The sequence below is a fragment of the Poecile atricapillus genome, chromosome 20 (genome assembly GCF_030490865.1).
Source record: "Poecile atricapillus isolate bPoeAtr1 chromosome 20, bPoeAtr1.hap1, whole genome shotgun sequence".
NCBI lineage: Eukaryota > Metazoa > Chordata > Aves > Passeriformes > Paridae > Poecile > Poecile atricapillus.
In genome coordinates this window covers 188,301-259,514 of record NC_081268.1, presented here as the reverse complement: position 1 = coordinate 259,514, position 71,214 = coordinate 188,301, and positions in this window count along the sequence as shown.

Genomic DNA, 71,214 nt, shown 5'->3' with positions numbered 1-71,214 from the left:
GCAAGCTCCTGACAAAGGTGTTCTCCAGGTTCAGTTTCTATATGCCAGACGCATTGGAAATGTTTTCCTCTGGCATTCGCACCAAGAGTCGCAGATTACTTAACTCAGGAGCTCTGAGAATGGAACGGCAAGAGGTGTTCCGCTTACGTCATAAACAGTGCTCCAGAGCGCTTAGCAACGGGCACAACGAAACGTGTCTGTGGGATAGTGACCATTCCCGCCTAGTGCTGGCAATGCACGAGCACTGCCAAAAGGCAAAGGAAGGCGCTTAGCATCCGGCTTGTGCGCAAAGCTTTCAGACTGCCAGAGGACTGCAGCTGTGGTAAGCCCATTGCTCATTTGACGTTAGATGTCGCCTGCAAGAACTTCACCCGCATCTGGTTTATGCTGCTACCTGTTGTTAGGCGACAACAAGGACACACGTAGCGTTTTTCCTGCCTCATTTTCCTAGGCCACGCTCTTCTGTGGCTCTTTAGTGCTTTCCAAACTCCTATGTGCGTGCTGCTGCTTCCATCTGACAAGGAGCACAGCCTTCTGACAGCAGCTTTCAACTTGTCTAAGAAAGAGCTTGGCCATTTAGATGTGATGCAAATCTGTGTGTGTGTAAGGTGCATGTGCAAGCTCGTGACAAAGGTGTTCTCCAGGTTCAGTTTCTCCCTGCCAGACACATTGGAAATATTTTCCTCTATCATTCGCACCAAGAGTCGCAGATTACTTAACTCAGGAGCTCTGAGAATGGAACGGCAAGAGGTGTTCCGCTTACGTCATAAACAGTGCTCCAGAGCGCTTAGCAACGGGCACAACGAAACGTGTGTGCGGGATAATGACCATTCCCGCCTAGTGCAGGCAATGCACAATCACTGCCAAAAAGCAGAGAAAGGCGCTTAGCATCCGGCTTGTGTGCAAAGCTTTCAGACTGCCAGAGGACCGCAGCTGTGGTAAGCCCATTGCTCATTTGACGTTAGATGTCGCCTGCAAGAACTTCACCCGCATCTAGTTTATGCTGTTACCTGTTGTTAGGCGACAACAAGGACACATGTAGAGATATGCTTTTTCCTGCCTCATTTTCCTAGGCCACGCTCTTCTGTGGCTCTTTAGTGCTTTCCAAACTCCTATGTGCGTGCTGCTGCTTCCATCTGACAAGGAGCACAGCCTTCTGACAGCAGCTTTCAACTTGTCTAAGAAAGAGCTTGGCCATTTAGATGTGATGCAAATCTGTGTGTGTGTAAGGTGCAGGTGCAAGCTCCTGACAAAGGTGTTCTCCAGGTTCAGTTTCTATATGCCAGACGCATTGGAAATGTTTTCCTCTGGCATTCGCACCAAGAGTCGCAGATTACTTAACTCAGGAGCTCTGAGAATGGAACGGCAAGAGATGTTCCGCTTACGTCATAAACTGTGCTCCAGAGCGCTTAGCAACGGGCACAACGAAACGTGTGTGCGGGATAATGACCATTCAGGCCTAGTGCAGGCAATGCACAATCACTGCCAAAAAGCAGAGAAAGGTGCTTAGCATCCGGCTTGTGCGCAAAGCTTTCAGACTGCCAGAGGACCGCAGCTGTGGTAAGCCCATTGCTCATTTGACGTTAGATGTCGCCTGCAAGAACTTCACCCGCATCTGGTTTATGCTGCTACCTGTTGTTAGGCGACAACAAGGACACACGTAGCGTTTTTCCTTCCTCATTTTCCTAGGCCACGCTCTTCTGTGGCTCTTTAGTGCTTTCCAAACTCCTATGTGCGTGCTGCTGCTTTCATCTGACAAGGAGCACAGCCTTCTGACAGCAGCTTTCAACTTGTATAAGAAAGAGCTTGGCCATTTAGATGTGATGCAAATCTGTGTGTGTGTAAGGTGCAGGTGCAAGCTCGTGACAAAGGTGTTCTCCAGGTTCAGTTTCTCCCTGCCAGACACATTGGAAATGTTTTCCTCTGGCATTCGCACCAAGAGTCGCAGATTACTTAACTCAGGAGCTCTGAGAATGGAACGGCAAGAGGTGTTCCGCTTACGTCATAAACAGTGCTCCAGAGCGCTTAGCAACGGGCACAACGAAACGTGTCTGTGGGATAGTGACCATTCCCGCCTAGTGCTGGCAATGCACGAGCACTGCCAAAAGGCAAAGGAAGGCGCTTAGCATCCGGCTTGTGCACAAAGCTTTCAGACTGCCAGAGGACCGCAGCTGTGGTAAGCCCATTGCTCATTTGACGTTAGATGTCGCCTGCAAGAACTTCACCCGCATCTAGTTTATGCTGTTACCTGTTGTTAGGCGACAACAAGGACACATGTAGAGATATGCTTTTTCCTGCCTCATTTTCCTAGGCCACGCTCTTCTGTGGCTCTTTAGTGCTTTCCAAACTCCTATGTGCGTGCTGCTGCTTCCATCTGACAAGGAGCACAGCTTTCTGACAGCAGCTTTCAACTTGTCTAAGAAAGAGCTTGGCCATTTAGATGTGATGCAAATCTGTGTGTGTGTAAGGTGCAGGTGCAAGCTCCTGACAAAGGTGTTCTCCAGGTTCAGTTTCTATATGCCAGACGCATTGGAAATGTTTTCCTCTGGCATTCGCACCAAGAGTCGCAGACTACTTAACTCAGGAGCTCTGAGAATGGAACGGCAAGAGGTGTTCCGCTTACGTCATAAACAGTGCTCCAGAGCGCTTAGCAACGGGCACAACGAAACGTGTCTGTGGGATAGTGACCATTCCCGCCTAGTGCTGGCAATGCACGAGCACTGCCAAAAGGCAAAGGAAGGCGCTTAGCATCCGGCTTGTGCGCAAAGCTTTCAGACTGCCAGAGGACCGCAGCTGTGGTAAGCCCATTGCTCATTTGACGTTAGATGTCGCCTGCAAGATCTTCACCCGCATCTGGTTTATGCCGCTACCTGTTGTTAGGCGACAACAATGACACACGTAGCGTTTTTCCTGCCTCATTTTCCTAGGCCACGCTCTTCTGTGGCTCTTTAGTGCTTGCCAAACTCCTATGTGCGTGCTGCTGCTTCCATCTGACAAGGAGCACAGCTTTCTGACAGCAGCTTTCAACTTGTCTAAGAAAGAGCTTGGCCACTCAGATGTGATGCAAATATGTGGGTGTCTAAGGTGCAGGTGCAAGCTCCTGACAAAGGTGTTCTCCAGGTTCAGTTTCTCCCTGCCAGACACATTGGAAATGTTTTCCTCTATCATTCGTACCAAGAGTCGCAGATTACTTAACTCAGGAGCTCTGAGAATGGAACGGCAAGAGATGTTCCGCTTACGTCATAAACTGTGCTCCAGAGTGCTTAGCAACGGGCACAACGAAACGTGTGTGCGGGATAATGACCATTCCCGCCTAGTGCAGGCAATGCACAATCACTGCCAAAAAGCAGAGAAAGGTGCTTAGCATCCGGCTTGTGCGCAAAGCTTTCAGACTGCCAGAGGACTGCAGCTGTGGTAAGCCCATTGCTCATTTGACGTTAGATGTCGCCTGCAAGAACTTCACCCGCATCTGGTTTATGCTGCTACCTGTTGTTAGGCGACAACAAGGACACACGTAGCGTTTTTCCTTCCTCATTTTCCTAGGCCACGCTCTTCTGTGGCTCTTTAGTGCTTTCCAAACTCCTATGTGCGTGCTGCTGCTTTCATCTGACAAGGAGCACAGCCTTCTGACAGCAGCTTTCAACTTGTCTAAGAAAGAGCTTGGCCATTTAGATGTGATGCAAATCTGTGTGTGTGTAAGGTGCAGGTGCAAGCTCGTGACAAAGGTGTTCTCCAGGTTCAGTTTCTCCCTGCCAGACACATTGGAAATGTTTTCCTCTGGCATTCGCACCAAGAGTCGCAGATTACTTAACTCAGGAGCTCTGAGAATGGAACGGCAAGAGGTGTTCCGCTTACGTCATAAACAGTGCTCCAGAGCGCTTAGCAACGGGCACAACGAAACGTGTCTGTGGGATAGTGACCATTCCCGCCTAGTGCTGGCAATGCACGAGCACTGCCAAAAGGCAAAGGAAGGCGCTTAGCATCCGGCTTGTGCGCAAAGCTTTCAGACTGCCAGAGGACCGCAGCTGTGGTAAGCCCATTGCTCATTTGACGTTAGATGTCGCCTGCAAGATCTTCACCCGCATCTGGTTTATGCTGCTACCTGTTGTTAGGCGACAACAAGGACACACGTAGCGTTTTTCCTGCCTCATTTTCCTAGGCCACGCTCTTCTGTGGCTCTTTAGTGCTTGCCAAACTCCTATGTGCGTGCTGCTGCTTCCATCTGACAAGGAGCACAGCCTTCTGACAGCAGCTTTCAACTTGTCTAAGAAAGAGCTTGGCCACTCAGATGTGATGCAAATATGTGGGTGTCTAAGGTGCAGGTGCAAGCTCCTGACAAAGGTGTTCTCCAGGTTCAGTTTCTCCCTGCCAGACACATTGGAAATGTTTTCCTCTATCATTCGCACCAAGAGTCGCAGATTACTTAACTCAGGAGCTCTGAGAATGGAACGGCAAGAGGTGTTCCGCTTACGTCATAAACAGTGCTCCAGAGCGCTTAGCAACGGGCACAACGAAACGTGTCTGTGGGATAATGACCATTCCCACCTAGTGCTGGCAATGCACGAGCACTGCCAAAAGGCAAAGGAAGGCGCTTAGCATCCGGCTTGTGTGCAAAGCTTTCAGACTGCCAGAGGACCGCAGCTGTGGTAAGCCCATTGCTCATTTGACGTTAGATGTCGCCTGCAAGAACTTCACCCGCATCTGGTTTATGCTGCTACCTGTTGTTAGGCGACAACAAGGACACATGTAGAGATATGCTTTTTCCTGCCTCATTTTCCTAGGCCACGCTCTTCTGTGGCTCTTTAGTGCTTTCCAAACTCCTATGTGCATGCTGCTGCTTCCATCTGACAAGGAGCACAGCCTTCTGACAGCAGCTTTCAACTTGTCTAAGAAAGAGCTTGGCCATTTAGATGTGATGCAAATCTGTGTGTGTGTAAGGTGCATGTGCAAGCTCGTGACAAAGGTGTTCTCCAGGTTCAGTTTCTCCCTGCCAGACACATTGGAAATATTTTCCTCTATCATTCGCACCAAGAGTCGCAGATTACTTAACTCAGGAGCTCTGAGAATGGAACGGCAAGAGGTGTTCCGCTTACGTCATAAACAGTGCTCCAGAGCGCTTAGCAACGGGCACAACGAAACGTGTGTGCGGGATAATGACCATTCCCGCCTAGTGCAGGCAATGCACAATCACTGCCAAAAAGCAGAGAAAGGCGCTTAGCATCCGGCTTGTGTGCAAAGCTTTCAGACTGCCAGAGGACCGCAGCTGTGGTAAGCCCATTGCTCATTTGACGTTAGATGTCGCCTGCAAGAACTTCACCCGCATCTAGTTTATGCTGTTACCTGTTGTTAGGCGACAACAAGGACACATGTAGAGATATGCTTTTTCCTGCCTCATTTTCCTAGGCCACGCTCTTCTGTGGCTCTTTAGTGCTTTCCAAACTCCTATGTGCGTGCTGCTGCTTCCATCTGACAAGGAGCACAGCCTTCTGACAGCAGCTTTCAACTTGTCTAAGAAAGAGCTTGGCCATTTAGATGTGATGCAAATCTGTGTGTGTGTAAGGTGCAGGTGCAAGCTCCTGACAAAGGTGTTCTCCAGGTTCAGTTTCTATATGCCAGACGCATTGGAAATGTTTTCCTCTGGCATTCGCACCAAGAGTCGCAGATTACTTAACTCAGGAGCTCTGAGAATGGAACGGCAAGAGATGTTCCGCTTACGTCATAAACTGTGCTCCAGAGCGCTTAGCAACGGGCACAACGAAACGTGTGTGCGGGATAATGACCATTCAGGCCTAGTGCAGGCAATGCACAATCACTGCCAAAAAGCAGAGAAAGGTGCTTAGCATCCGGCTTGTGCGCAAAGCTTTCAGACTGCCAGAGGACCGCAGCTGTGGTAAGCCCATTGCTCATTTGACGTTAGATGTCGCCTGCAAGAACTTCACCCGCATCTGGTTTATGCTGCTACCTGTTGTTAGGCGACAACAAGGACACACGTAGCGTTTTTCCTTCCTCATTTTCCTAGGCCACGCTCTTCTGTGGCTCTTTAGTGCTTTCCAAACTCCTATGTGCGTGCTGCTGCTTTCATCTGACAAGGAGCACAGCCTTCTGACAGCAGCTTTCAACTTGTCTAAGAAAGAGCTTGGCCATTTAGATGTGATGCAAATCTGTGTGTGTGTAAGGTGCAGGTGCAAGCTCGTGACAAAGGTGTTCTCCAGGTTCAGTTTCTCCCTGCCAGACACATTGGAAATGTTTTCCTCTGGCATTCGCACCAAGAGTCGCAGATTACTTAACTCAGGAGCTCTGAGAATGGAACGGCAAGAGGTGTTCCGCTTACGTCATAAACAGTGCTCCAGAGCGCTTAGCAACGGGCACAACGAAACGTGTCTGTGGGATAGTGACCATTCCCGCCTAGTGCTGGCAATGCACGAGCACTGCCAAAAGGCAAAGGAAGGCGCTTAGCATCCGGCTTGTGCACAAAGCTTTCAGACTGCCAGAGGACCGCAGCTGTGGTAAGCCCATTGCTCATTTGACGTTAGATGTCGCCTGCAAGATCTTCACCCGCATCTGGTTTATGCTGCTACCTGTTGTTAGGCGACAACAAGGACACATGTAGAGATATGCTTTTTCCTGCCTCATTTTCCTAGGCCACGCTCTTCTGTGGCTCTTTAGTGCTTTCCAAACTCCTATGTGCATGCTGCTGCTTCCATCTGACAAGGAGCACAGCCTTCTGACAGCAGCTTTCAACTTGTCTAAGAAAGAGCTTGGCCATTTAGATGTGATGCAAATCTGTGTGTGTGTAAGGTGCAGGTGCAAGCTCCTGACAAAGGTGTTCTCCAGGTTCAGTTTCTCCCTGCCAGACACATTGGAAATATTTTCCTCTATCATTCGCACCAAGAGTCGCAGATTACTTAACTCAGGAGCTCTGAGAATGGAACGGCAAGAGGTGTTCCGCTTACGTCATAAACAGTGCTCCAGAGCGCTTAGCAACGGGCACAACGAAACGTGTCTGTGGGATAGTGACCATTCCCGCCTAGTGCAGGCAATGCACAATCACTGCCAAAAAGCAGAGAAAGGCGCTTAGCATCCGGCTTGTGTGCAAAGCTTTCAGACTGCCAGAGGACTGCAGCTGTGGTAAGCCCATTGCTCATTTGACGTTAGATGTCGCCTGCAAGAACTTCACCCGCATCTAGTTTATGCTGCTACCTGTTGTTAGGCGACAACAAGGACACACGTAGCGTTTTTCCTGCCTCATTTTCCTAGGCCACGCTCTTCTGTGGCTCTTTAGTGCTTTCCAAACTCCTATGTGCATGCTGCTGCTTCCATCTGACAAGGAGCACAGCCTTCTGACAGCAGCTTTCAACTTGTCTAAGAAAGAGCTTGGCCATTTAGATGTGATGCAAGTCTGTGTGTGTCTAAGGTGCAGGTGCAAGCTCGTGACAAAGGTGTTCTCCAGGTTCAGTTTCTCCCTGCCAGACACATTGGAAATGTTTTCCTCTGGCATTCGCACCAAGAGTCGCAGATTACTTAACTCAGGAGCTCTGAGAATGGAACGGCAAGAGGTGTTCCGCTTACGTCATAAACAGTGCTCCAGAGCGCTTAGCAACGGGCACAACGAAACGTGTCTGTGGGATAGTGACCATTCCCGCCTAGTGCTGGCAATGCACGAGCACTGCCAAAAGGCAAAGGAAGGCGCTTAGCATCCGGCTTGTGCGCAAAGCTTTCAGACTGCCAGAGGACTGCAGCTGTGGTAAGCCCATTGCTCATTTGACGTTAGATGTCGCCTGCAAGAACTTCACCCGCATCTGGTTTATGCTGCTACCTGTTGTTAGGCGACAACAAGGACACACGTAGCGTTTTTCCTTCCTCATTTTCCTAGGCCACGCTCTTCTGTGGCTCTTTAGTGCTTTCCAAACTCCTATGTGCGTGCTGCTGCTTCCATCTGACAAGGAGCACAGCCTTCTGACAGCAGCTTTCAACTTGTCTAAGAAAGAGCTTGGCCATTTAGATGTGATGCAAATCTGTGTGTGTGTAAGGTGCATGTGCAAGCTCGTGACAAAGGTGTTCTCCAGGTTCAGTTTCTCCCTGCCAGACACATTGGAAATATTTTCCTCTATCATTCGCACCAAGAGTCGCAGATTACTTAACTCAGGAGCTCTGAGAATGGAACGGCAAGAGGTGTTCCGCTTACGTCATAAACAGTGCTCCAGAGCGCTTAGCAACGGGCACAACGAAACGTGTGTGCGGGATAATGACCATTCCCGCCTAGTGCAGGCAATGCACAATCACTGCCAAAAAGCAGAGAAAGGCGCTTAGCATCCGGCTTGTGTGCAAAGCTTTCAGACTGCCAGAGGACCGCAGCTGTGGTAAGCCCATTGCTCATTTGACGTTAGATGTCGCCTGCAAGAACTTCACCCGCATCTAGTTTATGCTGTTACCTGTTGTTAGGCGACAACAAGGACACATGTAGAGATATGCTTTTTCCTGCCTCATTTTCCTAGGCCACGCTCTTCTGTGGCTCTTTAGTGCTTTCCAAACTCCTATGTGCGTGCTGCTGCTTCCATCTGACAAGGAGCACAGCCTTCTGACAGCAGCTTTCAACTTGTCTAAGAAAGAGCTTGGCCATTTAGATGTGATGCAAATCTGTGTGTGTGTAAGGTGCAGGTGCAAGCTCCTGACAAAGGTGTTCTCCAGGTTCAGTTTCTATATGCCAGACGCATTGGAAATGTTTTCCTCTGGCATTCGCACCAAGAGTCGCAGATTACTTAACTCAGGAGCTCTGAGAATGGAACGGCAAGAGGTGTTCCGCTTACGTCATAAACAGTGCTCCAGAGCGCTTAGCAACGGGCACAACGAAACGTGTCTGTGGGATAGTGACCATTCCCGCCTAGTGCTGGCAATGCACGAGCACTGCCAAAAGGCAAAGGAAGGCGCTTAGCATCCGGCTTGTGCGCAAAGCTTTCAGACTGCCAGAGGACTGCAGCTGTGGTAAGCCCATTGCTCATTTGACGTTAGATGTCGCCTGCAAGAACTTCACCCGCATCTGGTTTATGCTGCTACCTGTTGTTAGGCGACAACAAGGACACACGTAGCGTTTTTCCTTCCTCATTTTCCTAGGCCACGCTCTTCTGTGGCTCTTTAGTGCTTTCCAAACTCCTATGTGCGTGCTGCTGCTTCCATCTGACAAGGAGCACAGCCTTCTGACAGCAGCTTTCAACTTGTCTAAGAAAGAGCTTGGCCATTTAGATGTGATGCAAATCTGTGTGTGTGTAAGGTGCATGTGCAAGCTCGTGACAAAGGTGTTCTCCAGGTTCAGTTTCTCCCTGCCAGACACATTGGAAATATTTTCCTCTATCATTCGCACCAAGAGTCGCAGATTACTTAACTCAGGAGCTCTGAGAATGGAACGGCAAGAGGTGTTCCGCTTACGTCATAAACAGTGCTCCAGAGCGCTTAGCAACGGGCACAACGAAACGTGTGTGCGGGATAATGACCATTCCCGCCTAGTGCAGGCAATGCACAATCACTGCCAAAAAGCAGAGAAAGGCGCTTAGCATCCGGCTTGTGTGCAAAGCTTTCAGACTGCCAGAGGACCGCAGCTGTGGTAAGCCCATTGCTCATTTGACGTTAGATGTCGCCTGCAAGAACTTCACCCGCATCTAGTTTATGCTGTTACCTGTTGTTAGGCGACAACAAGGACACATGTAGAGATATGCTTTTTCCTGCCTCATTTTCCTAGGCCACGCTCTTCTGTGGCTCTTTAGTGCTTTCCAAACTCCTATGTGCGTGCTGCTGCTTCCATCTGACAAGGAGCACAGCCTTCTGACAGCAGCTTTCAACTTGTCTAAGAAAGAGCTTGGCCATTTAGATGTGATGCAAATCTGTGTGTGTGTAAGGTGCAGGTGCAAGCTCCTGACAAAGGTGTTCTCCAGGTTCAGTTTCTATATGCCAGACGCATTGGAAATGTTTTCCTCTGGCATTCGCACCAAGAGTCGCAGATTACTTAACTCAGGAGCTCTGAGAATGGAACGGCAAGAGATGTTCCGCTTACGTCATAAACTGTGCTCCAGAGCGCTTAGCAACGGGCACAACGAAACGTGTGTGCGGGATAATGACCATTCAGGCCTAGTGCAGGCAATGCACAATCACTGCCAAAAAGCAGAGAAAGGTGCTTAGCATCCGGCTTGTGCGCAAAGCTTTCAGACTGCCAGAGGACCGCAGCTGTGGTAAGCCCATTGCTCATTTGACGTTAGATGTCGCCTGCAAGAACTTCACCCGCATCTGGTTTATGCTGCTACCTGTTGTTAGGCGACAACAAGGACACACGTAGCGTTTTTCCTTCCTCATTTTCCTAGGCCACGCTCTTCTGTGGCTCTTTAGTGCTTTCCAAACTTCTATGTGCGTGCTGCTGCTTTCATCTGACAAGGAGCACAGCCTTCTGACAGCAGCTTTCAACTTGTCTAAGAAAGAGCTTGGCCATTTAGATGTGATGCAAATCTGTGTGTGTGTAAGGTGCAGGTGCAAGCTCGTGACAAAGGTGTTCTCCAGGTTCAGTTTCTCCCTGCCAGACACATTGGAAATGTTTTCCTCTGGCATTCGCACCAAGAGTCGCAGATTACTTAACTCAGGAGCTCTGAGAATGGAACGGCAAGAGGTGTTCCGCTTACGTCATAAACAGTGCTCCAGAGCGCTTAGCAACGGGCACAACGAAACGTGTCTGTGGGATAGTGACCATTCCCGCCTAGTGCTGGCAATGCACGAGCACTGCCAAAAGGCAAAGGAAGGCGCTTAGCATCCGGCTTGTGCACAAAGCTTTCAGACTGCCAGAGGACCGCAGCTGTGGTAAGCCCATTGCTCATTTGACGTTAGATGTCGCCTGCAAGATCTTCACCCGCATCTGGTTTATGCTGCTACCTGTTGTTAGGCGACAACAAGGACACATGTAGAGATATGCTTTTTCCTGCCTCATTTTCCTAGGCCACGCTCTTCTGTGGCTCTTTAGTGCTTTCCAAACTCCTATGTGCATGCTGCTGCTTCCATCTGACAAGGAGCACAGCCTTCTGACAGCAGCTTTCAACTTGTCTAAGAAAGAGCTTGGCCATTTAGATGTGATGCAAATCTGTGTGTGTGTAAGGTGCAGGTGCAAGCTCCTGACAAAGGTGTTCTCCAGGTTCAGTTTCTCCCTGCCAGACACATTGGAAATATTTTCCTCTATCATTCGCACCAAGAGTCGCAGATTACTTAACTCAGGAGCTCTGAGAATGGAACGGCAAGAGGTGTTCCGCTTACGTCATAAACAGTGCTCCAGAGCGCTTAGCAACGGGCACAACGAAACGTGTCTGTGGGATAGTGACCATTCCCGCCTAGTGCAGGCAATGCACAATCACTGCCAAAAAGCAGAGAAAGGCGCTTAGCATCCGGCTTGTGTGCAAAGCTTTCAGACTGCCAGAGGACCGCAGCTGTGGTAAGCCCATTGCTCATTTGACGTTAGATGTCGCCTGCAAGAACTTCACCCGCATCTAGTTTATGCTGCTACCTGTTGTTAGGCGACAACAAGGACACACGTAGCGTTTTTCCTGCCTCATTTTCCTAGGCCACGCTCTTCTGTGGCTCTTTAGTGCTTGCCAAACTCCTATGTGCGTGCTGCTGCTTCCATCTGACAAGGAGCACAGCCTTCTGACAGCAGCTTTCAACTTGTCTAAGAAAGAGCTTGGCCACTCAGATGTGATGCAAATATGTGGGTGTCTAAGGTGCAGGTGCAAGCTCCTGACAAAGGTGTTCTCCAGGTTCAGTTTCTCCCTGCCAGACACATTGGAAATGTTTTCCTCTATCATTCGTACCAAGAGTCGCAGATTACTTAACTCAGGAGCTCTGAGAATGGAATGGCAAGAGGTGTTCCGCTTACGTCATAAACAGTGCTCCAGAGCGCTTAGCAACGGGCACAACGAAACGTGTCTCTGGGATAGTGACCATCCCCGCCTAGTGCTGGCAATGCACGAGCACTGCCAAAAGGCAAAGGAAGGCGCTTAGCATCCGGCTTGTGCACAAAGCTTTCAGACTGCCAGAGGACCACAGCTGTGGCAAGTCCGATTGCTCATTTGACGTTAGATGTCGCCTGCAAGAACTTCAGCCGCATCTGGTTTATGCCGCTACCTGTTCTTATGCGACAACAAGGACACATGTAGCAAATGGTTTTTCCTGTTTCATTTTGCTAGACCCCGCTCTTCTGTGGCTCTTTAGTGCTTGCCAAACTCCAATGTGTGTGCTGCTGCTTCCATCTGACAAGGAGCACAGCCTTCTGACAGCAGCTTTCAACTTGTCTAAGAAAGAGCTTGGCCACTCAGATGTGATGCAAATATGTGGGTGTCTAAGGTGCAGGTGCAAGCTCCTGACAAAGGTGTTCTCCAGGTTCAGTTTCTCCCTGCCAGACACATTGGAAATGTTTTCCTCTATCATTCGCACCAAGAGTCGCAGATTACTTAACTCAGGAGCTCTGAGAATGGAACGGCAAGAGGTGTTCCGCTTACGTCATAAACAGTGCTCCAGAGCGCTTAGCAACGGGCACAACGAAACGTGTCTGTGGGATAGTGACCATTCCCACCTAGTGCTGGCAATGCACGAGCACTGCCAAAAGGCAAAGGAAGGCGCTTAGCATCCGGCTTGTGTGCAAAGCTTTCAGACTGCCAGAGGACCGCAGCTGTGGTAAGCCCGCTTGCTCATTTGACGTTAGATGTCGCCTGCAAGATCTTCACCCACATCTGGTTTATGCTGCTACCTGTTGTTAGGCGACAACAAGGACACATGTAGCGTTTTTCCTGCCTCATTTTCCTAGGCCACGCTCTTCTGTGGCTCTTTAGTGCTTTCCAAACTCCTATGTGCATGCTGCTGCTTCCATCTGACAAGGAGCACAGCCTTCTGACAGCAGCTTTCAACTTGTCTAAGAAAGAGCTTGGCCATTTAGATGTGATGCAAATCTGTGTGTGTGTAAGGTGCAGGTGCAAGCTCCTGACAAAGGTGTTCTCCAGGTTCAGTTTCTATATGCCAGACACATTGGAAATGTTTTCCTCTGGCATTCGCACCAAGAGTCGCAGATTACTTAACTCAGGAGCTCTGAGAATGGAACGGCAAGAGGTGTTCCGCTTACGTCATAAACAGTGCTCCAGAGCGCTTAGCAACGGGCACAACGAAACGTGTCTGTGGGATAATGACCATTCCCACCTAGTGCTGGCAATGCACGAGCACTGCCAAAAGGCAAAGGAAGGCGCTTAGCATCCGGCTTGTGTGCAAAGCTTTCAGACTGCCAGAGGACCGCAGCTGTGGTAAGCCCATTGCTCATTTGACGTTAGATGTCGCCTGCAAGAACTTCACCCGCATCTGGTTTATGCTGCTACCTGTTGTTAGGCGACAACAAGGACACATGTAGCGTTTTTCCTGCCTCATTTTCCTAGGCCACGCTCTTCTGTGGCTCTTTAGTGCTTTCCAAACTCCTATGTGCGTGCTGCTGCTTCCATCTGACAAGGAGCACAGCCTTCTGACAGCAGCTTTCAACTTGTCTAAGAAAGAGCTTGGCTATTTAGATGTGATGCAAATCTGTGTGTGTGTAAGGTGCAGGTGCAAGCTCGTGACAAAGGTGTTCTCCAGGTTCAGTTTCTCCCTGCCAGACACATTGGAAATGTTTTCCTCTATCATTTGCACCAAGAGTCGCAGATTACTTAACTCAGGAGCTCTGAGAATGGAACGGCAAGAGGTGTTCCGCTTACGTCATAAACAGTGCTCCAGAGCGCTTAGCAACGGGCACAACGAAACGTGTCTGTGGGATAGTGACCATTCCCACCTAGTGCTGGCAATGCACGAGCACTGCCAAAAGGCAAAGGAAGGCGCTTAGCATCCGGCTTGTGCGCAAAGCTTTCAGACTGCCAGAGGACCGCAGCTGTGGTAAGCCCGCTTGCTCATTTGACGTTAGATGTCGCCTGCAAGAACTTCACCCGCATCTGGTTTATGCTGCTACCTGTTGTTAGGCGACAACAAGGACACACGTAGCGTTTTTCCTTCCTCATTTTCCTAGGCCACGCTCTTCTGTGGCTCTTTAGTGCTTGCCAAACTCCTATGTGCGTGCTGCTGCTTTCATCTGACAAGGAGCACAGCCTTCTGACAGCAGCTTTCAACTTGTCTAAGAAAGAGCTTGGCCACTCAGATGTGATGCAAATATGTGGGTGTCTAAGGTGCAGGTGCAAGCTCCTGACAAAGGTGTTCTCCAGGTTCAGTTTCTCCCTTCCAGACACATTGGAAATGTTTTCCTCTATCATTCGTACCAAGAGTCGCAGATTACTTAACTCAGGAGCTCTGAGAATGGAATGGCAAGAGGTGTTCCGCTTACGTCATAAACAGTGCTCAAGAGCGCTTAGCAACGGGCACAACGAAACGTGTCTCTGGGATAGTGACCATCCCCGCCTAGTGCTGGCAATGCACGAGCACTGCCAAAAGGCAAAGGAAGGCGCTTAGCATCCGGCTTGTGCACAAAGCTTTCAGACTGCCAGAGGACCGCAGCTGTGGCAAGTCCGATTGCTCATTTGACCGTAGATGTCGCCTGCAAGAACTTCAGCCGCATCTGGTTTATGCCGCTACCTGTTCTTATGCGACAACAAGGACACATGTAGCAAATGGTTTTTCCTGTTTCATTTTGCTAGACCCCGCTCTTCTGTGGCTCTTTAGTGCTTGCCAAACTCCTATGTGTGTGCTGCTGCTTCCATCTGACAAGGAGCACAGCCTTCTGACAGCAGCTTTCAACTTGTCTAAGAAAGAGCTTGGCCACTCAGATGTGATGCAAATATGTGGGTGTCTAAGGTGCAGGTGCAAGCTCCTGACAAAGGTGTTCTCCAGGTTCAGTTTCTCCCTGCCAGACACATTGGAAATGTTTTCCTCTATCATTCGCACCAAGAGTCGCAGATTACTTAACTCAGGAGCTCTGAGAATGGAACGGCAAGAGGTGTTCCGCTTACGTCATAAACAGTGCTCCAGAGCGCTTAGCAACGGGCACAACGAAACGTGTCTGTGGGATAGTGACCATTCCCACCTAGTGCTGGCAATGCACGAGCACTGCCAAAAGGCAAAGGAAGGCGCTTAGCATCCGGCTTGTGTGCAAAGCTTTCAGACTGCCAGAGGACCGCAGCTGTGGTAAGCCCGCTTGCTCATTTGACGTTAGATGTCGCCTGCAAGATCTTCACCCGCATCTGGTTTATGCTGCTACCTGTTGTTAGGCGACAACAAGGACACATGTAGCGTTTTTCCTGCCTCATTTTCCTAGGCCACGCTCTTCTGTGGCTCTTTAGTGCTTTCCAAACTCCTATGTGCATGCTGCTGCTTCCATCTGACAAGGAGCACAGCCTTCTGACAGCAGCTTTCAACTTGTCTAAGAAAGAGCTTGGCCATTTAGATGTGATGCAAATCTGTGTGTGTGTAAGGTGCAGGTGCAAGCTCCTGACAAAGGTGTTCTCCAGGTTCAGTTTCTATATGCCAGACACATTGGAAATGTTTTCCTCTGGCATTCGCACCAAGAGTCGCAGATTACTTAACTCAGGAGCTCTGAGAATGGAACGGCAAGAGGTGTTCCGCTTACGTCATAAACAGTGCTCCAGAGCGCTTAGCAACGGGCACAACGAAACGTGTCTGTGGGATAATGACCATTCCCACCTAGTGCTGGCAATGCACGAGCACTGCCAAAAGGCAAAGGAAGGCGCTTAGCATCCGGCTTGTGTGCAAAGCTTTCAGACTGCCAGAGGACCGCAGCTGTGGTAAGCCCATTGCTCATTTGACGTTAGATGTCGCCTGCAAGAACTTCACCCGCATCTGGTTTATGCTGCTACCTGTTGTTAGGCGACAACAAGGACACATGTAGAGATATGCTTTTTCCTGCCTCATTTTCCTAGGCCACGCTCTTCTGTGGCTCTTTAGTGCTTTCCAAACTCCTATGTGCGTGCTGCTGCTTTCATCTGACAAGGAGCACAGCCTTCTGAGAGCAGCTTTTAACTTGTCTAAGAAAGAGCTTGGCCATTTAGATGTGATGCAAATCTGTGTGTGTGTAAGGTGCAGGTGCAAGCTCCTGACAAAGGTGTTCTCCAGGTTCAGTTTCTATATGCTGGACACATTGGAAATGTTTTCCTCTATCATTCGCACCAAGAGTCGCAGATTACTTAACTCAGGAGCTCTGAGAATAGAACGGCAAGAGGTGTTCCGCTTACATCATAAACAGTGCTCCAGAGCGCTTAGCAACGGGCACAACGAAACGTGTCTCTGGGATAGTGACCATTCCCGCCTAGTGCAGGCAATGCACGAGCACTGCCAAAAGGCAAAGGAAGGCGCTTAGCATCCGGCTTGTGTGCAAAGCTTTCAGACTGCCAGAGGACCGCAGCTGTGGTAAGCCCGCTTGCTCATTTGACGTTAGATGTCGCCTGCAAGATCTTCACCCGCATCTGGTTTATGCTGCTACCTGTTGTTAGGCGACAACAAGGACACATGTAGCGTTTTTCCTGCCTCATTTTCCTAGGCCACGCTCTTCTGTGGCTCTTTAGTGCTTTCCAAACTCCTATGTGCGTGCTGCTGCTTCCATCTGACAAGGAGCACAGCTTTCTGACAGCAGCTTTCAACTTGTCTAAGAAAGAGCTTGGCCACTCAGATGTGATGCAAATATGTGGGTGTCTAAGGTGCAGGTGCAAGCTCCTGACAAAGGTGTTCTCCAGGTTCAGTTTCTCCCTGCCAGACACATTGGAAATGTTTTCCTCTATCATTCGTACCAAGAGTCGCAGATTACTTAACTCAGGAGCTCTGAGAATGGAACGGCAAGAGATGTTCCGCTTACGTCATAAACTGTGCTCCAGAGCGCTTAGCAACGGGCACAACGAAACGTGTGTGCGGGATAATGACCATTCAGGCCTAGTGCAGGCAATGCACAATCACTGCCAAAAATCAGAGAAAGGTGCTTAGCATCCGGCTTGTGCGCAAAGCTTTCAGACTGCCAGAGGACCGCAGCTGTGGTAAGCCCATTGCTCATTTGACGTTAGATGTCGCCTGCAAGAACTTCACCCGCATCTGGTTTATGCTGCTACCTGTTGTTAGGCGACAACAAGGACACACGTAGCGTTTTTCCTGCCTCATTTTCCTAGGCCACGCTCTTCTGTGGCTCTTTAGTGCTTTCCAAACTCCTATGTGCGTGCTGCTGCTTTCATCTGACAAGGAGCACAGCCTTCTGACAGCAGCTTTCAACTTGTCTAAGAAAGAGCTTGGCCATTTAGATGTGATGCAAATCTGTGTGTGTGTAAGGTGCAGGTGCAAGCTCGTGACAAAGGTGTTCTCCAGGTTCAGTTTCTCCCTGCCAGACACATTGGAAATGTTTTCCTCTGGCATTCGCACCAAGAGTCGCAGATTACTTAACTCAGGAGCTCTGAGAATGGAACGGCAAGAGGTGTTCCGCTTACGTCATAAACAGTGCTCCAGAGCGCTTAGCAACGGGCACAACGAAACGTGTCTGTGGGATAGTGACCATTCCCGCCTAGTGCTGGCAATGCACGAGCACTGCCAAAAGGCAAAGGAAGGCGCTTAGCATCCGGCTTGTGCACAAAGCTTTCAGACTGCCAGAGGACCGCAGCTGTGGTAAGCCCATTGCTCATTTGACGTTAGATGTCGCCTGCAAGATCTTCACCCGCATCTGGTTTATGCTGCTACCTGTTGTTAGGCGACAACAAGGACACATGTAGAGATATGCTTTTTCCTGCCTCATTTTCCTAGGCCACGCTCTTCTGTGGCTCTTTAGTGCTTTCCAAACTCCTATGTGCATGCTGCTGCTTCCATCTGACAAGGAGCACAGCCTTCTGACAGCAGCTTTCAACTTGTCTAAGAAAGAGCTTGGCCATTTAGATGTGATGCAAATCTGTGTGTGTGTAAGGTGCAGGTGCAAGCTCCTGACAAAGGTGTTCTCCAGGTTCAGTTTCTCCCTGCCAGACACATTGGAAATATTTTCCTCTATCATTCGCACCAAGAGTCGCAGATTACTTAACTCAGGAGCTCTGAGAATGGAACGGCAAGAGGTGTTCCGCTTACGTCATAAACAGTGCTCCAGAGCGCTTAGCAACGGGCACAACGAAACGTGTCTGTGGGATAGTGACCATTCCCGCCTAGTGCAGGCAATGCACAATCACTGCCAAAAAGCAGAGAAAGGCGCTTAGCATCCGGCTTGTGTGCAAAGCTTTCAGACTGCCAGAGGACCGCAGCTGTGGTAAGCCCATTGCTCATTTGACGTTAGATGTCGCCTGCAAGAACTTCACCCGCATCTAGTTTATGCTGCTACCTGTTGTTAGGCGACAACAAGGACACACGTAGCGTTTTTCCTGCCTCATTTTCCTAGGCCACGCTCTTCTGTGGCTCTTTAGTGCTTGCCAAACTCCTATGTGCGTGCTGCTGCTTCCATCTGACAAGGAGCACAGCCTTCTGACAGCAGCTTTCAACTTGTCTAAGAAAGAGCTTGGCCACTCAGATGTGATGCAAATATGTGGGTGTCTAAGGTGCAGGTGCAAGCTCCTGACAAAGGTGTTCTCCAGGTTCAGTTTCTCCCTGCCAGACACATTGGAAATGTTTTCCTCTATCATTCGTACCAAGAGTCGCAGATTACTTAACTCAGGAGCTCTGAGAATGGAATGGCAAGAGGTGTTCCGCTTACGTCATAAACAGTGCTCCAGAGCGCTTAGCAACGGGCACAACGAAACGTGTCTCTGGGATAGTGACCATCCCCGCCTAGTGCTGGCAATGCACGAGCACTGCCAAAAGGCAAAGGAAGGCGCTTAGCATCCGGCTTGTGCACAAAGCTTTCAGACTGCCAGAGGACCGCAGCTGTGGCAAGTCCGATTGCTCATTTGACCGTAGATGTCGCCTGCAAGAACTTCAGCCGCATCTGGTTTATGCCGCTACCTGTTCTTATGCGACAACAAGGACACATGTAGCAAATGGTTTTTCCTGTTTCATTTTGCTAGACCCCGCTCTTCTGTGGCTCTTTAGTGCTTGCCAAACTCCTATGTGTGTGCTGCTGCTTCCATCTGACAAGGAGCACAGCCTTCTGACAGCAGCTTTCAACTTGTCTAAGAAAGAGCTTGGCCACTCAGATGTGATGCAAATATGTGGGTGTCTAAGGTGCAGGTGCAAGCTCCTGACAAAGGTGTTCTCCAGGTTCAGTTTCTCCCTGCCAGACACATTGGAAATGTTTTCCTCTATCATTCGCACCAAGAGTCGCAGATTACTTAACTCAGGAGCTCTGAGAATGGAACGGCAAGAGGTGTTCCGCTTACGTCATAAACAGTGCTCCAGAGCGCTTAGCAACGGGCACAACGAAACGTGTCTGTGGGATAGTGACCATTCCCACCTAGTGCTGGCAATGCACGAGCACTGCCAAAAGGCAAAGGAAGGCGCTTAGCATCCGGCTTGTGTGCAAAGCTTTCAGACTGCCAGAGGACCGCAGCTGTGGTAAGCCCGCTTGCTCATTTGACGTTAGATGTCGCCTGCAAGATCTTCACCCGCATCTGGTTTATGCTGCTACCTGTTGTTAGGCGACAACAAGGACACATGTAGCGTTTTTCCTGCCTCATTTTCCTAGGCCACGCTCTTCTGTGGCTCTTTAGTGCTTTCCAAACTCCTATGTGCATGCTGCTGCTTCCATCTGACAAGGAGCACAGCCTTCTGACAGCAGCTTTCAACTTGTCTAAGAAAGAGCTTGGCCATTTAGATGTGATGCAAATCTGTGTGTGTGTAAGGTGCAGGTGCAAGCTCCTGACAAAGGTGTTCTCCAGGTTCAGTTTCTATATGCCAGACACATTGGAAATGTTTTCCTCTGGCATTCGCACCAAGAGTCGCAGATTACTTAACTCAGGAGCTCTGAGAATGGAACGGCAAGAGGTGTTCCGCTTACGTCATAAACAGTGCTCCAGAGCGCTTAGCAACGGGCACAACGAAACGTGTCTGTGGGATAGTGACCATTCCCGCCTAGTGCAGGCAATGCACAATCACTGCCAAAAGGCAAAGGAAGGCGCTTAGCATCCGGCTTGTGCACAAAGCTTTCAGACTGCAAGAGGACCGCAGCTGTGGTAAGCCCATTGCTCATTTGACGTTAGATGTCGCCTGCAAGATCTTCACCCGCATCTGGTTTATGCTGCTACCTGTTGTTAGGCGACAACAAGGACACATGTAGAGATATGCTTTTTCCTGCCTCATTTTCCTAGGCCACGCTCTTCTGTGGCTCTTTAGTGCTTTCCAAACTCCTATGTGCATGCTGCTGCTTCCATCTGACAAGGAGCACAGCCTTCTGACAGCAGCTTTCAACTTGTCTAAGAAAGAGCTTGGCCATTTAGATGTGATGCAAATCTGTGTGTGTGTAAGGTGCAGGTGCAAGCTCCTGACAAAGGTGTTCTCCAGGTTCAGTTTCTCCCTGCCAGACACATTGGAAATATTTTCCTCTATCATTCGCACCAAGAGTCGCAGATTACTTAACTCAGGAGCTCTGAGAATGGAACGGCAAGAGGTGTTCCGCTTACGTCATAAACAGTGCTCCAGAGCGCTTAGCAACGGGCACAACGAAACGTGTCTGTGGGATAGTGACCATTCCCGCCTAGTGCAGGCAATGCACAATCACTGCCAAAAAGCAGAGAAAGGCGCTTAGCATCCGGCTTGTGTGCAAAGCTTTCAGACTGCCAGAGGACCGCAGCTGTGGTAAGCCCATTGCTCATTTGACGTTAGATGTCGCCTGCAAGAACTTCACCCGCATCTAGTTTATGCTGCTACCTGTTGTTAGGCGACAACAAGGACACACGTAGCGTTTTTCCTGCCTCATTTTCCTAGGCCACGCTCTTCTGTGGCTCTTTAGTGCTTGCCAAACTCCTATGTGCGTGCTGCTGCTTCCATCTGACAAGGAGCACAGCCTTCTGACAGCAGCTTTCAACTTGTCTAAGAAAGAGCTTGGCCACTCAGATGTGATGCAAATATGTGGGTGTCTAAGGTGCAGGTGCAAGCTCCTGACAAAGGTGTTCTCCAGGTTCAGTTTCTCCCTGCCAGACACATTGGAAATGTTTTCCTCTATCATTCGTACCAAGAGTCGCAGATTACTTAACTCAGGAGCTCTGAGAATGGAATGGCAAGAGGTGTTCCGCTTACGTCATAAACAGTGCTCCAGAGCGCTTAGCAACGGGCACAACGAAACGTGTCTCTGGGATAGTGACCATCCCCGCCTAGTGCTGGCAATGCACGAGCACTGCCAAAAGGCAAAGGAAGGCGCTTAGCATCCGGCTTGTGCACAAAGCTTTCAGACTGCCAGAGGACCGCAGCTGTGGCAAGTCCGATTGCTTATTTGACCGTAGATGTCGCCTGCAAGAACTTCAGCCGCATCTGGTTTATGCCGCTACCTGTTCTTATGCGACAACAAGGACACATGTAGCAAATGGTTTTTCCTGTTTCATTTTGCTAGACCCCGCTCTTCTGTGGCTCTTTAGTGCTTGCCAAACTCCTATGTGTGTGCTGCTGCTTCCATCTGACAAGGAGCACAGCCTTCTGACAGCAGCTTTCAACTTGTCTAAGAAAGAGCTTGGCCACTCAGATGTGATGCAAATATGTGGGTGTCTAAGGTGCAGGTGCAAGCTCCTGACAAAGGTGTTCTCCAGGTTCAGTTTCTCCCTGCCAGACACATTGGAAATGTTTTCCTCTATCATTCGCACCAAGAGTCGCAGATTACTTAACTCAGGAGCTCTGAGAATGGAACGGCAAGAGGTGTTCCGCTTACGTCATAAACAGTGCTCCAGAGCGCTTAGCAACGGGCACAACGAAACGTGTCTGTGGGATAGTGACCATTCCCACCTAGTGCTGGCAATGCACGAGCACTGCCAAAAGGCAAAGGAAGGCGCTTAGCATCCGGCTTGTGTGCAAAGCTTTCAGACTGCCAGAGGACCGCAGCTGTGGTAAGCCCGCTTGCTCATTTGACGTTAGATGTCGCCTGCAAGATCTTCACCCGCATCTGGTTTATGCTGCTACCTGTTGTTAGGCGACAACAAGGACACATGTAGCGTTTTTCCTGCCTCATTTTCCTAGGCCACGCTCTTCTGTGGCTCTTTAGTGCTTTCCAAACTCCTATGTGCATGCTGCTGCTTCCATCTGACAAGGAGCACAGCCTTCTGACAGCAGCTTTCAACTTGTCTAAGAAAGAGCTTGGCCATTTAGATGTGATGCAAATCTGTGTGTGTGTAAGGTGCAGGTGCAAGCTCCTGACAAAGGTGTTCTCCAGGTTCAGTTTCTATATGCCAGACACATTGGAAATGTTTTCCTCTGGCATTCGCACCAAGAGTCGCAGATTACTTAACTCAGGAGCTCTGAGAATGGAACGGCAAGAGGTGTTCCGCTTACGTCATAAACAGTGCTCCAGAGCGCTTAGCAACGGGCACAACGAAACGTGTCTGTGGGATAATGACCATTCCCACCTAGTGCTGGCAATGCACGAGCACTGCCAAAAGGCAAAGGAAGGCGCTTAGCATCCGGCTTGTGTGCAAAGCTTTCAGACTGCCAGAGGACCGCAGCTGTGGTAAGCCCATTGCTCATTTGACGTTAGATGTCGCCTGCAAGAACTTCACCCGCATCTGGTTTATGCTGCTACCTGTTGTTAGGCGACAACAAGGACACATGTAGAGATATGCTTTTTCCTGCCTCATTTTCCTAGGCCACGCTCTTCTGTGGCTCTTTAGTGCTTTCCAAACTCCTATGTGCGTGCTGCTGCTTTCATCTGACAAGGAGCACAGCCTTCTGACAGCAGCTTTTAACTTGTCTAAGAAAGAGCTTGGCCATTTAGATGTGATGCAAATCTGTGTGTGTGTAAGGTGCAGGTGCAAGCTCGTGACAAAGGTGTTCTCCAGGTTCAGTTTCTATATGCTGGACACATTGGAAATGTTTTCCTCTATCATTCGCACCAAGAGTCGCAGATTACTTAACTCAGGAGCTCTGAGAATGGAACGGCAAGAGGTGTTCCGCTTACATCATAAACAGTGCTCCAGAGCGCTTAGCAACGGGCACAACGAAACGTGTCTGTGGGATAGTGACCATTCCCGCCTAGTGCAGGCAATGCACGAGCACTGCCAAAAGGCAAAGGAAGGCGCTTAGCATCCGGCTTGTGTGCAAAGCTTTCAGACTGCCAGAGGACCGCAGCTGTGGTAAGCCCATTGCTCATTTGACGTTAGATGTCGCCTGCAAGATCTTCACCCGCATCTGGTTTATGCTGCTACCTGTTGTTAGGCGACAACAAGGACACATGTAGCGTTTTTCCTGCCTCATTTTCCTAGGCCACGCTCTTCTGTGGCTCTTTAGTGCTTTCCAAACTCCTATGTGCGTGCTGCTGCTTCCATCTGACAAGGAGCACAGCCTTCTGACAGCAGCTTTCAACTTGTCTAAGAAAGAGCTTGGCCATTTAGATGTGATGCAAATCTGTGTGTGTGTAAGGTGCAGGTGCAAGCTCGTGACAAAGGTGTTCTCCAGGTTCAGTTTCTCCCTGCCAGACACATTGGAAATATTTTCCTCTATCATTCGCACCAAGAGTCGCAGATTACTTAACTCAGGAGCTCTGAGAATGGAACGGCAAGAGGTGTTCCGCTTACGTCATAAACAGTGCTCCAGAGCGCTTAGCAACGGGCACAACGAAACGTGTGTGCGGGATAATGACCATTCCCGCCTAGTGCAGGCAATGCACAATCACTGCCAAAAAGCAGAGAAAGGCGCTTAGCATCCGGCTTGTGCACAAAGCTTTCAGACTGCCAGAGGACTGCAGCTGTGGTAAGCCCGCTTGCTCATTTGACGTTAGATGTCGCCTGCAAGAACTTCACCAGCATCTAGTTTATGCTGCTACCTGTTGTTAGGCGACAACAAGGACACATGTAGAGATATGCTTCTTCCTTCCTCATTTTCCTAGGCCACGCTCTTCTGTGGCTCTTTAGTGCTTGCCAAACTCCTATGTGCGTGCTGCTGCTTCCATCTGACAAGGAGCACAGCCTTCTGACAGCAGCTTTCAACTTGTCTAAGAAAGAGCTTGGCCATTTAGATGTGATGCAAATCTGTGTGTGTGTAAGGTGCAGGTGCAAGCTCCTGACAAAGGTGTTCTCCAGGTTCAGTTTCTCCCTGCCAGACACATTGGAAATATTTTCCTCTATCATTCGCACCAAGAGTCGCAGATTACTTAACTCAGGAGCTCTGAGAATGGAACGGCAAGAGGTGTTCCGCTTACGTCATAAACAGTGCTCCAGAGCGCTTAGCAACGGGCACAACGAAACGTGTGTGCGGGATAATGACCATTCCCGCCTAGTGCAGGCAATGCACAATCACTGCCAAAAAGCAGAGAAAGGCGCTTAGCATTCGGCTTGTGTGCAAAGCTTTCAGACTGCCAGAGGACCGCAGCTGTGGTAAGCCCATTGCTCATTTGACGTTAGATGTCGCCTGCAAGAACTTCACCCGCATCTGGTTTATGCTGCTACCTGTTGTTAGGCGACAACAAGGACACATGTAGCGTTTTTCCTGCCTCATTTTCCTAGGCCACGCTCTTCTGTGGCTCTTTAGTGCTTTCCAAACTCCTATGTGCATGCTGCTGCTTCCATCTGACAAGGAGCACAGCCTTCTGACAGCAGCTTTCAACTTGTCTAAGAAAGAGCTTGGCCATTTAGATGTGATGCAAATATGTGGGTGTCTAAGGTGCAGGTGCAAGCTCCTGACAAAGGTGTTCTCCAGGTTCAGTTTCTCCCTGCCAGACACATTGGAAATGTTTTCCTCTATCATTCGCACCAAGAGTCGCAGATTACTTAACTCAGGAGCTCTGAGAATGGAACGGCAAGAGGTGTTCCGCTTACGTCATAAACAGTGCTCCAGAGCGCTTAGCAACGGGCACAACGAAACGTGTCTGTGGGATAGTGACCATTCCCACCTAGTGCTGGCAATGCACGAGCACTGCCAAAAGGCAAAGGAAGGCGCTTAGCATCTGGCTTGTGCGCAAAGCTTTCAGACTGCCAGAGGACTGCAGCTGTGGTAAGCCCATTGCTCATTTGACGTTAGATGTCGCCTGCAAGATCTTCACCCGCATCTGGTTTATGCTGCTACCTGTTGTTAGGAGACAACAAGGGCACATGTAGCAAATGCTTTTTCCTGCCTCATTTTGCTAGACCCCGCTCTTCTGTGTCTCTTTAGTTCTTGCCAAACTCCTATGTGCGTGCTGCTGCTTCCATCTGACAAGGAGCACAGCCTTCTGACAGCAGCTTTCAACTTGTCTAAGAAAGAGCTTGGCCATTTAGATGTGATGCAAATCTGTGTGTGTGTAAGGTGCAGGTGCAAGCTCGTGACAAAGGTGTTCTCCAGGTTCAGTTTCTCCCTGCCAGACACATTGGAAATGTTTTCCTCTATCATTCGCACCAAGAGTCGCAGATTACTTAACTCAGGAGCTCTGAGAATGGAACGGCAAGAGGTGTTCCGCTTACATCATAAACAGTGCTCCAGAGCGCTTAGCAACGGGCACAACGAAACGTGTCTGTGGGATAGTGACCATTCCCGCCTAGTGCAGGCAATGCACGAGCACTGCCAAAAGGCAAAGGAAGGCGCTTAGCATGCGGCTTGTGTGCAAAGCTTTCAGACTGCCAGAGGACCGCAGTTGTGGTAAGCCCGCTTGCTCATTTGACGTTAGATGTCGCCTGCAAGATCTTCACCCGCATCTGGTTTATGCTGCTACCTGTTGTTAGGCGACAACAAGGACACACGTAGCGTTTTTCCTTCCTCATTTTCCTAGGCCACGCTCTTCTGTGGCTCTTTAGTGCTTTCCAAACTCCTATGTGCGTGCTGCTGCTTTCATCTGACAAGGAGCACAGCCTTCTGACAGCAGCTTTCAACTTGTCTAAGAAAGAGCTTGGCCATTTAGATGTGATGCAAATCTGTGTGTGTGTAAGGTGCAGGTGCAAGCTCGTGACAAAGGTGTTCTCCAGGTTCAGTTTCTCCCTGCCAGACACATTGGAAATGTTTTCCTCTGGCATTCGCACCAAGAGTCGCAGATTACTTAACTCAGGAGCTCTGAGAATGGAACGGCAAGAGGTGTTCCGCTTACGTCATAAACAGTGCTCCAGAGCGCTTAGCAACGGGCACAACGAAACGTGTCTGTGGGATAGTGACCATTCCCGCCTAGTGCTGGCAATGCACGAGCACTGCCAAAAGGCAAAGGAAGGCGCTTAGCATCCGGCTTGTGCACAAAGCTTTCAGACTGCCAGAGGACCGCAGCTGTGGTAAGCCCATTGCTCATTTGACGTTAGATGTCGCCTGCAAGAACTTCACCCGCATCTGGTTTATGCTGCTACCTGTTGTTAGGCGACAACAAGGACACATGTAGAGATATGCTTTTTCCTGCCTCATTTTCTTAGGCCACGCTCTTCTGTGGCTCTTTAGTGCTTTCCAAACTCCTATGTGTGTGCTGCTGCTTCCATCTGACAAGGAGCACAGCCTTCTGACAGCAGCTTTCAACTTGTCTAAGAAAGAGCTTGGCCATTTAGATGTGATGCAAATCTGTGTGTGTGTAAGGTGCAGGTGCAAGCTCCTGACAAAGGTGTTCTCCAGGTTCAGTTTCTCCCTGCCAGACACATTGGAAATGTTTTCCTCTATCATTCGCACCAAGAGTCGCAGATTACTTAACTCAGGAGCTCTGAGAATGGAACGGCAAGAGGTGTTCCGCTTACGTCATAAACAGTGCTCCAGAGCGCTTAGCAACGGGCACAACGAAACGTGTCTGTGGGATAGTGACCATTCCCGCCTAGTGCTGGCAATGCACGAGCACTGCCAAAAGGCAAAGGAAGGCGCTTAGCATGCGGCTTGTGTGCAAAGCTTTCAGACTGCCAGAGGACTGCAGCTGTGGTAAGCCCATTGCTCATTTGACGTTAGATGTCGCCTGCAAAATCTTCACCCGCATCTGGTTTATGCTGCTACCTGTTGTTAGGAGACAACAAGGGCACATGTAGCAAATGCTTTTTCCTGCCTCATTTTGCTAGACCCCGCTCTTCTGTGTCTCCTTAGTTCTTGCCAAACTCCTATGTGCGTGCTGCTGCTTCCATCTGACAAGGAGCACAGCCTTCTGACAGCAGCTTTCAACTTGTCTAAGAAAGAGCTTGGCCATTTAGATGTGATGCAAATCTGTGTGTGTGTAAGGTGCAGGTGCAAGCTCGTGACAAAGGTGTTCTCCAGGTTCAGTTTCTCCCTGCCAGACACATTGGAAATGTTTTCCTCTATCATTCGCACCAAGAGTCGCAGATTACTTAACTCAGGAGCTCTGAGAATGGAACGGCAAGAGGTGTTCCGCTTACGTCATAAACAGTGCTCCAGAGCGCTTAGCAACGGGCACAACGAAACGTGTCTGTGGGATAGTGACCATTCCCACCTAGTGCTGGCAATGCACGAGCACTGCCAAAAGGCAAAGGAAGGCGCTTAGCATCCGGCTTGTGCACAAAGCTTTCAGACTGCCAGAGGACCGCAGCTGTGGTAAGCCCATTGCTCATTTGACGTTAGATGTCGCCTGCAAGAACTTCACCCGCATCTGGTTTATGCTGCTACCTGTTGTTAGGCGACAACAAGGACACATGTAGAGATATGCTTTTTCCTGCCTCATTTTGCTAGGCCACGCTCTTCTGTGGCTCTTTAGTGCTTTCCAAACTCCTATGTGCGTGCTGCTGCTTCCATCTGACAAGGAGCACAGCCTTCTGACAGCAGCTTTCAACTTGTCTAAGAAAGAGCTTGGCCATTTAGATGTGATGCAAATCTGTGTGTGTGTAAGGTGCAGGTGCAAGCTCCTGACAAAGGTGTTCTCCAGGTTCAGTTTCTATATGCTGGACACATTGGAAATGTTTTCCTCTGGCATTCGCACCAAGAGTCGCAGATTACTTAACTCAGGAGCTCTGAGAATGGAACGGCAAGAGGTGTTCCGCTTACATCATAAACAGTGCTCCAGAGCGCTTAGCAACGGGCACAACGAAACGTGTGTGCGGGATAATGACCATTCCCGCCTAGTGCAGGCAATGCACAATCACTGCCAAAAAGCAGAGAAAGGCGCTTAGCATCCGGCTTGTGCACAAAGCTTTCAGACTGCAAGAGGACCGCAGCTGTGGTAAGCCCGCTTGCTCATTTGACGTTAGATGTCGCCTGCAAGAACTTCACCCGCATCTAGTTTATGCTGCTACCTGTTGTTAGGCCACAACAAGGACACATGTAGAGATATGCTTCTTCCTTCCTCATTTTCCTAGGCCACGCTCTTCTGTGGCTCTTTAGTGCTTGCCAAACTCCTATGTGTGTGCTGCTGCTTTCATCTGACAAGGAGCACAGCCTTCTGACAGCAGCTTTCAACTTGTCTAAGAAAGAGCTTGGCCATTTAGATGTGATGCAAATCTGTGTGTGTGTAAGGTGCAGGTGCAAGCTCCTGACAAAGGTGTTCTCCAGGTTCAGTTTCTATATGCTGGACACATTGGAAATGTTTTCCTCTATCATTCGCACCAAGAGTCGCAGATTACTTAACTCAGGAGCTCTGAGAATGGAACGGCAAGAGGTGTTCCGCTTACATCATAAACAGTGCTCCAGAGCGCTTAGCAACGGGCACAACGAAACGTGTGTGCGGGATAATGACCATTCCCGCCTAGTGCAGGCAATGCACAATCACTGCCAAAAAGCAGAGAAAGGCGCTTAGCATCCGGCTTGTGCACAAAGCTTTCAGACTGCCAGAGGACCGCAGCTGTGGTAAGCCCGCTTGCTCATTTGACGTTAGATGTCGCCTGCAAGAACTTCACCAGCATCTAGTTTATGCTGCTACCTGTTGTTAGGCGACAACAAGGACACATGTAGAGATATGCTTCTTCCTTCCTCATTTTCCTAGGCCACGCTCTTCTGTGGCTCTTTAGTGCTTGCCAAACTCCTATGTGCGTGCTGCTGCTTCCATCTGACAAGGAGCACAGCCTTCTGACAGCAGCTTTCAACTTGTCTAAGAAAGAGCTTGGCCATTTAGATGTGATGCAAATCTGTGTGTGTGTAAGGTGCAGGTGCAAGCTCCTGACAAAGGTGTTCTCCAGGTTCAGTTTCTCCCTGCCAGACACATTGGAAATATTTTCCTCTATCATTCGCACCAAGAGTCGCAGATTACTTAACTCAGGAGCTCTGAGAATGGAACGGCAAGAGGTGTTCCGCTTACGTCATAAACAGTGCTCCAGAGCGCTTAGCAACGGGCACAACGAAACGTGTGTGCGGGATAATGACCATTCCCGCCTAGTGCAGGCAATGCACAATCACTGCCAAAAAGCAGAGAAAGGCGCTTAGCATTCGGCTTGTGTGCAAAGCTTTCAGACTGCCAGAGGACCGCAGCTGTGGTAAGCCCATTGCTCATTTGACGTTAGATGTCGCCTGCAAGAACTTCACCCGCATCTAGTTTATGCTGCTACCTGTTGTTAGGCGACAACAAGGACACATGTAGCGTTTTTCCTGCCTCATTTTCCTAGGCCACGCTCTTCTGTGGCTCTTTAGTGCTTTCCAAACTCCTATGTGCATGCTGCTGCTTCCATCTGACAAGGAGCACAGCCTTCTGACAGCAGCTTTCAACTTGTCTAAGAAAGAGCTTGGCCATTTAGATGTGATGCAAATATGTGGGTGTCTAAGGTGCAGGTGCAAGCTCCTGACAAAGGTGTTCTCCAGGTTCAGTTTCTCCCTGCCAGACACATTGGAAATGTTTTCCTCTATCATTCGCACCAAGAGTCGCAGATTACTTAACTCAGGAGCTCTGAGAATGGAACGGCAAGAGGTGTTCCGCTTACGTCATAAACAGTGCTCCAGAGCGCTTAGCAACGGGCACAACGAAACGTGTCTGTGGGATAGTGACCATTCCCACCTAGTGCTGGCAATGCACGAGCACTGCCAAAAGGCAAAGGAAGGCGCTTAGCATCTGGCTTGTGCGCAAAGCTTTCAGACTGCCAGAGGACTGCAGCTGTGGTAAGCCCATTGCTCATTTGACGTTAGATGTCGCCTGCAAGATCTTCACCCGCATCTGGTTTATGCTGCTACCTGTTGTTAGGAGACAACAAGGGCACATGATGCAAATGCTTTTTCCTGCCTCATTTTGCTAGACCCCGCTCTTCTGTGTCTCTTTAGTTCTTGCCAAACTCCTATGTGCGTGCTGCTGCTTCCATCTGACAAGGAGCACAGCCTTCTGACAGCAGCTTTCAACTTGTCTAAGAAAGAGCTTGGCCATTTAGATGTGATGCAAATCTGTGTGTGTGTAAGGTGCAGGTGCAAGCTCGTGACAAAGGTGTTCTCCAGGTTCAGTTTCTCCCTGCCAGACACATTGGAAATGTTTTCCTCTATCATTCGCACCAAGAGTCGCAGATTACTTAACTCAGGAGCTCTGAGAATGGAACGGCAAGAGGTGTTCCGCTTACATCATAAACAGTGCTCCAGAGCGCTTAGCAACGGGCACAACGAAACGTGTCTGTGGGATAGTGACCATTCCCGCCTAGTGCAGGCAATGCACGAGCACTGCCAAAAGGCAAAGGAAGGCGCTTAGCATGCGGCTTGTGTGCAAAGCTTTCAGACTGCCAGAGGACCGCAGTTGTGGTAAGCCCGCTTGCTCATTTGACGTTAGATGTCGCCTGCAAGATCTTCACCCGCATCTGGTTTATGCTGCTACCTGTTGTTAGGCGACAACAAGGACACACGTAGCGTTTTTCCTTCCTCATTTTCCTAGGCCACGCTCTTCTGTGGCTCTTTAGTGCTTTCCAAACTCCTATGTGCGTGCTGCTGCTTTCATCTGACAAGGAGCACAGCCTTCTGACAGCAGCTTTCAACTTGTCTAAGAAAGAGCTTGGCCATTTAGATGTGATGCAAATCTGTGTGTGTGTAAGGTGCAGGTGCAAGCTCGTGACAAAGGTGTTCTCCAGGTTCAGTTTCTCCCTGCCAGACACATTGGAAATATTTTCCTCTATCATTCGCACCAAGAGTCGCAGATTACTTAACTCAGGAGCTCTGAGAATGGAACGGCAAGAGGTGTTCCGCTTACGTCATAAACAGTGCTCCAGAGCGCTTAGCAACGGGCACAACGAAACGTGTGTGCGGGATAATGACCATTCCCGCCTAGTGCAGGCAATGCACAATCACTGCCAAAAAGCAGAGAAAGGCGCTTAGCATCCGGCTTGTGCACAAAGCTTTCAGACTGCCAGAGGACCGCAGCTGTGGTAAGCCCGCTTGCTCATTTGACGTTAGATGTCGCCTGCAAGAACTTCACCAGCATCTAGTTTATGCTGCTACCTGTTGTTAGGCGACAACAAGGACACATGTAGAGATATGCTTCTTCCTTCCTCATTTTCCTAGGCCACGCTCTTCTGTGGCTCTTTAGTGCTTGCCAAACTCCTATGTGCATGCTGCTGCTTCCATCTGACAAGGAGCACAGCCTTCTGACAGCAGCTTTCAACTTGTCTAAGAAAGAGCTTGGCCATTTAGATGTGATGCAAATCTGTGTGTGTGTAAGGTGCAGGTGCAAGCTCCTGACAAAGGTGTTCTCCAGGTTCAGTTTCTATATGCTGGACACATTGGAAATGTTTTCCTCTGGCATTCGCACCAAGAGTCGCAGATTACTTAACTCAGGAGCTCTGAGAATGGAACGGCAAGAGGTGTTCCGCTTACATCATAAACAGTGCTCCAGAGCGCTTAGCAACGGGCACAACGAAACGTGTGTGCGGGATAATGACCATTCCCGCCTAGTGCAGGCAATGCACAATCACTGCCAAAAAGCAGAGAAAGGCGCTTAGCATCCGGCTTGTGCACAAAGCTTTCAGACTGCCAGAGGACCGCAGCTGTGGTAAGCCCGCTTGCTCATTTGACGTTAGATGTCGCCTGCAAGAACTTCACCCGCATCTAGTTTATGCTGCTACCTGTTGTTAGGCGACAACAAGGACACATGTAGAGATATGCTTCTTCCTTCCTCATTTTCCTAGGCCACGCTCTTCTGTGGCTCTTTAGTGCTTGCCAAACTCCTATGTGCGTGCTGCTGCTTTCATCTGACAAGGAGCACAGCCTTCTGACAGCAGCTTTCAACTTGTCTAAGAAAGAGCTTGGCCATTTAGATGTGATGCAAATCTGTGTGTGTGTAAGGTGCAGGTGCAAGCTCGTGACAAAGGTGTTCTCCAGGTTCAGTTTCTCCCTGCCAGACACATTGGAAATGTTTTCCTCTATCATTCGCACCAAGAGTCGCAGATTACTTAACTCAGGAGCTCTGAGAATGGAACGGCAAGAGGTGTTCCGCTTACGTCATAAACAGTGCTCCAGAGCGCTTAGCAACGGGCACAACGAATCGTGTCTGTGGGATAGTGACCATTCCCACCTAGTGCTGGCAATGCACGAGCACTGCCAAAAGGCAAAGGAAGGCGCTTAGCATCCGGCTTGTGCGCAAAGCTTTCAGACTGCCAGAGGACTGCAGCTGTGGTAAGCCCATTGCTCATTTGACGTTAGATGTCGCCTGCAAAATCTTCACCCGCATCTGGTTTATGCTGCTACCTGTTGTTAGGAGACAACAAGGGCACATGTAGCAAATGCTTTTTCCTGCCTCATTTTGCTAGACCCCGCTCTTCTGTGTCTCTTTAGTTCTTGCCAAACTCCTATGTGCGTGCTGCTGCTTCCATCTGACAAGGAGCACAGCCTTCTGACAGCAGCTTTCAACTTGTCTAAGAAAGAGCTTGGCCATTTAGATGTGATGCAAATCTGTGTGTGTGTAAGGTGCAGGTGCAAGCTCGTGACAAAGGTGTTCTCCAGGTTCAGTTTCTCCCTGCCAGACACATTGGAAATGTTTTCCTCTATCATTCGCACCAAGAGTCGCAGATTACTTAACTCAGGAGCTCTGAGAATGGAATGGCAAGAGGTGTTCCGCTTACGTCATAAACAGTGCTCCAGAGCGCTTAGCAACGGGCACAACGAAACGTGTCTGTGGGATAGTGACCATTCCCACCTAGTGCTGGCAATGCACGAGCACTGCCAAAAGGCAAAGGAAGGCGCTTAGCATCCGGCTTGTGTGCAAAGCTTTCAGACTGCCAGAGGACCGCAGCTGTGGTAAGCCCATTGCTCATTTGACGTTAGATGTCGCCTGCAAGAACTTCACCCGCATCTGGTTTATGCTGCTACCTGTTGTTAGGCGACAACAGGGACACATGTAGAGATATGCTTTTTCCTGCCTCATTTTCCTAGGCCACGCTCTTCTGTGGCTCTTTAGTGCTTGCCAAACTCCTATGTGCGTGCTGCTGCTTCCATCTGACAAGGAGCACAGCCTTCTGACAGCAGCTTTCAACTTGTCTAAGAAAGAGCTTGGCCATTTAGATGTGATGCAAATCTGTGTGTGTGTAAGGTGCAGGTGCAAGCTCGTGACAAAGGTGTTCTCCAGGTTCAGTTTCTCCCTGCCAGACACATTGGAAATATTTTCCTCTATCATTCGCACCAAGAGTCGCAGATTACTTAACTCAGGAGCTCTGAGAATGGAACGGCAAGAGGTGTTCCGCTTACGTCATAAACAGTGCTCCAGAGCGCTTAGCAACGGGCACAACGAAACGTGTGTGCGGGATAATGACCATTCCCGCCTAGTGCAGGCAATGCACAATCACTGCCAAAAAGCAGAGAAAGGCGCTTAGCATCCGGCTTGTGCACAAAGCTTTCAGACTGCAAGAGGACCGCAGCTGTGGTAAGCCCATTGCTCATTTGACGTTAGATGTCGCCTGCAAGAACTTCACCCGCATCTGGTTTATGCTGCTACCTGTTGTTAGGCGACAACAAGGACACATGTAGAGATATGCTTCTTCCTTCCTCATTTTCCTAGGCCACGCTCTTCTGTGGCTCTTTAGTGCTTGCCAAACTCCTATGTGCGTGCTGCTGCTTTCATCTGACAAGGAGCACAGCCTTCTGACAGCAGCTTTCAACTTGTCTAAGAAAGAGCTTGGCCATTTAGATGTGATGCAAATCTGTGTGTGTGTAAGGTGCAGGTGCAAGCTCGTGACAAAGGTGTTCTCCAGGTTCAGTTTCTCCCTGCCAGACACATTGGAAATGTTTTCCTCTGGCATTCGCACCAAGAGTCGCAGATTACTTAACTCAGGAGCTCTGAGAATGGAACGGCAAGAGGTGTTCCGCTTACGTCATAAACAGTGCTCCAGAGCGCTTAGCAACGGGCACAACGAAACGTGTCTGTGGGATAGTGACCATTCCCGCCTAGTGCTGGCAATGCACGAGCACTGCCAAAAGGCAAAGGAAGGCGCTTAGCATCTGGCTTGTGCGCAAAGCTTTCAGACTGCCAGAGGACTGCAGCTGTGGTAAGCCCATTGCTCATTTGACGTTAGATGTCGCCTGCAAGATCTTCACCCGCATCTGGTTTATGCTGCTACCTGTTGTTAGGAGACAACAAGGGCACATGTAGCAAATGCTTTTTCCTGCCTCATTTTGCTAGACCCCGCTCTTCTGTGTCTCTTTAGTTCTTGCCAAACTCCTATGTGCGTGCTGCTGCTTCCATCTGACAAGGAGCACAGCCTTCTGACAGCAGCTTTCAACTTGTCTAAGAAAGAGCTTGGCCATTTAGATGTGATGCAAATCTGTGTGTGTGTAAGGTGCAGGTGCAAGCTCGTGACAAAGGTGTTCTCCAGGTTCAGTTTCTCCCTGCCAGACACATTGGAAATGTTTTCCTCTATCATTCGCACCAAGAGTCGCAGATTACTTAACTCAGGAGCTCTGAGAATGGAACGGCAAGAGGTGTTCCGCTTACATCATAAACAGTGCTCCAGAGCGCTTAGCAACGGGCACAACGAAACGTGTCTGTGGGATAGTGACCATTCCCGCCTAGTGCAGGCAATGCACGAGCACTGCCAAAAGGCAAAGGAAGGCGCTTAGCATGCGGCTTGTGTGCAAAGCTTTCAGACTGCCAGAGGACCGCAGTTGTGGTAAGCCCGCTTGCTCATTTGACGTTAGATGTCGCCTGCAAGATCTTCACCCGCATCTGGTTTATGCTGCTACCTGTTGTTAGGCGACAACAAGGACACACGTAGCGTTTTTCCTTCCTCATTTTCCTAGGCCACGCTCTTCTGTGGCTCTTTAGTGCTTTCCAAACTCCTATGTGCGTGCTGCTGCTTTCATCTGACAAGGAGCACAGCCTTCTGACAGCAGCTTTCAACTTGTCTAAGAAAGAGCTTGGCCATTTAGATGTGATGCAAATCTGTGTGTGTGTAAGGTGCAGGTGCAAGCTCGTGACAAAGGTGTTCTCCAGGTTCAGTTTCTCCCTGCCAGACACATTGGAAATATTTTCCTCTATCATTCGCACCAAGAGTCGCAGATTACTTAACTCAGGAGCTCTGAGAATGGAACGGCAAGAGGTGTTCCGCTTACGTCATAAACAGTGCTCCAGAGCGCTTAGCAACGGGCACAACGAAACGTGTGTGCGGGATAATGACCATTCCCGCCTAGTGCAGGCAATGCACAATCACTGCCAAAAAGCAGAGAAAGGCGCTTAGCATCCGGCTTGTGCACAAAGCTTTCAGACTGCCAGAGGACCGCAGCTGTGGTAAGCCCGCTTGCTCATTTGACGTTAGATGTCGCCTGCAAGAACTTCACCAGCATCTAGTTTATGCTGCTACCTGTTGTTAGGCGACAACAAGGACACATGTAGAGATATGCTTCTTCCTTCCTCATTTTCCTAGGCCACGCTCTTCTGTGGCTCTTTAGTGCTTGCCAAACTCCTATGTGCGTGCTGCTGCTTCCATCTGACAAGGAGCACAGCCTTCTGACAGCAGCTTTCAACTTGTCTAAGAAAGAGCTTGGCCATTTAGATGTGATGCAAATCTGTGTGTGTGTAAGGTGCAGGTGCAAGCTCCTGACAAAGGTGTTCTCCAGGTTCAGTTTCTCCCTGCCAGACACATTGGAAATATTTTCCTCTATCATTCGCACCAAGAGTCGCAGATTACTTAACTCAGGAGCTCTGAGAATGGAACGGCAAGAGGTGTTCCGCTTACGTCATAAACAGTGCTCCAGAGCGCTTAGCAACGGGCACAACGAAACGTGTGTGCGGGATAATGACCATTCCCGCCTAGTGCAGGCAATGCACAATCACTGCCAAAAAGCAGAGAAAGGCGCTTAGCATTCGGCTTGTGTGCAAAGCTTTCAGACTGCCAGAGGACCGCAGCTGTGGTAAGCCCATTGCTCATTTGACGTTAGATGTCGCCTGCAAGAACTTCACCCGCATCTAGTTTATGCTGCTACCTGTTGTTAGGCGACAACAAGGACACATGTAGCGTTTTTCCTGCCTCATTTTCCTAGGCCACGCTCTTCTGTGGCTCTTTAGTGCTTTCCAAACTCCTATGTGCATGCTGCTGCTTCCATCTGACAAGGAGCACAGCCTTCTGACAGCAGCTTTCAACTTGTCTAAGAAAGAGCTTGGCCATTTAGATGTGATGCAAATATGTGGGTGTCTAAGGTGCAGGTGCAAGCTCCTGACAAAGGTGTTCTCCAGGTTCAGTTTCTCCCTGCCAGACACATTGGAAATGTTTTCCTCTATCATTCGCACCAAGAGTCGCAGATTACTTAACTCAGGAGCTCTGAGAATGGAACGGCAAGAGGTGTTCCGCTTACGTCATAAACAGTGCTCCAGAGCGCTTAGCAACGGGCACAACGAAACGTGTCTGTGGGATAGTGACCATTCCCACCTAGTGCTGGCAATGCACGAGCACTGCCAAAAGGCAAAGGAAGGCGCTTAGCATCTGGCTTGTGCGCAAAGCTTTCAGACTGCCAGAGGACTGCAGCTGTGGTAAGCCCATTGCTCATTTGACGTTAGATGTCGCCTGCAAGATCTTCACCCGCATCTGGTTTATGCTGCTACCTGTTGTTAGGAGACAACAAGGGCACATGATGCAAATGCTTTTTCCTGCCTCATTTTGCTAGACCCCGCTCTTCTGTGTCTCTTTAGTTCTTGCCAAACTCCTATGTGCGTGCTGCTGCTTCCATCTGACAAGGAGCACAGCCTTCTGACAGCAGCTTTCAACTTGTCTAAGAAAGAGCTTGGCCATTTAGATGTGATGCAAATCTGTGTGTGTGTAAGGTGCAGGTGCAAGCTCGTGACAAAGGTGTTCTCCAGGTTCAGTTTCTCCCTGCCAGACACATTGGAAATGTTTTCCTCTATCATTCGCACCAAGAGTCGCAGATTACTTAACTCAGGAGCTCTGAGAATGGAACGGCAAGAGGTGTTCCGCTTACATCATAAACAGTGCTCCAGAGCGCTTAGCAACGGGCACAACGAAACGTGTCTGTGGGATAGTGACCATTCCCGCCTAGTGCAGGCAATGCACGAGCACTGCCAAAAGGCAAAGGAAGGCGCTTAGCATGCGGCTTGTGTGCAAAGCTTTCAGACTGCCAGAGGACCGCAGTTGTGGTAAGCCCGCTTGCTCATTTGACGTTAGATGTCGCCTGCAAGATCTTCACCCGCATCTGGTTTATGCTGCTACCTGTTGTTAGGCGACAACAAGGACACACGTAGCGTTTTTCCTTCCTCATTTTCCTAGGCCACGCTCTTCTGTGGCTCTTTAGTGCTTTCCAAACTCCTATGTGCGTGCTGCTGCTTTCATCTGACAAGGAGCACAGCCTTCTGACAGCAGCTTTCAACTTGTCTAAGAAAGAGCTTGGCCATTTAGATGTGATGCAAATCTGTGTGTGTGTAAGGTGCAGGTGCAAGCTCGTGACAAAGGTGTTCTCCAGGTTCAGTTTCTCCCTGCCAGACACATTGGAAATATTTTCCTCTATCATTCGCACCAAGAGTCGCAGATTACTTAACTCAGGAGCTCTGAGAATGGAACGGCAAGAGGTGTTCCGCTTACGTCATAAACAGTGCTCCAGAGCGCTTAGCAACGGGCACAACGAAACGTGTGTGCGGGATAATGACCATTCCCGCCTAGTGCAGGCAATGCACAATCACTGCCAAAAAGCAGAGAAAGGCGCTTAGCATCCGGCTTGTGCACAAAGCTTTCAGACTGCCAGAGGACCGCAGCTGTGGTAAGCCCGCTTGCTCATTTGACGTTAGATGTCGCCTGCAAGAACTTCACCAGCATCTAGTTTATGCTGCTACCTGTTGTTAGGCGACAACAAGGACACATGTAGAGATATGCTTCTTCCTTCCTCATTTTCCTAGGCCACGCTCTTCTGTGGCTCTTTAGTGCTTGCCAAACTCCTATGTGCATGCTGCTGCTTCCATCTGACAAGGAGCACAGCCTTCTGACAGCAGCTTTCAACTTGTCTAAGAAAGAGCTTGGCCATTTAGATGTGATGCAAATCTGTGTGTGTGTAAGGTGCAGGTGCAAGCTCCTGACAAAGGTGTTCTCCAGGTTCAGTTTCTATATGCTGGACACATTGGAAATGTTTTCCTCTGGCATTCGCACCAAGAGTCGCAGATTACTTAACTCAGGAGCTCTGAGAATGGAACGGCAAGAGGTGTTCCGCTTACATCATAAACAGTGCTCCAGAGCGCTTAGCAACGGGCACAACGAAACGTGTGTGCGGGATAATGACCATTCCCGCCTAGTGCAGGCAATGCACAATCACTGCCAAAAAGCAGAGAAAGGCGCTTAGCATCCGGCTTGTGCACAAAGCTTTCAGACTGCCAGAGGACCGCAGCTGTGGTAAGCCCGCTTGCTCATTTGACGTTAGATGTCGCCTGCAAGAACTTCACCCGCATCTAGTTTATGCTGCTACCTGTTGTTAGGCGACAACAAGGACACATGTAGAGATATGCTTCTTCCTTCCTCATTTTCCTAGGCCACGCTCTTCTGTGGCTCTTTAGTGCTTGCCAAACTCCTATGTGCGTGCTGCTGCTTTCATCTGACAAGGAGCACAGCCTTCTGACAGCAGCTTTCAACTTGTCTAAGAAAGAGCTTGGCCATTTAGATGTGATGCAAATCTGTGTGTGTGTAAGGTGCAGGTGCAAGCTCGTGACAAAGGTGTTCTCCAGGTTCAGTTTCTCCCTGCCAGACACATTGGAAATGTTTTCCTCTATCATTCGCACCAAGAGTCGCAGATTACTTAACTCAGGAGCTCTGAGAATGGAACGGCAAGAGGTGTTCCGCTTACGTCATAAACAGTGCTCCAGAGCGCTTAGCAACGGGCACAACGAATCGTGTCTGTGGGATAGTGACCATTCCCACCTAGTGCTGGCAATGCACGAGCACTGCCAAAAGGCAAAGGAAGGCGCTTAGCATCCGGCTTGTGCGCAAAGCTTTCAGACTGCCAGAGGACTGCAGCTGTGGTAAGCCCATTGCTCATTTGACGTTAGATGTCGCCTGCAAAATCTTCACCCGCATCTGGTTTATGCTGCTACCTGTTGTTAGGAGACAACAAGGGCACATGTAGCAAATGCTTTTTCCTGCCTCATTTTGCTAGACCCCGCTCTTCTGTGTCTCTTTAGTTCTTGCCAAACTCCTATGTGCGTGCTGCTGCTTCCATCTGACAAGGAGCACAGCCTTCTGACAGCAGCTTTCAACTTGTCTAAGAAAGAGCTTGGCCATTTAGATGTGATGCAAATCTGTGTGTGTGTAAGGTGCAGGTGCAAGCTCGTGACAAAGGTGTTCTCCAGGTTCAGTTTCTCCCTGCCAGACACATTGGAAATGTTTTCCTCTATCATTCGCACCAAGAGTCGCAGATTACTTAACTCAGGAGCTCTGAGAATGGAATGGCAAGAGGTGTTCCGCTTACGTCATAAACAGTGCTCCAGAGCGCTTAGCAACGGGCACAACGAAACGTGTCTGTGGGATAGTGACCATTCCCACCTAGTGCTGGCAATGCACGAGCACTGCCAAAAGGCAAAGGAAGGCGCTTAGCATCCGGCTTGTGTGCAAAGCTTTCAGACTGCCAGAGGACCGCAGCTGTGGTAAGCCCATTGCTCATTTGACGTTAGATGTCGCCTGCAAGAACTTCACCCGCATCTGGTTTATGCTGCTACCTGTTGTTAGGCGACAACAGGGACACATGTAGAGATATGCTTTTTCCTGCCTCATTTTCCTAGGCCACGCTCTTCTGTGGCTCTTTAGTGCTTGCCAAACTCCTATGTGCGTGCTGCTGCTTCCATCTGACAAGGAGCACAGCCTTCTGACAGCAGCTTTCAACTTGTCTAAGAAAGAGCTTGGCCATTTAGATGTGATGCAAATCTGTGTGTGTGTAAGGTGCAGGTGCAAGCTCGTGACAAAGGTGTTCTCCAGGTTCAGTTTCTCCCTGCCAGACACATTGGAAATATTTTCCTCTATCATTCGCACCAAGAGTCGCAGATTACTTAACTCAGGAGCTCTGAGAATGGAACGGCAAGAGGTGTTCCGCTTACGTCATAAACAGTGCTCCAGAGCGCTTAGCAACGGGCACAACGAAACGTGTGTGCGGGATAATGACCATTCCCGCCTAGTGCAGGCAATGCACAATCACTGCCAAAAAGCAGAGAAAGGCGCTTAGCATCCGGCTTGTGCACAAAGCTTTCAGACTGCAAGAGGACCGCAGCTGTGGTAAGCCCATTGCTCATTTGACGTTAGATGTCGCCTGCAAGAACTTCACCCGCATCTGGTTTATGCTGCTACCTGTTGTTAGGCGACAACAAGGACACATGTAGAGATATGCTTCTTCCTTCCTCATTTTCCTAGGCCACGCTCTTCTGTGGCTCTTTAGTGCTTGCCAAACTCCTATGTGCGTGCTGCTGCTTTCATCTGACAAGGAGCACAGCCTTCTGACAGCAGCTTTCAACTTGTCTAAGAAAGAGCTTGGCCATTTAGATGTGATGCAAATCTGTGTGTGTGTAAGGTGCAGGTGCAAGCTCGTGACAAAGGTGTTCTCCAGGTTCAGTTTCTCCCTGCCAGACACATTGGAAATGTTTTCCTCTGGCATTCGCACCAAGAGTCGCAGATTACTTAACTCAGGAGCTCTGAGAATGGAACGGCAAGAGGTGTTCCGCTTACGTCATAAACAGTGCTCCAGAGCGCTTAGCAACGGGCACAACGAAACGTGTCTGTGGGATAGTGACCATTCCCGCCTAGTGCTGGCAATGCACGAGCACTGCCAAAAGGCAAAGGAAGGCGCTTAGCATCTGGCTTGTGCGCAAAGCTTTCAGACTGCCAGAGGACTGCAGCTGTGGTAAGCCCATTGCTCATTTGACGTTAGATGTCGCCTGCAAGATCTTCACCCGCATCTGGTTTATGCTGCTACCTGTTGTTAGGAGACAACAAGGGCACATGTAGCAAATGCTTTTTCCTGCCTCATTTTGCTAGACCCCGCTCTTCTGTGTCTCTTTAGTTCTTGCCAAACTCCTATGTGCGTGCTGCTGCTTCCATCTGACAAGGAGCACAGCCTTCTGACAGCAGCTTTCAACTTGTCTAAGAAAGAGCTTGGCCATTTAGATGTGATGCAAATCTGTGTGTGTGTAAGGTGCAGGTGCAAGCTCCTGACAAAGGTGTTCTCCAGGTTCAGTTTCTCCCTGCCAGACACATTGGAAATGTTTTCCTCTATCATTCGCACCAAGAGTCGCAGATTACTTAACTCAGGAGCTCTGAGAATGGAACGGCAAGAGGTGTTCCGCTTACATCATAAACAGTGCTCCAGAGCGCTTAGCAACGGGCACAACGAAACGTGTCTGTGGGATAGTGACCATTCCCGCCTAGTGCAGGCAATGCACGAGCACTGCCAAAAGGCAAAGGAAGGCGCTTAGCATGCGGCTTGTGTGCAAAGCTTTCAGACTGCCAGAGGACCGCAGTTGTGGTAAGCCCGCTTGCTCATTTGACGTTAGATGTCGCCTGCAAGATCTTCACCCGCATCTGGTTTATGCTGCTACCTGTTGTTAGGCGACAACAAGGACACACGTAGCGTTTTTCCTTCCTCATTTTCCTAGGCCACGCTCTTCTGTGGCTCTTTAGTGCTTTCCAAACTCCTATGTGCGTGCTGCTGCTTTCATCTGACAAGGAGCACAGCCTTCTGACAGCAGCTTTCAACTTGTCTAAGAAAGAGCTTGGCCATTTAGATGTGATGCAAATCTGTGTGTGTGTAAGGTGCAGGTGCAAGCTCGTGACAAAGGTGTTCTCCAGGTTCAGTTTCTCCCTGCCAGACACATTGGAAATATTTTCCTCTATCATTCGCACCAAGAGTCGCAGATTACTTAACTCAGGAGCTCTGAGAATGGAACGGCAAGAGGTGTTCCGCTTACGTCATAAACAGTGCTCCAGAGCGCTTAGCAACGGGCACAACGAAACGTGTGTGCGGGATAATGACCATTCCCGCCTAGTGCAGGCAATGCACAATCACTGCCAAAAAGCAGAGAAAGGCGCTTAGCATCCGGCTTGTGCACAAAGCTTTCAGACTGCCAGAGGACCGCAGCTGTGGTAAGCCCGCTTGCTCATTTGACGTTAGATGTCGCCTGCAAGAACTTCACCAGCATCTAGTTTATGCTGCTACCTGTTGTTAGGCGACAACAAGGACACATGTAGAGATATGCTTCTTCCTTCCTCATTTTCCTAGGCCACGCTCTTCTGTGGCTCTTTAGTGCTTGCCAAACTCCTATGTGCGTGCTGCTGCTTCCATCTGACAAGGAGCACAGCCTTCTGACAGCAGCTTTCAACTTGTCTAAGAAAGAGCTTGGCCATTTAGATGTGATGCAAATCTGTGTGTGTGTAAGGTGCAGGTGCAAGCTCCTGACAAAGGTGTTCTCCAGGTTCAGTTTCTCCCTGCCAGACACATTGGAAATATTTTCCTCTATCATTCGCACCAAGAGTCGCAGATTACTTAACTCAGGAGCTCTGAGAATGGAACGGCAAGAGGTGTTCCGCTTACGTCATAAACAGTGCTCCAGAGCGCTTAGCAACGGGCACAACGAAACGTGTGTGCGGGATAATGACCATTCCCGCCTAGTGCAGGCAATGCACAATCACTGCCAAAAAGCAGAGAAAGGCGCTTAGCATTCGGCTTGTGTGCAAAGCTTTCAGACTGCCAGAGGACCGCAGCTGTGGTAAGCCCATTGCTCATTTGACGTTAGATGTCGCCTGCAAGAACTTCACCCGCATCTAGTTTATGCTGCTACCTGTTGTTAGGCGACAACAAGGACACATGTAGCGTTTTTCCTGCCTCATTTTCCTAGGCCACGCTCTTCTGTGGCTCTTTAGTGCTTTCCAAACTCCTATGTGCATGCTGCTGCTTCCATCTGACAAGGAGCACAGCCTTCTGACAGCAGCTTTCAACTTGTCTAAGAAAGAGCTTGGCCATTTAGATGTGATGCAAATATGTGGGTGTCTAAGGTGCAGGTGCAAGCTCCTGACAAAGGTGTTCTCCAGGTTCAGTTTCTCCCTGCCAGACACATTGGAAATGTTTTCCTCTATCATTCGCACCAAGAGTCGCAGATTACTTAACTCAGGAGCTCTGAGAATGGAACGGCAAGAGGTGTTCCGCTTACGTCATAAACAGTGCTCCAGAGCGCTTAGCAACGGGCACAACGAAACGTGTCTGTGGGATAGTGACCATTCCCACCTAGTGCTGGCAATGCACGAGCACTGCCAAAAGGCAAAGGAAGGCGCTTAGCATCTGGCTTGTGCGCAAAGCTTTCAGACTGCCAGAGGACTGCAGCTGTGGTAAGCCCATTGCTCATTTGACGTTAGATGTCGCCTGCAAGATCTTCACCCGCATCTGGTTTATGCTGCTACCTGTTGTTAGGAGACAACAAGGGCACATGTAGCAAATGGTTTTTCCTGTTTCATTTTGCTAGACCCCGCTCTTCTGTGTCTCTTTAGTTCTTGCCAAACTCCTATGTGCGTGCTGCTGCTTCCATCTGACAAGGAGCACAGCCTTCTGACAGCAGCTTTCAACTTGTCTAAGAAAGAGCTTGGCCATTTAGATGTGATGCAAATCTGTGTGTGTGTAAGGTGCAGGTGCAAGCTCGTGACAAAGGTGTTCTCCAGGTTCAGTTTCTCCCTGCCAGACACATTGGAAATGTTTTCCTCTATCATTCGCACCAAGAGTCGCAGATTACTTAACTCAGGAGCTCTGAGAATGGAACGGCAAGAGGTGTTCCGCTTACATCATAAACAGTGCTCCAGAGCGCTTAGCAACGGGCACAACGAAACGTGTCTGTGGGATAGTGACCATTCCCGCCTAGTGCAGGCAATGCACGAGCACTGCCAAAAGGCAAAGGAAGGCGCTTAGCATGCGGCTTGTGTGCAAAGCTTTCAGACTGCCAGAGGACCGCAGTTGTGGTAAGCCCGCTTGCTCATTTGACGTTAGATGTCGCCTGCAAGATCTTCACCCGCATCTGGTTTATGCTGCTACCTGTTGTTAGGCGACAACAAGGACACACGTAGCGTTTTTCCTTCCTCATTTTCCTAGGCCACGCTCTTCTGTGGCTCTTTAGTGCTTTCCAAACTCCTATGTGCGTGCTGCTGCTTTCATCTGACAAGGAGCACAGCCTTCTGACAGCAGCTTTCAACTTGTCTAAGAAAGAGCTTGGCCATTTAGATGTGATGCAAATCTGTGTGTGTGTAAGGTGCAGGTGCAAGCTCGTGACAAAGGTGTTCTCCAGGTTCAGTTTCTCCCTGCCAGACACATTGGAAATGTTTTCCTCTGGCATTCGCACCAAGAGTCGCAGATTACTTAACTCAGGAGCTCTGAGAATGGAACGGCAAGAGGTGTTCCGCTTACGTCATAAACAGTGCTCCAGAGCGCTTAGCAACGGGCACAACGAAACGTGTGTGCGGGATAATGACCATTCCCGCCTAGTGCAGGCAATGCACGAGCACTGCCAAAAGGCAAAGGAAGGCGCTTAGCATCCGGCTTGTGCACAAAGCTTTCAGACTGCCAGAGGACCGCAGCTGTGGTAAGCCCGCTTGCTCATTTGACGTTAGATGTCGCCTGCAAGAACTTCACCAGCATCTAGTTTATGCTGCTACCTGTTGTTAGGCGACAACAAGGACACATGTAGAGATATGCTTCTTCCTTCCTCATTTTCCTAGGCCACGCTCTTCTGTGGCTCTTTAGTGCTTGCCAAACTCCTATGTGCATGCTGCTGCTTCCATCTGACAAGGAGCACAGCCTTCTGACAGCAGCTTTCAACTTGTCTAAGAAAGAGCTTGGCCATTTAGATGTGATGCAAATCTGTGTGTGTGTAAGGTGCAGGTGCAAGCTCCTGACAAAGGTGTTCTCCAGGTTCAGTTTCTATATGCTGGACACATTGGAAATGTTTTCCTCTGGCATTCGCACCAAGAGTCGCAGATTACTTAACTCAGGAGCTCTGAGAATGGAACGGCAAGAGGTGTTCCGCTTACATCATAAACAGTGCTCCAGAGCGCTTAGCAACGGGCACAACGAAACGTGTCTCTGGGATAGTGACCATCCCCGCCTAGTGCTGGCAATGCACGAGCACTGCCAAAAGGCAAAGGAAGGCGCTTAGCATCCGGCTTGTGCACAAAGCTTTCAGACTGCCAGAGGACCGCAGCTGTGGCAAGTCCGATTGCTCATTTGACCGTAGATGTCGCCTGCAAGAACTTCACCCGCATCTAGTTTATGCTGCTACCTGTTGTTAGGCGACAACAAGGACACATGTAGAGATATGCTTCTTCCTTCCTCATTTTCCTAGGCCACGCTCTTCTGTGGCTCTTTAGTGCTTGCCAAACTCCTATGTGCGTGCTGCTGCTTTCATCTGACAAGGAGCACAGCCTTCTGACAGCAGCTTTCAACTTGTCTAAGAAAGAGCTTGGCCATTTAGATGTGATGCAAATCTGTGTGTGTGTAAGGTGCAGGTGCCAGCTCCTGACAAAGGTTTTCTCCAGGTTCAGTTTCTCCCTGCCAGACACATTGGAAATGTTTTCCTCTATCATTCGTACCAAGAGTCGCAGATTACTTAACTCAGGAGCTCTGAGAATGGAATGGCAAGAGGTGTTCCGCTTACGTCATAAACAGTGCTCCAGAGCGCTTAGCAACGGGCACAACGAAACGTGTCTCTGGGATAGTGACCATCCCCGCCTAGTGCTGGCAATGCACGAGCACTGCCAAAAGGCAAAGGAAGGCGCTTAGCATCCGGCTTGTGCACAAAGCTTTCAGACTGCCAGAGGACCGCAGCTGTGGCAAGTCCGATTGCTCATTTGACCGTAGATGTCGCCTGCAAGAACTTCAGCCGCATCTGGTTTATGCCGCTACCTGTTCTTATGCGACAACAAGGACACATGTAGCAAATGGTTTTTCCTGTTTCATTTTGCTAGACCCCGCTCTTCTGTGGCTCTTTAGTGCTTGCCAAACTCCTATGTGTGTGCTGCTGCTTCCATCTGACAAGGAGCACAGCTTTCTGACAGCAGCTTTCAACTTGTCTAAGAAAGAGCTTGGCCACTCAGATGTGATGCAAATATGTGGGTGTCTAAGGTGCAGGTGCAAGCTCCTGACAAAGGTGTTCTCCAGGTTCAGTTTCTCCCTGCCAGACACATTGGAAATGTTTTCCTCTATCATTCGCACCAAGAGTCGCAGATTACTTAACTCAGGAGCTCTGAGAATGGAACGGCAAGAGGTGTTCCGCTTACGTCATAAACAGTGCTCCAGAGCGCTTAGCAACGGGCACAACGAAACGTGTCTGTGGGATAGTGACCATTCCCACCTAGTGCTGGCAATGCACGAGCACTGCCAAAAGGCAAAGGAAGGCGCTTAGCATCCGGCTTGTGTGCAAAGCTTTCAGACTGCCAGAGGACTGCAGCTGTGGTAAGCCCGCTTGCTCATTTGACGTTAGATGTCGCCTGCAAGATCTTCACCCGCATCTGGTTTATGCTGCTACCTGTTGTTAGGCGACAACAAGGACACATGTAGCGTTTTTCCTGCCTCATTTTCCTAGGCCACGCTCTTCTGTGGCTCTTTAGTGCTTTCCAAACTCCTATGTGCATGCTGCTGCTTCCATCTGACAAGGAGCACAGCCTTCTGACAGCAGCTTTCAACTTGTCTAAGAAAGAGCTTGGCCATTTAGATGTGATGCAAATCTGTGTGTGTGTAAGGTGCAGGTGCAAGCTCCTGACAAAGGTGTTCTCCAGGTTCAGTTTCTATATGCCAGACACATTGGAAATGTTTTCCTCTGGCATTCGCACCAAGAGTCGCAGATTACTTAACTCAGGAGCTCTGAGAATGGAACGGCAAGAGGTGTTCCGCTTACGTCATAAACAGTGCTCCAGAGCGCTTAGCAACGGGCACAACGAAACGTGTCTGTGGGATAATGACCATTCCCACCTAGTGCTGGCAATGCACGAGCACTGCCAAAAGGCAAAGGAAGGCGCTTAGCATCCGGCTTGTGTGCAAAGCTTTCAGACTGCCAGAGGACCGCAGCTGTGGTAAGCCCATTGCTCATTTGACGTTAGATGTCGCCTGCAAGAACTTCACCCGCATCTGGTTTATGCTGCTACCTGTTGTTAGGCGACAACAAGGACACATGTAGAGATATGCTTTTTCCTGCCTCATTTTCCTAGGCCACGCTCTTCTGTGGCTCTTTAGTGCTTTCCAAACTCCTATGTGCGTGCTGCTGCTTTCATCTGACAAGGAGCACAGCCTTCTGACAGCAGCTTTTAACTTGTCTAAGAAAGAGCTTGGCCATTTAGATGTGATGCAAATCTGTGTGTGTGTAAGGTGCAGGTGCAAGCTCCTGACAAAGGTGTTCTCCAGGTTCAGTTTCTATATGCTGGACACATTGGAAATGTTTTCCTCTATCATTCGCACCAAGAGTCGCAGATTACTTAACTCAGGAGCTCTGAGAATGGAACGGCAAGAGGTGTTCCGCTTACGTCATAAACAGTGCTCCAGAGCGCTTAGCAACGGGCACAACGAAACGTGTCTCTGGGATAGTGACCATTCCCGCCTAGTGCAGGCAATGCACGAGCACTGCCAAAAGGCAAAGGAAGGCGCTTAGCATCCGGCTTGTGTGCAAAGCTTTCAGACTGCCAGAGGACCGCAGCTGTGGTAAGCCCGCTTGCTCATTTGACGTTAGATGTCGCCTGCAAGATCTTCACCCGCATCTGGTTTATGCTGCTACCTGTTGTTAGGCGACAACAAGGACACATGTAGCGTTTTTCCTGCCTCATTTTCCTAGGCCACGCTCTTCTGTGGCTCTTTAGTGCTTTCCAAACTCCTATGTGCGTGCTGCTGCTTCCATCTGACAAGGAGCACAGCCTTCTGACAGCAGCTTTCAACTTGTCTAAGAAAGAGCTTGGCCATTTAGATGTGATGCAAATCTGTGTGTGTGTAAGGTGCAGGTGCAAGCTCCTGACAAAGGTGTTCTCCAGGTTCAGTTTCTCCCTGCCAGACACATTGGAAATGTTTTCCTCTATCATTCGCACCAAGAGTCGCAGATTACTTAACTCAGGAGCTCTGAGAATGGAACGGCAAGAGGTGTTCCGCTTACGTCATAAACAGTGCTCCAGAGCGCTTAGCAACGGGCACAACGAAACGTGTCTGTGGGATAGTGACCATTCCCGCCTAGTGCAGGCAATGCACGAGCACTGCCAAAAGGCAAAGGAAGGCGCTTAGCATGCGGCTTGTGTGCAAAGCTTTCAGACTGCCAGAGGACCGCAGCTGTGGTAAGCCCGCTTGCTCATTTGACGTTAGATGTCGCCTGCAAGATCTTCACCCGCATCTGGTTTATGCTGCTACCTGTTGTTAGGCGACAACAAGGACACACGTAGCGTTTTTCCTTCCTCATTTTCCTAGGCCACGCTCTTCTGTGGCTCTTTAGTGCTTTCCAAACTCCTATGTGCGTGCTGCTGCTTTCATCTGACAAGGAGCACAGCCTTCTGACAGCAGCTTTCAACTTGTCTAAGAAAGAGCTTGGCCATTTAGATGTGATGCAAATCTGTGTGTGTGTAAGGTGCAGGTGCAAGCTCGTGACAAAGGTGTTCTCCAGGTTCAGTTTCTCCCTGCCAGACACATTGGAAATGTTTTCCTCTGGCATTCGCACCAAGAGTCGCAGATTACTTAACTCAGGAGCTCTGAGAATGGAACGGCAAGAGGTGTTCCGCTTACGTCATAAACAGTGCTCCAGAGCGCTTAGCAACGGGCACAACGAAACGTGTCTGTGGGATAGTGACCATTCCCGCCTAGTGCTGGCAATGCACGAGCACTGCCAAAAGGCAAAGGAAGGCGCTTAGCATCCGGCTTGTGCACAAAGCTTTCAGACTGCCAGAGGACCGCAGCTGTGGTAAGCCCATTGCTCATTTGACGTTAGATGTCGCCTGCAAGAACTTCACCCGCATCTGGTTTATGCTGCTACCTGTTGTTAGGCGACAACAAGGACACATGTAGAGATATGCTTCTTCCTTCCTCATTTTCTTAGGCCACGCTCTTCTGTGGCTCTTTAGTGCTTTCCAAACTCCTATGTGTGTGCTGCTGCTTCCATCTGACAAGGAGCACAGCCTTCTGACAGCAGCTTTCAACTTGTCTAAGAAAGAGCTTGGCCATTTAGATGTGATGCAAATCTGTGTGTGTGTAAGGTGCAGGTACAAGCTCCTGACAAAGGTGTTCTCCAGGTTCAGTTTCTCCCTGCCAGACACATTGGAAATGTTTTCCTCTATCATTCGCACCAAGAGTCGCAGATTACTTAACTCAGGAGCTCTGAGAATGGAACGGCAAGAGGTGTTCCGCTTACGTCATAAACAGTGCTCCAGAGCGCTTAGCAACGGGCACAACGAAACGTGTCTGTGGGATAGTGACCATTCCCGCCTAGTGCAGGCAATGCACGAGCACTGCCAAAAGGCAAAGGAAGGCGCTTAGCATGCGGCTTGTGTGCAAAGCTTTCAGACTGCCAGAGGACCGCAGCTGTGGTAAGCCCGCTTGCTCATTTGACGTTAGATGTCGCCTGCAAGAACTTCACCCGCATCTGGTTTATGCTGCTACCTGTTGTTAGGCGACAACAAGGACACACGTAGCGTTTTTCCTTCCTCATTTTCCTAGGCCACGCTCTTCTGTGGCTCTTTAGTGCTTTCCAAACTCCTATGTGCGTGCTGCTGCTTTCATCTGACAAGGAGCACAGCCTTCTGACAGCAGCTTTCAACTTGTCTAAGAAAGAGCTTGGCCATTTAGATGTGATGCAAATCTGTGTGTGTGTAAGGTGCAGGTGCAAGCTCGTGACAAAGGTGTTCTCCAGGTTCAGTTTCTCCCTGCCAGACACATTGGAAATGTTTTCCTCTGGCATTCGCACCAAGAGTCGCAGATTACTTAACTCAGGAGCTCTGAGAATGGAACGGCAAGAGGTGTTCCGCTTACGTCATAAACAGTGCTCCAGAGCGCTTAGCAACGGGCACAACGAAACGTGTCTGTGGGATAGTGACCATTCCCGCCTAGTGCTGGCAATGCACGAGCACTGCCAAAAGGCAAAGGAAGGCGCTTAGCATCCGGCTTGTGCACAAAGCTTTCAGACTGCCAGAGGACCGCAGCTGTGGTAAGCCCATTGCTCATTTGACGTTAGATGTCGCCTGCAAGAACTTCACCCGCATCTGGTTTATGCTGCTACCTGTTGTTAGGCGACAACAAGGACACATGTAGAGATATGCTTCTTCCTTCCTCATTTTCTTAGGCCACGCTCTTCTGTGGCTCTTTAGTGCTTTCCAAACTCCTATGTGTGTGCTGCTGCTTCCATCTGACAAGGAGCACAGCCTTCTGACAGCAGCTTTCAACTTGTCTAAGAAAGAGCTTGGCCATTTAGATGTGATGCAAATCTGTGTGTGTGTAAGGTGCAGGTGCAAGCTCCTGACAAAGGTGTTCTCCAGGTTCAGTTTCTCCCTGCCAGACACATTGGAAATGTTTTCCTCTATCATTCGCACCAAGAGTCGCAGATTACTTAACTCAGGAGCTCTGAGAATGGAACGGCAAGAGGTGTTCCGCTTACGTCATAAACAGTGCTCCAGAGCGCTTAGCAACGGGCACAACGAAACGTGTCTGTGGGATAGTGACCATTCCCGCCTAGTGCTGGCAATGCACGAGCACTGCCAAAAGGCAAAGGAAGGCGCTTAGCATCCGGCTTGTGCGCAAAGCTTTCAGACTGCCAGAGGACTGCAGCTGTGGTAAGCCCATTGCTCATTTGACGTTAGATGTCGCCTGCAAAATCTTCACCCGCATCTGGTTTATGCTGCTACCTGTTGTTAGGAGACAACAAGGGCACATGTAGCAAATGCTTTTTCCTGCCTCATTTTGCTAGACCCCGCTCTTCTGTGTCTCCTTAGTTCTTGCCAAACTCCTATGTGCGTGCTGCTGCTTCCATCTGACAAGGAGCACAGCCTTCTGACAGCAGCTTTCAACTTGTCTAAGAAAGAGCTTGGCCATTTAGATGTGATGCAAATCTGTGTGTGTGTAAGGTGCAGGTGCAAGCTCGTGACAAAGGTGTTCTCCAGGTTCAGTTTCTCCTTGCCAGACACATTGGAAATGTTTTCCTCTATCATTCGCACCAAGAGTCGCAGATTACTTAACTCAGGAGCTCTGAGAATGGAACGGCAAGAGGTGTTCCGCTTACGTCATAAACAGTGCTCCAGAGCGCTTAGCAACGGGCACAACGAAACGTGTCTGTGGGATAGTGACCATTCCCACCTAGTGCTGGCAATGCACGAGCACTGCCAAAAGGCAAAGGAAGGCGCTTAGCATCCGGCTTGTGTGCAAAGCTTTCAGACTGCCAGAGGACCGCAGCTGTGGTAAGCCCATTGCTCATTTGACGTTAGATGTCGCCTGCAAGAACTTCACCCACATCTGGTTTATGCTGCTACCTGTTGTTAGGCGACAACAAGGACACATGTAGAGATATGCTTTTTCCTGCCTCATTTTCCTAGGCCACGCTCTTCTGTGGCTCTTTAGTGCTTTCCAAACTCCTATGTGCGTGCTGCTGCTTCCATCTGACAAGGAGCACAGCCTTCTGACAGCAGCTTTCAACTTGTCTAAGAAAGAGCTTGGCCATTTAGATGTGATGCAAATCTGTGTGTGTGTAAGGTGCAGGTGCAAGCTCCTGACAAAGGTGTTCTCCAGGTTCAGTTTCTATATGCTGGACACATTGGAAATGTTTTCCTCTGGCATTCGCACCAAGAGTCGCAGATTACTTAACTCAGGAGCTCTGAGAATGGAACGGCAAGAGGTGTTCCGCTTACATCATAAACAGTGCTCCAGAGCGCTTAGCAACGGGCACAACGAAACGTGTGTGCGGGATAATGACCATTCCCGCCTAGTGCAGGCAATGCACAATCACTGCCAAAAAGCAGAGAAAGGCGCTTAGCATCCGGCTTGTGCACAAAGCTTTCAGACTGCCAGAGGACCGCAGCTGTGGTAAGCCCGCTTGCTCATTTGACGTTAGATGTCGCCTGCAAGAACTTCACCCGCATCTAGTTTATGCTGCTACCTGTTGTTAGGCGACAACAAGGACACATGTAGAGATATGCTTCTTCCTTCCTCATTTTCCTAGGCCACGCTCTTCTGTGGCTCTTTAGTGCTTGCCAAACTCCTATGTGCGTGCTGCTGCTTTCATCTGACAAGGAGCACAGCCTTCTGACAGCAGCTTTCAACTTGTCTAAGAAAGAGCTTGGCCATTTAGATGTGATGCAAATCTGTGTGTGTGTAAGGTGCAGGTGCAAGCTCGTGACAAAGGTGTTCTCCAGGTTCAGTTTCTCCCTGCCAGACACATTGGAAATGTTTTCCTCTATCATTCGCACCAAGAGTCGCAGATTACTTAACTCAGGAGCTCTGAGAATGGAACGGCAAGAGGTGTTCCGCTTACGTCATAAACAGTGCTCCAGAGCGCTTAGCAACGGGCACAACGAATCGTGTCTGTGGGATAGTGACCATTCCCACCTAGTGCTGGCAATGCACGAGCACTGCCAAAAGGCAAAGGAAGGCGCTTAGCATCCGGCTTGTGCGCAAAGCTTTCAGACTGCCAGAGGACTGCAGCTGTGGTAAGCCCATTGCTCATTTGACGTTAGATGTCGCCTGCAAAATCTTCACCCGCATCTGGTTTATGCTGCTACCTGTTGTTAGGAGACAACAAGGGCACATGTAGCAAATGCTTTTTCCTGCCTCATTTTGCTAGACCCCGCTCTTCTGTGTCTCTTTAGTTCTTGCCAAACTCCTATGTGCGTGCTGCTGCTTCCATCTGACAAGGAGCACAGCCTTCTGACAGCAGCTTTCAACTTGTCTAAGAAAGAGCTTGGCCATTTAGATGTGATGCAAATCTGTGTGTGTGTAAGGTGCAGGTGCAAGCTCGTGACAAAGGTGTTCTCCAGGTTCAGTTTCTCCCTGCCAGACACATTGGAAATGTTTTCCTCTATCATTCGCACCAAGAGTCGCAGATTACTTAACTCAGGAGCTCTGAGAATGGAATGGCAAGAGGTGTTCCGCTTACGTCATAAACAGTGCTCCAGAGCGCTTAGCAACGGGCACAACGAAACGTGTCTGTGGGATAGTGACCATTCCCACCTAGTGCTGGCAATGCACGAGCACTGCCAAAAGGCAAAGGAAGGCGCTTAGCATCCGGCTTGTGTGCAAAGCTTTCAGACTGCCAGAGGACCGCAGCTGTGGTAAGCCCATTGCTCATTTGACGTTAGATGTCGCCTGCAAGAACTTCACCCGCATCTGGTTTATGCTGCTACCTGTTGTTAGGCGACAACAGGGACACATGTAGAGATATGCTTTTTCCTGCCTCATTTTCCTAGGCCACGCTCTTCTGTGGCTCTTTAGTGCTTTCCAAACTCCTATGTGCGTGCTGCTGCTTCCATCTGACAAGGAGCACAGCCTTCTGACAGCAGCTTTTAACTTGTCTAAGAAAGAGCTTGGCCATTTAGATGTGATGCAAATCTGTGTGTGTGTAAGGTGCAGGTGCAAGCTCCTGACAAAGGTGTTCTCCAGGTTCAGTTTCTATATGCTGGACACATTGGAAATGTTTTCCTCTGGCATTCGCACCAAGAGTCGCAGATTACTTAACTCAGGAGCTCTGAGAATGGAACGGCAAGAGGTGTTCCGCTTACATCATAAACAGTGCTCCAGAGCGCTTAGCAACGGGCACAACGAAACGTGTCTGTGGGATAGTGACCATTCCCACCTAGTGCTGGCAATGCACGAGCACTGCCAAAAGGCAAAGGAAGGCGCTTAGCATCCGGCTTGTGTGCAAAGCTTTCAGACTGCCAGAGGACCGCAGCTGTGGTAAGCCCGCTTGCTCATTTGACGTTAGATGTCGCCTGCAAGATCTTCACCCGCATCTGGTTTATGCTGCTACCTGTTGTTAGGCGACAACAAGGACACATGTAGCGTTTTTCCTGCCTCATTTTCCTAGGCCACGCTCTTCTGTGGCTCTTTAGTGCTTGCCAAACTCCTATGTGCGTGCTGCTGCTTCCATCTGACAAGGAGCACAGCCTTCTGACAGCAGCTTTCAACTTGTCTAAGAAAGAGCTTGGCCATTTAGATGTGATGCAAATCTGTGTGTGTGTAAGGTGCAGGTGCAAGCTCGTGACAAAGGTGTTCTCCAGGTTCAGTTTCTCCCTGCCAGACACATTGGAAATATTTTCCTCTATCATTCGCACCAAGAGTCGCAGATTACTTAACTCAGGAGCTCTGAGAATGGAACGGCAAGAGGTGTTCCGCTTACGTCATAAACAGTGCTCCAGAGCGCTTAGCAACGGGCACAACGAAACGTGTGTGCGGGATAATGACCATTCCCGCCTAGTGCAGGCAATGCACAATCACTGCCAAAAAGCAGAGAAAGGCGCTTAGCATCCGGCTTGTGCACAAAGCTTTCAGACTGCAAGAGGACCGCAGCTGTGGTAAGCCCATTGCTCATTTGACGTTAGATGTCGCCTGCAAGAACTTCACCCGCATCTGGTTTATGCTGCTACCTGTTGTTAGGCGACAACAAGGACACATGTAGAGATATGCTTCTTCCTTCCTCATTTTCCTAGGCCACGCTCTTCTGTGGCTCTTTAGTGCTTGCCAAACTCCTATGTGCGTGCTGCTGCTTTCATCTGACAAGGAGCACAGCCTTCTGACAGCAGCTTTCAACTTGTCTAAGAAAGAGCTTGGCCATTTAGATGTGATGCAAATCTGTGTGTGTGTAAGGTGCAGGTGCAAGCTCGTGACAAAGGTGTTCTCCAGGTTCAGTTTCTCCCTGCCAGACACATTGGAAATGTTTTCCTCTGGCATTCGCACCAAGAGTCGCAGATTACTTAACTCAGGAGCTCTGAGAATGGAACGGCAAGAGGTGTTCCGCTTACGTCATAAACAGTGCTCCAGAGCGCTTAGCAACGGGCACAACGAAACGTGTCTGTGGGATAGTGACCATTCCCGCCTAGTGCTGGCAATGCACGAGCACTGCCAAAAGGCAAAGGAAGGCGCTTAGCATCCGGCTTGTGCGCAAAGCTTTCAGACTGCCAGAGGACTGCAGCTGTGGTAAGCCCATTGCTCATTTGACGTTAGATGTCGCCTGCAAAATCTTCACCCGCATCTGGTTTATGCTGCTACCTGTTGTTAGGAGACAACAAGGGCACATGTAGCAAATGCTTTTTCCTGCCTCATTTTGCTAGACCCCGCTCTTCTGTGTCTCTTTAGTTCTTGCCAAACTCCTATGTGCGTGCTGCTGCTTCCATCTGACAAGGAGCACAGCCTTCTGACAGCAGCTTTCAACTTGTCTAAGAAAGAGCTTGGCCATTTAGATGTGATGCAAATCTGTGTGTGTGTAAGGTGCAGGTGCAAGCTCCTGACAAAGGTGTTCTCCAGGTTCAGTTTCTCCCTGCCAGACACATTGGAAATGTTTTCCTCTATCATTCGCACCAAGAGTCGCAGATTACTTAACTCAGGAGCTCTGAGAATGGAACGGCAAGAGGTGTTCCGCTTACGTCATAAACAGTGCTCCAGAGCGCTTAGCAACGGGCACAACGAAACGTGTCTGTGGGATAGTGACCATTCCCACCTAGTGCTGGCAATGCACGAGCACTGCCAAAAGGCAAAGGAAGGCGCTTAGCATCCGGCTTGTGTGCAAAGCTTTCAGACTGCCAGAGGACCGCAGCTGTGGTAAGCCCATTGCTCATTTGACGTTAGATGTCGCCTGCAAGAACTTCACCCGCATCTGGTTTATGCTGCTACCTGTTGTTAGGCGACAACAGGGACACATGTAGAGATATGCTTTTTCCTGCCTCATTTTCCTAGGCCACGCTCTTCTGTGGCTCTTTAGTGCTTTCCAAACTCCTATGTGCGTGCTGCTGCTTCCATCTGACAAGGAGCACAGCCTTCTGACAGCAGCTTTTAACTTGTCTAAGAAAGAGCTTGGCCATTTAGATGTGATGCAAATCTGTGTGTGTGTAAGGTGCAGGTGCAAGCTCCTGACAAAGGTGTTCTCCAGGTTCAGTTTCTATATGCTGGACACATTGGAAATGTTTTCCTCTGGCTTTCGCACCAAGAGTCGCAGATTACTTAACTCAGGAGCTCTGAGAATGGAACGGCAAGAGGTGTTCCGCTTACATCATAAACAGTGCTCCAGAGCGCTTAGCAACGGGCACAACGAAACGTGTCTGTGGGATAGTGACCATTCCCGCCTAGTGCTGGCAATGCACGAGCACTGCCAAAAGGCAAAGGAAGGCGCTTAGCATCCGGCTTGTGTGCAAAGCTTTCAGACTGCCAGAGGACCGCAGCTGTGGTAAGCCCGCTTGCTCATTTGACGTTAGATGTCGCCTGCAAGATCTTCACCCGCATCTGGTTTATGCTGCTACCTGTTGTTAGGCGACAACAAGGACACATGTAGCGTTTTTCCTGCCTCATTTTCCTAGGCCACGCTCTTCTGTGGCTCTTTAGTGCTTGCCAAACTCCTATGTGCGTGCTGCTGCTTCCATCTGACAAGGAGCACAGCCTTCTGACAGCAGCTTTCAACTTGTCTAAGAAAGAGCTTGGCCATTTAGATGTGATGCAAATCTGTGTGTGTGTAAGGTGCAGGTGCAAGCTCGTGACAAAGGTGTTCTCCAGGTTCAGTTTCTCCCTGCCAGACACATTGGAAATATTTTCCTCTATCATTCGCACCAAGAGTCGCAGATTACTTAACTCAGGAGCTCTGAGAATGGAACGGCAAGAGGTGTTCCGCTTACGTCATAAACAGTGCTCCAGAGCGCTTAGCAACGGGCACAACGAAACGTGTGTGCGGGATAATGACCATTCCCGCCTAGTGCAGGCAATGCACAATCACTGCCAAAAAGCAGAGAAAGGCGCTTAGCATCCGGCTTGTGCACAAAGCTTTCAGACTGCAAGAGGACCGCAGCTGTGGTAAGCCCATTGCTCATTTGACGTTAGATGTCGCCTGCAAGAACTTCACCCGCATCTGGTTTATGCTGCTACCTGTTGTTAGGCGACAACAAGGACACATGTAGAGATATGCTTCTTCCTTCCTCATTTTCCTAGGCCACGCTCTTCTGTGGCTCTTTAGTGCTTGCCAAACTCCTATGTGCGTGCTGCTGCTTCCATCTGACAAGGAGCACAGCCTTCTGACAGCAGCTTTCAACTTGTCTAAGAAAGAGCTTGGCCATTTAGATGTGATGCAAATCTGTGTGTGTGTAAGGTGCAGGTGCAAGCTCGTGACAAAGGTGTTCTCCAGGTTCAGTTTCTCCCTGCCAGACACATTGGAAATATTTTCCTCTATCATTCGCACCAAGAGTCGCAGATTACTTAACTCAGGAGCTCTGAGAATGGAACGGCAAGAGGTGTTCCGCTTACGTCATAAACAGTGCTCCAGAGCGCTTAGCAACGGGCACAACGAAACGTGTGTGCGGGATAATGACCATTCCCGCCTAGTGCAGGCAATGCACAATCACTGCCAAAAAGCAGAGAAAGGCGCTTAGCATCCGGCTTGTGCACAAAGCTTTCAGACTGCAAGAGGACCGCAGCTGTGGTAAGCCCGCTTGCTCATTTGACGTTAGATGTCGCCTGCAAGAACTTCACCCGCATCTAGTTTATGCTGCTACCTGTTGTTAGGCGACAACAAGGACACATGTAGAGATATGCTTCTTCCTTCCTCATTTTCCTAGGCCACGCTCTTCTGTGGCTCTTTAGTGCTTGCCAAACTCCTATGTGCATGCTGCTGCTTCCATCTGACAAGGAGCACAGCCTTCTGACAGCAGCTTTCAACTTGTCTAAGAAAGAGCTTGGCCATTTAGATGTGATGCAAAGCTGTGTGTGTGTAAGGTGCAGGTGCAAGCTCGTGACAAAGGTGTTCTCCAGGTTCAGTTTCTCCCTGCCAGACACATTGGAAATGTTTTCCTCTATCATTCGCACCAAGAGTCGCAGATTACTTAACTCAGGAGCTCTGAGAAATGGAACGGCAAGAGGTGTTCCGCTTACGTCATAAACAGTGCTCCAGAGCGCTTAGCAACGGGCACAACGAAACGTGTCTGTGGGATAGTGACCATTCCCACCTAGTGCTGGCAATGCACGAGCACTGCCAAAAGGCAAAGGAAGGCGCTTAGCATCCGGCTTGTGTGCAAAGCTTTCAGACTGCCAGAGGACCGCAGCTGTGGTAAGCCCGCTTGCTCATTTGACGTTAGATGTCGCCTGCAAGAACTTCACCCGCATCTGGTTTATGCTGCTACCTGTTGTTAGGCGACAACAAGGACACATGTAGCGATATGCTTTTTCCTGCCTCATTTTCCTAGGCCACGCTCTTCTGTGGCTCTTTAGTGCTTGCCAAACTCCTATGTGCGTGCTGCTGCTTCCATCTGACAAGGAGCACAGCCTTCTGACAGCAGCTTTCAACTTGTCTAAGAAAGAGCTTGGCCATTTAGATGTGATGCAAAGCTGTGTGTGTGTAAGGTGCAGGTGCAAGCTCGTGACAAAGGTGTTCTCCAGGTTCAGTTTCTCCCTGCCAGACACATTGGAAATATTTTCCTCTGGCATTCGCACCAAGAGTCGCAGATTACTTAACTCAGGAGCTCTGAGAATGGAACGGCAAGAGGTGTTCCGCTTACGTCATAAACAGTGCTCCAGAGCGCTTAGCAACGGGCACAACGAAACGTGTCTGTGGGATAGTGACCATTCCCGCCTAGTGCTGGCAATGCACGAGCACTGCCAAAAGGCAAAGGAAGGCGCTTAGCATCCGGCTTGTGTGCAAAGCTTTCAGACTGCCAGAGGACCGCAACTGTGGTAAGCCCATTGCTCATTTGACGTTAGATGTCGCCTGCAAGAACTTCACCCGCATCTGGTTTATGCTGCTACCTGTTGTTAGGCGACAACAAGGACACATGTAGAGATATGCTTTTTCCTGCCTCATTTTCCTAGGCCACGCTCTTCTGTGGCTCTTTAGTGCTTTCCAAACTCCTATGTGCGTGCTGCTGCTTCCATCTGACAAGGAGCACAGCCTTCTGACAGCAGCTTTTAACTTGTCTAAGAAAGAGCTTGGCCATTTAGATGTGATGCAAATCTGTGTGTGTGTAAGGTGCAGGTGCAAGCTCCTGACAAAGGTGTTCTCCAGGTTCAGTTTCTATATGCTGGACACATTGGAAATGTTTTCCTCTGGCATTCGCACCAAGAGTCGCAGATTACTTAACTCAGGAGCTCTGAGAATGGAACGGCAAGAGGTGTTCCGCTTACATCATAAACAGTGCTCCAGAGCGCTTAGCAACGGGCACAACGAAACGTGTCTGTGGGATAGTGACCATTCCCGCCTAGTGCTGGCAATGCACGAGCACTGCCAAAAGGCAAAGGAAGGCGCTTAGCATCCGGCTTGTGTGCAAAGCTTTCAGACTGCCAGAGGACCGCAGCTGTGGTAAGCCCGCTTGCTCATTTGACGTTAGATGTCGCCTGCAAGATCTTCACCCGCATCTGGTTTATGCTGCTACCTGTTGTTAGGCGACAACAAGGACACATGTAGCGTTTTTCCTGCCTCATTTTCCTAGGCCACGCTCTTCTGTGGCTCTTTAGTGCTTGCCAAACTCCTATGTGCGTGCTGCTGCTTCCATCTGACAAGGAGCACAGCCTTCTGACAGCAGCTTTCAACTTGTCTAAGAAAGAGCTTGGCCATTTAGATGTGATGCAAATCTGTGTGTGTGTAAGGTGCAGGTGCAAGCTCGTGACAAAGGTGTTCTCCAGGTTCAGTTTCTCCCTGCCAGACACATTGGAAATATTTTCCTCTATCATTCGCACCAAGAGTCGCAGATTACTTAACTCAGGAGCTCTGAGAATGGAACGGCAAGAGGTGTTCCGCTTACGTCATAAACAGTGCTCCAGAGCGCTTAGCAACGGGCACAACGAAACGTGTGTGCGGGATAATGACCATTCCCGCCTAGTGCAGGCAATGCACAATCACTGCCAAAAAGCAGAGAAAGGCGCTTAGCATCCGGCTTGTGCACAAAGCTTTCAGACTGCAAGAGGACCGCAGCTGTGGTAAGCCCGCTTGCTCATTTGACGTTAGATGTCGCCTGCAAGAACTTCACCCGCATCTAGTTTATGCTGCTACCTGTTGTTAGGCGACAACAAGGACACATGTAGAGATATGCTTCTTCCTTCCTCATTTTCCTAGGCCACGCTCTTCTGTGGCTCTTTAGTGCTTGCCAAACTCCTATGTGCATGCTGCTGCTTCCATCTGACAAGGAGCACAGCCTTCTGACAGCAGCTTTCAACTTGTCTAAGAAAGAGCTTGGCCATTTAGATGTGATGCAAAGCTGTGTGTGTCTAAGGTGCAGGTGCAAGCTCGTGACAAAGGTGTTCTCCAGGTTCAGTTTCTCCCTGCCAGACACATTGGAAATGTTTTCCTCTATCATTCGCACCAAGAGTCGCAGATTACTTAACTCAGGAGCTCTGAGAAATGGAACGGCAAGAGGTGTTCCGCTTACGTCATAAACAGTGCTCCAGAGCGCTTAGCAACGGGCACAACGAAACGTGTCTGTGGGATAGTGACCATTCCCACCTAGTGCTGGCAATGCACGAGCACTGCCAAAAGGCAAAGGAAGGCGCTTAGCATCCGGCTTGTGTGCAAAGCTTTCAGACTGCCAGAGGACCGCAGCTGTGGTAAGCCCGCTTGCTCATTTGACGTTAGATGTCGCCTGCAAGAACTTCACCCGCATCTGGTTTATGCTGCTACCTGTTGTTAGGCGACAACAAGGACACATGTAGCGATATGCTTTTTCCTGCCTCATTTTCCTAGGCCACGCTCTTCTGTGGCTCTTTAGTGCTTGCCAAACTCCTATGTGCGTGCTGCTGCTTCCATCTGACAAGGAGCACAGCCTTCTGACAGCAGCTTTCAACTTGTCTAAGAAAGAGCTTGGCCATTTAGATGTGATGCAAAGCTGTGTGTGTGTAAGGTGCAGGTGCAAGCTCGTGACAAAGGTGTTCTCCAGGTTCAGTTTCTCCCTGCCAGACACATTGGAAATATTTTCCTCTGGCATTCGCACCAAGAGTCGCAGATTACTTAACTCAGGAGCTCTGAGAATGGAACGGCAAGAGGTGTTCCGCTTACGTCATAAACAGTGCTCCAGAGCGCTTAGCAACGGGCACAACGAATCGTGTCTGTGGGATAGTGACCATTCCCACCTAGTGCTGGCAATGCACGAGCACTGCCAAAAGGCAAAGGAAGGCGCTTAGCATCCGGCTTGTGCACAAAGCTTTCAGACTGCCAGAGGACCGCAGCTGTGGTAAGCCCATTGCTCATTTGACGTTAGATGTCGCCTGCAAGAACTTCACCCGCATCTGGTTTATGCTGCTACCTGTTGTTAGGCGACAACAAGGACACACGTAGCGTTTTTCCTGCCTCATTTTCCTAGGCCACGCTCTTCTGTGGCTCTTTAGTGCTTTCCAAACTCCTATGTGCGTGCTGCTGCTTCCATCTGACAAGGAGCACAGCCTTCTGACAGCAGCTTTCAACTTGTCGAAGAAAGAGCTTGGCCATTTAGATGTGATGCAAATCTGTGTGTGTGTAAGGTGCAGGTGCAAGCTCCTGACAAAGGTGTTCTCCAGGTTCAGTTTCTCCCTGCCAGACACATTGGAAATATTTTCCTCTATCATTCGCACCAAGAGTCGCAGATTACTTAACTCAGGAGCTCTGAGAATGGAACGGCAAGAGGTGTTCCGCTTACGTCATAAACAGTGCTCCAGAGCGCTTAGCAACGGGCACAACGAAACGTGTGTGCGGGATAGTGACCATTCCCGCCTAGTGCAGGCAATGCACAATCACTGCCAAAAAGCAGAGAAAGGCGCTTAGCATCCGGCTTGTGTGCAAAGCTTTCAGACTGCCAGAGGACCGCAGCTGTGGTAAGCCCATTGCTCATTTGACGTTAGATGTCGCCTGCAAGAACTTCACCCGCATCTAATTTATGCTGTTACCTGTTGTTCGGCGACAACAAGGACACACGTAGAGATATGCTTTTTCCTGCCTCATTTTCCTAGGCCACGCTCTTCTGTGGCTCTTTAGTGCTTTCCAAACTCTTATGTGCGTGCTGCTGCTTCCATCTGACAAGGAGCACAGCCTTCTGACAGCAGCTTTCAACTTGTCTAAGAAAGAGCTTGGCCATTTAGATGTGATGCAAATCTGTGTGTGTCTAAGGTGCAGGTGCAAGCTCGTGACAAAGGTGTTCTCCAGGTTCAGTTTCTATATGCCAGACGCATTGGAAATGTTTTCCTCTGGCATTCGCACCAAGAGTCGCAGATTACTTAACTCAGGAGCTCTGAGAATGGAATGGCAAGAGATGTTCTGCTTACGTCATAAACTGTGCTCCAGAGCGCTTAGCAACGGGCACAACGAAACGTGTGTGCGGGATAATGACCATTCCCGCCTAGTGCAGGCAATGCACAATCACTGCCAAAAAGCAGAGAAAGGCGCTTAGCATCCGGCTTGTGCGCAAAGCTTTCAGACTGCCAGAGGACCGCAGCTGTGGTAAGCCCGATTGCTCATTTGACGTTAGATGTCGCCTGCAAGAACTTCAGCCGCATCTGGTTTATGCCGCTACCTGTTCTTATGCGACAATAAGGACACATGTAGCAAATGGTTTTTCCTGTTTCATTTTGCTAGACCCCGCTCTTCTGTGGCTCTTTAGTGCTTGCCAAACTCCTATGTGTGTGCTGCTGCTTCCATCTGACAAGGAGCACAGCCTTCTGACAGCAGCTTTCAACTTGTCTAAGAAAGAGCTTGGCCATTTAGATGTGATGCAAATCTGTGTGTGTCTAAGGTGCAGGTGCAAGCTCGTGACAAAGGTGTTCTCCAGGTTCAGTTTCTATATGCCAGACACATTGGAAATGTTTTCCTCTGGCATTCGCACCAAGAGTCGCAGATTACTTAACTCAGGAGCTCTGAGAATGGAACGGCAAGAGGTGTTCCGCTTACGTCATAAACAGTGCTCCAGAGCGCTGAGCAACGGGCACAACGAATCGTGTCTGTGGGATAGTGACCATTCCCACCTAGTGCTGGCAATGCACGAGCACTGCCAAAAGGCAAAGGAAGGCGCTTAGCATCCGGCTTGTGCACAAAGCTTTCAGACTGCCAGAGGACCGCAGCTGTGGTAAGCCCGTTTGCTCATTTGGCGTTAGATGTCGCCTGCAAGATCTTCACCCGCATCTGGTTTATGCTGCTACCTGTTGTTAGGCGACAACAAGGACACACGTAGCGTTTTTCCTGCCTCATTTTCCTAGGCCACGCTCTTTTGTGGCTCTTTAGTGCTTGCCAAACTCCTATGTGCGTGCTGCTGCTTCCATCTGACAAGGAGCACAGCCTTCTGACAGCAGCTTTCAACTTGTCTAAGAAAGAGCTTGGCCACTCAGATGTGATGCAAATATGTGGGTGTCTAAGGTGCAGGTGCAAGCTCCTGACAAAGGTGTTCTCCAGGTTCAGTTTCTCCCTGCCAGACACATTGGAAATGTTTTCCTCTATCATTCGCACCAAGAGTCGCAGATTACTTAACTCAGGAGCTCTGAGAATGGAACGGCAAGAGGTGTTCCGCTTACATCATAAACAGTGCTCCAGAGCGCTTAGCAACGGGCACAACGAAACGTGTCTGTGGGATAGTGACCATTCCCGCCTAGTGCAGGCAATGCACGAGCACTGCCAAAAGGCAAAGGAAGGCGCTTAGCATGCGGCTTGTGTGCAAAGCTTTCAGACTGCCAGAGGACCGCAGTTGTGGTAAGCCCGCTTGCTCATTTGACGTTAGATGTCGCCTGCAAGATCTTCACCCGCATCTGGTTTATGCTGCTACCTGTTGTTAGGCGACAACAAGGACACACGTAGCGTTTTTCCTTCCTCATTTTCCTAGGCCACGCTCTTCTGTGGCTCTTTAGTGCTTTCCAAACTCCTATGTGCGTGCTGCTGCTTTCATCTGACAAGGAGCACAGCCTTCTGACAGCAGCTTTCAACTTGTCTAAGAAAGAGCTTGGCCATTTAGATGTGATGCAAATCTGTGTGTGTGTAAGGTGCAGGTGCAAGCTCGTGACAAAGGTGTTCTCCAGGTTCAGTTTCTCCCTGCCAGACACATTGGAAATGTTTTCCTCTGGCATTCGCACCAAGAGTCGCAGATTACTTAACTCAGGAGCTCTGAGAATGGAACGGCAAGAGGTGTTCCGCTTACGTCATAAACAGTGCTCCAGAGCGCTTAGCAACGGGCACAACGAAACGTGTCTGTGGGATAGTGACCATTCCCGCCTAGTGCTGGCAATGCACGAGCACTGCCAAAAGGCAAAGGAAGGCGCTTAGCATCCGGCTTGTGCGCAAAGCTTTCAGACTGCCAGAGGACTGCAGCTGTGGTAAGCCCATTGCTCATTTGACGTTAGATGTCGCCTGCAAAATCTTCACCCGCATCTGGTTTATGCTGCTACCTGTTGTTAGGAGACAACAAGGGCACATGTAGCAAATGCTTTTTCCTGCCTCATTTTGCTAGACCCCGCTCTTCTGTGTCTCTTTAGTTCTTGCCAAACTCCTATGTGCGTGCTGCTGCTTCCATCTGAGAAGGAGCACAGCCTTCTGACAGCAGCTTTCAACTTGTCTAAGAAAGAGCTTGGCCATTTAGATGTGATGCAAATCTGTGTGTGTGTAAGGTGCAGGTGCAAGCTCGTGACAAAGGTGTTCTCCAGGTTCAGTTTCTCCCTGCCAGACACATTGGAAATGTTTTCCTCTATCATTCGCACCAAGAGTCGCAGATTACTTAACTCAGGAGCTCTGAGAATGGAATGGCAAGAGGTGTTCCGCTTACGTCATAAACAGTGCTCCAGAGCGCTTAGCAACGGGCACAACGAAACGTGTCTGTGGGATAGTGACCATTCCCACCTAGTGCTGGCAATGCACGAGCACTGCCAAAAGGCAAAGGAAGGCGCTTAGCATCCGGCTTGTGTGCAAAGCTTTCAGACTGCCAGAGGACCGCAGCTGTGGTAAGCCCATTGCTCATTTGACGTTAGATGTCACCTGCAAGAACTTCACCCGCATCTGGTTTATGCTGCTACCTGTTGTTAGGCGACAACAGGGACACATGTAGAGATATGCTTTTTCCTGCCTCATTTTCCTAGGCCACGCTCTTCTGTGGCTCTTTAGTGCTTTCCAAACTCCTATGTGCGTGCTGCTGCTTCCATCTGACAAGGAGCACAGCCTTCTGACAGCAGCTTTTAACTTGTCTAAGAAAGAGCTTGGCCATTTAGATGTGATGCAAATCTGTGTGTGTGTAAGGTGCAGGTGCAAGCTCCTGACAAAGGTGTTCTCCAGGTTCAGTTTCTATATGCTGGACACATTGGAAATGTTTTCCTCTGGCATTCGCACCAAGAGTCGCAGATTACTTAACTCAGGAGCTCTGAGAATGGAACGGCAAGAGGTGTTCCGCTTACATCATAAACAGTGCTGCAGAGCGCTTAGCAACGGGCACAACGAAACGTGTCTGTGGGATAGTGACCATTCCCACCTAGTGCTGGCAATGCACGAGCACTGCCAAAAGGCAAAGGAAGGCGCTTAGCATCCGGCTTGTGTGCAAAGCTTTCAGACTGCCAGAGGACCGCAGCTGTGGTAAGCCCGCTTGCTCATTTGACGTTAGATGTCGCCTGCAAGATCTTCACCCGCATCTGGTTTATGCTGCTACCTGTTGTTAGGCGACAACAAGGACACATGTAGCGTTTTTCCTGCCTCATTTTCCTAGGCCACGCTCTTCTGTGGCTCTTTAGTGCTTGCCAAACTCCTATGTGCGTGCTGCTGCTTCCATCTGACAAGGAGCACAGCCTTCTGACAGCAGCTTTCAACTTGTCTAAGAAAGAGCTTGGCCATTTAGATGTGATGCAAATCTGTGTGTGTGTAAGGTGCAGGTGCAAGCTCGTGACAAAGGTGTTCTCCAGGTTCAGTTTCTCCCTGCCAGACACATTGGAAATATTTTCCTCTATCATTCGCACCAAGAGTCGCAGATTACTTAACTCAGGAGCTCTGAGAATGGAACGGCAAGAGGTGTTCCGCTTACGTCATAAACAGTGCTCCAGAGCGCTTAGCAACGGGCACAACGAAACGTGTGTGCGGGATAATGACCATTCCCGCCTAGTGCAGGCAATGCACAATCACTGCCAAAAAGCAGAGAAAGGCGCTTAGCATCCGGCTTGTGCACAAAGCTTTCAGACTGCAAGAGGACCGCAGCTGTGGTAAGCCCATTGCTCATTTGACGTTAGATGTCGCCTGCAAGAACTTCACCCGCATCTGGTTTATGCTGCTACCTGTTGTTAGGCGACAACAAGGACACATGTAGAGATATGCTTCTTCCTTCCTCATTTTCCTAGGCCACGCTCTTCTGTGGCTCTTTAGTGCTTGCCAAACTCCTATGTGCGTGCTGCTGCTTCCATCTGACAAGGAGCACAGCCTTCTGACAGCAGCTTTCAACTTGTCTAAGAAAGAGCTTGGCCATTTAGATGTGATGCAAATCTGTGTGTGTGTAAGGTGCAGGTGCAAGCTCGTGACAAAGGTGTTCTCCAGGTTCAGTTTCTCCCTGCCAGACACATTGGAAATGTTTTCCTCTATCATTCGCACCAAGAGTCGCAGATTACTTAACTCAGGAGCTCTGAGAATGGAACGGCAAGAGGTGTTCCGCTTACGTCATAAACAGTGCTCCAGAGCGCTTAGCAACGGGCACAACGAAACGTGTCTGTGGGATAGTGACCATTCCCACCTAGTGCTGGCAATGCACGAGCACTGCCAAAAGGCAAAGGAAGGCGCTTAGCATCCGGCTTGTGTGCAAAGCTTTCAGACTGCCAGAGGACCGCAGCTGTGGTAAGCCCGCTTGCTCATTTGACGTTAGATGTCGCCTGCAAGATCTTCACCCGCATCTGGTTTATGCTGCTACCTGTTGTTAGGCGACAGCAAGGACACACGTAGCGTTTTTCCTGCCTCATTTTCCTAGGCCACGCTCTTCTGTGGCTCTTTAGTGCTTTCCAAACTCCTATGTGCGTGCTGCTGCTTCCATCTGACAAGGAGCACAGCCTTCTGACAGCAGCTTTCAACTTGTCGAAGAAAGAGCTTGGCCATTTAGATGTGATGCAAATCTGTGTGTGTCTAAGGTGCAGGTGCAAGCTCCTGACAAAGGTGTTCTCCAGGTTCAGTTTCTCCCTGCCAGACACATTGGAAATGTTTTCCTCTATCATTCGCACCAAGAGTCGCAGATTACTTAACTCAGGAGCTCTGAGAATGGAACGGCAAGAGGTGTTCCGCTTACGTCATAAACAGTGCTCCAGAGCGCTTAGCAACGGACACAACGAAACGTGTCTGTGGGATAGTGACCATTCCCGCCTAGTGCTGGCAATGCACGAGCACTGCCAAAAGGCAAAGGAAGGCGCTTAGCATCCGGCTTGTGCACAAAGCTTTCAGACTGCCAGAGGACCGCAGCTGTGGTAAGCCCATTGCTCATTTGACGTTAGATGTCGCCTGCAAGAACTTCACCCGCATCTGGTTTATGCTGCTACCTGTTGTTAGGCGACAACAAGGACACATGTAGAGATATGCTTTTTCCTGCCTCATTTTCCTAGGCCACGCTCTTCTGTGGCTCTTTAGTGCTTTCCAAACTCCTATGTGCGTGCTGCTGCTTCCATCTGACAAGGAGCACAGCCTTCTGACAGCAGCTTTCAACTTGTCTAAGAAAGAGCTTGGCCATTTAGATGTGATGCAAATCTGTGTGTGTGTAAGGTGCAGGTGCAAGCTCCTGACAAAGGTGTTCTCCAGGTTCAGTTTCTCCCTGCCAGACACATTGGAAATATTTTCCTCTATCATTCGCACCAAGAGTCGCAGATTACTTAACTCAGGAGCTCTGAGAATGGAACGGCAAGAGGTGTTCCGCTTACGTCATAAACAGTGCTCCAGAGCGCTTAGCAACGGGCACAACGAAACGTGTGTGCGGGATAGTGACCATTCCCGCCTAGTGCAGGCAATGCACAATCACTGCCAAAAAGCAGAGAAAGGCGCTTAGCATCCGGCTTGTGTGCAAAGCTTTCAGACTGCCAGAGGACCGCAGCTGTGGTAAGCCCATTGCTCATTTGACGTTAGATGTCGCCTGCAAGAACTTCACCCGCATCTAGTTTATGCTGTTACCTGTTGTTAGGCGACAACAAGGACACATGTAGAGATATGCTTTTTCCTGCCTCATTTTCCTAGGCCACGCTCTTCTGTGGCTCTTTAGTGCTTTCCAAACTCTTATGTGCGTGCTGCTGCTTCCATCTGACAAGGAGCACAGCCTTCTGACAGCAGCTTTCAACTTGTCTAAGAAAGAGCTTGGCCATTTAGATGTGATGCAAATCTGTGTGTGTCTAAGGTGCAGGTGCAAGCTCGTGACAAAGGTGTTCTCCAGGTTCAGTTTCTATATGCCAGACGCATTGGAAATGTTTTCCTCTGGCATTCGCACCAAGAGTCGCAGATTACTTAACTCAGGAGCTCTGAGAATGGAATGGCAAGAGATGTTCCGCTTACGTCATAAACTGTGCTCCAGAGCGCTTAGCAACGGGCACAACGAAACGTGTCTGTGGGATAGTGACCATTCCCACCTAGTGCTGGCAATGCACGAGCACTGCCAAAAGGCAAAGGAAGGCGCTTAGCATCCGGCTTGTGCACAAAGCTTTCAGACTGCCAGAGGACCGCAGCTGTGGTAAGCCCGATTGCTCATTTGACGTTAGATGTCGCCTGCAAGAACTTCAGCCGCATCTGGTTTATGCCGCTACCTGTTCTTATGCGACAATAAGGACACATGTAGCAAATGGTATTTCCTGTTTCATTTTGCTAGACCACGCTCTTCTGTGGCTCTTTAGTGCTTGCCAAACTCCTATGTGTGTGCTGCTGCTTCCATCTGACAAGGAGCACAGCCTTCTGACAGCAGCTTTCAACTTGTCTAAGAAAGAGCTTGGCCATTTAGATGTGATGCAAATCTGTGTGTGTCTAAGGTGCAGGTGCAAGCTCGTGACAAAGGTGTTCTCCAGGTTCAGTTTCTATATGCTGGACACATTGGAAATGTTTTCCTCTGGCATTCGCACCAAGAGTCGCAGATTACTTAACTCAGGAGCTCTGAGAATGGAACGGCAAGAGGTGTTCCGCTTACGTCATAAACAGTGCTCCAGAGCGCTTAGCAACGGGCACAACGAATCGTGTCTGTGGGATAGTGACCATTCCCACCTAGTGCTGGCAATGCACGAGCACTGCCAAAAGGCAAAGGAAGGCGCTTAGCATCCGGCTTGTGCACAAAGCTTTCAGACTGCCAGAGGACCGCAGCTGTGGTAAGCCCGTTTGCTCATTTGGCGTTAGATGTCGCCTGCAAGATCTTCACCCGCATCTGGTTTATGCTGCTACCTGTTGTTAGGCGACAACAAGGACACACGTAGCGTTTTTCCTGCCTCATTTTCCTAGGCCACGCTCTTTTGTGGCTCTTTAGTGCTTGCCAAACTCCTATGTGCGTGCTGCTGCTTCCATCTGACAAGGAGCACAGCCTTCTGACAGCAGCTTTCAACTTGTCTAAGAAAGAGCTTGGCCACTCAGATGTGATGCAAATATGTGGGTGTCTAAGGTGCAGGTGCAAGCTCCTGACAAAGGTGTTCTCCAGGTTCAGTTTCTCCCTGCCAGACACATTGGAAATGTTTTCCTCTGGCATTCGCACCAAGAGTCGCAGATTACTTAACTCAGGAGCTCTGAGAATGGAACGGCAAGAGGTGTTCCGCTTACGTCATAAACGGTGCTCCAGAGCGCTTAGCAACGGGCACAACGAATCGTGTCTGTGGGATAGTGACCATTCCCACCTAGTGCTGGCAATGCACGAGCACTGCCAAAAGGCAAAGGAAGGCGCTTAGCATCCGGCTTGTGCACAAAGCTTTCAGACTGCCAGAGGACCGCAGCTGTGGTAAGCCCGTTTGCTCATTTGGCGTTAGATGTCGCCTGCAAGATCTTCACCCGCATCTGGTTTATGCTGCTACCTGTTGTTAGGCGACAACAAGGACACACGTAGCGTTTTTCCTGCCTCATTTTCCTATTCCACGCTCTTTTGTGGCTCTTTAGTGCTTGCCAAACTCCTATGTGCGTGCTGCTGCTTCCATCTGACAAGGAGCACAGCCTTCTGACAGCAGCTTTCAACTTGTCTAAGAAAGAGCTTGGCCATTTAGATGTGATGCAAATCTGTGTGTGTGTAAGGTGCAGGTGCAAGCTCGTGACAAAGGTGTTCTCCAGGTTCAGTTTCTCCCTGCCAGACACATTGGAAATGTTTTCCTCTGGCATTCGCACCAAGAGTCGCAGATTACTTAACTCAGGAGCTCTGAGAATGGAATGGCAAGAGATGTTCCGCTTACGTCATAAACTGTGCTCCAGAGCGCTTAGCAACGGGCACAACGAAACGTGTGTGCGGGATAATGACCATTCCCGCCTAGTGCAGGCAATGCACAATCACTGCCAAAAAGCAGAGAAAGGCGCTTAGCATCCGGCTTTTGCGCAAAGCTTTCAGACTGCCAGAGGACCGCAGCTGTGGTAAGCCCGCTTGCTCATTTGACGTTAGATGTCGCCTGCAAGAACTTCACCCGCATCTGGTTTATGCTGCTACCTGTTGTTAGGCGACAACAAGGACACACGTAGCGTTTTTCCTTCCTCATTTTCCTAGGCCACGCTCTTCTGTGGCTCTTTAGTGCTTTCCAAACTCCTATGTGCGTGCTGCTGCTTTCATCTGACAAGGAGCACAGCCTTCTGACAGCAGCTTTCAA